The sequence below is a fragment of the Zootoca vivipara genome, chromosome 4 (genome assembly GCF_965207765.1).
Source record: "Zootoca vivipara chromosome 4, rZooViv2.hap1.1, whole genome shotgun sequence".
Classification (NCBI taxonomy): domain Eukaryota; kingdom Metazoa; phylum Chordata; class Lepidosauria; order Squamata; family Lacertidae; genus Zootoca; species Zootoca vivipara.
In genome coordinates, this window is record NC_142587.1 from 70,418,060 (window position 1) to 70,478,404 (window position 60,345).

At 42.6% G+C, this 60,345-nt stretch overlaps 1 protein-coding gene across 2 annotated transcripts; it reads right to left on the bottom strand.

The window, feature by feature from the left end:
* Positions 1-22,350: 22,350 nt before the first annotated feature.
* NFKBIZ (NFKB inhibitor zeta) lies at positions 22,351-60,051 on the bottom strand. 2 transcript variants are annotated; one of them, XM_060273707.2, is made up of 12 exons: positions 59,844-60,051; positions 32,465-32,604; positions 30,900-30,936; positions 30,680-30,783; positions 29,839-30,590; positions 29,408-29,513; positions 29,013-29,159; positions 28,113-28,176; positions 27,185-27,354; positions 25,989-26,099; positions 25,680-25,847; positions 22,351-24,167 (listed from the first exon to the last, which is right to left on the bottom strand). In XM_060273707.2, exons 2-12 carry the CDS (start codon positions 32,591-32,593, stop codon positions 24,114-24,116), a joined length of 1,842 nt encoding a protein of 613 aa, XP_060129690.1. In that variant the 5' UTR covers positions 32,594-32,604; positions 59,844-60,051; the 3' UTR covers positions 22,351-24,113. The 2 variants fall into 2 exon arrangements, with proteins under 2 accessions (XP_060129690.1, XP_034970998.1); XM_035115107.3 differs by lacking the exon at positions 59,844-60,051 and adding an exon at positions 36,311-36,642.
* Between the last annotated feature and the right edge of the window lie 294 nt (positions 60,052-60,345).

Below are 60,345 nucleotides of genomic sequence, written 5' to 3' on the forward strand. Positions count from 1 at the left end.
CAGGCCTCAGAGGGCTAAGACTGCCAGGTGTCTGCCGGAGACACATGGTCATGCCCCAAATGCCCCATGCCCCCTAGCTGACCGGGAACTCCCACCCCAGGCCTCAAATAAGTTCTGCACAGGCCTGGTGTGTGTGTGCTCAAGTTTATCTTTCCTCTTTTGGGGAAGGACTTCCATTTTCTGAAGAAAGTTCTACACAACGAAAAGAAACCTATGAATGGATGAAGTTTGCTACAGCTGTTATTTGGCAAGCATAATTTTTTCAAAAAGTCCTGCATCTACTATACAGCATAGCATTATATAACTTTGGAAAAGATTGATCTGTTCTGCGCCACTGAATTTTTTAAAAAGCATTTGAAGAGCTGTAGTTCTTCCACGCAAGGTAGAAACTGGACTGAAGCATTTGCATCATTTGACCATGATTAACGGCTTCATATAGTTTATCTGATGGGGCTGGGGGAAAATACGTCAAATGAAAGGATTTGTCATACAATGGCCTTTCCCTGGATTCTTAAAGAAGCTTGCAAGATACCAGCAGTACAGCTGATGAAGAAATAACAGCAGATAAAGTAAACAGCAGAGCTGCTTTGAGATTATGGGAGCATTAGGAGGATTTCAACTCTTGGCTGAAAACCTACTTTTAATGATGCAATTTCCTGCACACAAAAATGCATCACATTCGTCTTATTGGCAACAGCAGAAGGGTTTGGGATAGGGGGGAGGCCTATTCAGAGGGAATGCAGCTCCACTCCGCAACAGGCCACATGGCATATATCCTGGACACAGGAATCACTCACCTACAGCACCTGTGTCTGGCCAAGATTCAAGTTCAGTTTATTGGCCCTCACCTCTGTGGGGTGCAGACAAAAGTCCAGGTCTTCATAGCTACACTCGATTCAGAAGTTATGGAGAAATGCAGCATACTGATGACATTGTGCTCCAAATTCCATAATGTCCGCTTCTAATGGCTTCATTTGTTATTATATTATATTCATGTACTGCTTAATACCTGAACAGTCTCTATGTTTGCTTTTTAAAAATACAAATATATTTAACAAATAATGGAACTAAGGGTTCATCCACACTTCTGCTTGTTCCATGTCTAGCAAAGACAGGTCTGAGAGGTTTCCACTTATCCCATGCACTTTAGGCACAGGTCCAATTGGTTTTTCATTTGCCCAGCTGCTTTTCCTGGGAAAATCTGCTGTTTAATGCTGACTAGGAGCAAACGTCAGTTCACAGAAAAAGCAATTGACTGGCCCTTTTTGCTGTGATTAGAATGGGATTGGCAAATGACTGTATTTATGCTATTATTATTATTATTATTATTATTATTATTATTATTATTATTATTATCCTGCCCATCATCCATTCATAGGTTTTCCTTCTTTGTGTGGAACTTTCTTCAGAAAATAGAAGTCTTCCCCAAAAGCGACAAAACATCAAACATTTAAAACTTCCCTAAACAGGGCTGCCTTCAGATGTCTTCTAAAAGTCAGATAGTTGTTTATTTCCTTCACATCTGATGGGAGGGTGTTCCACAAGGCGATTCAGCCCCCGGGCCTTAGGTTGCCTACCCCTGATTTAGGGCTTTAAAGGTCAGCACCAACACTTTGAACTGTGCTCGGAAACATACTGGAAGCCAATGTAGGTCTTTCAGGACTGGTGTTATGTGGTCTTGGGGGCCACTCTCAGTCACCAGTCTAGCTACCACATTCTGGATTAGTTGTAGTTTCCAGATCACCTTCAAAGGTAGCCCCACATATAGCACATTGCAGTAGTCCAAGCAGGAGATAACCAGAGCATGCACCACATTTTTTCTTGATATTATCTCTGTCTCTCTCTTGCCACACACACACACATGCAAAATAAAGAAGCATGAACTCAGTGGGACTTACTTCTAAGTATTCATGCATAAGAATATGCTGAAATTGCAAATCGATAAATTGAGTAAGTCTCTGGGCAGGGCACTAAGGGGCCAAAGTGTGCAAGGAAAGCTTTGTAGGCACCACAAAAAGAAAAAGACGAGCCCTTTCATGCGTTACTTGTATTAGGGAAGAGAAACTGTCGGGCAGAAATTTGACCGAAATGCACACATGTGGGAGAATAAGAGGGAAATGTCAGGGGCTCTAGCAGAGACATCCCCACCCACACAAGTGAAGAACCAACTAGCTTGGAAATGTCGTTTCAAATACTGCTTACACAAAGGGAATCCACTAGGTCATTTTTAAAAAGGGAACTGTGATGTCATTATTGAATATTGAATAATATTGAGTACCCCAGTTTAGACGGGGGTAGCGAACATGATGCCTCATAACCAACATAGCGACTAGGTTCTTATAATCTGTAATCTTATAATCTGTTTTAGAATTGTTTGCTATAGAAGTTCTTTGTACACTGTTCTGCTGTTTTCGTTACAGTGGTACCTCGGGTTACAGACGCTTCAGGTTACAGATGCTTCAGGTTACAAACTCCGCTAACCCAAAAATAATACCTCGGGTTAAGAACTTTGCTTCAGGATGAGAACAGAAATCGCGTGGCGGCGACGCAGCGGCAGCGGGAGGCCCCATTAACTAAAGTGTTACCTCAGGTTAAGAACAGTTTCAGGTTAAGAACAGACCTCCGGAACGAATTAAGTTCTTAACCTGAGGTACCACTGTAATTGTTTTAAATGTGTCGTGTTTTTATATATTGGAAGTTTTGTTTTTCATTGATATTGCAATCTTATTTATTTATTTATTTATTTATTTATGAACTAGCTAGTCTGCAGATGTAACAGAAGGTTCTGTTAGAGATAAATGCTACACCACTTATCCAAAAGGTTGTGTTGAGGGTACCCAGAATGTCAAGATAATCTGTGTATTCACCCAAAAGTGGACTTTAAAAAAACATTTAGATGAGACACTTCAGACCAGTGTCTGTTTTAAAAATTCTGAAATAAAAAGATGTGGGAAAACTGCCACTTTTGCAGTGGTGAGAAGCAAACAGTTCTGTCCGCAAAGGCGCAATATTAGGACACATAGTATTCTCAAATTATGAGGAGCAAGAATTAGGAATACCATGGACAATCCAACTGGGTTGGGGAAGGTATTCTCTTGGCCCAAATAACTTGAGTGGTTGGCAAATAAGGCCTATATCAGGAACCAAAGTACAGCCAAAAGGTATAGAAACAGATAAGAGCTCAGAAAGAACTTGTTGCTTGACTGACACATGAAGATCTTGTGTACTGCTTCCTCAACAGGGCCATCTAACAATTTACCTAAATGAGCAGAGCCAGAGCCAGGACCTGAGGCAATAGCATATGCCAGGATAGGGAAGAAGCATTTCCCTCACTGTCACTTATTGAAAGGAAGAGTGGGAGAGGTAACACAGCAGGGAGGACAGCACTGGGCAAATGCAGTGGGAAGAGTGCCATACTAGCTCAATGGTGGACCTTGGGGTCTCAAATTTCAGTAGCATGTCCCTCAATTGTCCCAGGAAAACTAGGACACCTTGTTTTTTGGTGCAAGCGTATGGTGGCCATTTTGGGTGCCACAATCAAAACGCGCATTTAGGGGTGGCAGGCCCAAAAAAAGCATGCCTTTCAAGGCCACAGTTTCATGTGAGTCTCTCACACGGGAATGCAGCCCCATAAGACAGTGGCCTGGTTTTTTGCTTCACCATGTTGGAGGGTATGTACTAAGTTGACCAAGCAGACACCTAAGCTAAGTTAAAAAGAAAATTATGAATCCATATCTAATTGGCTTCAACAGAGGTGCTTACACTCACTCTTATGGAAATCCAATGCTTCGTAAGTGTCACTGAGGACAATTGTTTGGCATAGATGATCTTCCTAATTTAGTACGATTATCAAACTGGAAAGAACCCACTTTAACTAGCTAAGCATGGGTGAATCAGCAGGGATTGTATTTAAAACACAAGGAGGTGTGCTCACACAACACACTGTGCCTTTTTCTACAGTGTTAATGGTTTCAGTGTTGCCTTTTAATATAAGGCTCATGAACCAAAACCCATTTTAGTGACTACTTTATGGTGATGGTGGTAGGGAAACAATTAGACTTCCACCAGTGGCGTGTGGTCAGTAGGGGGACTAGGCTAGTCTCCTAAATGTTTCTGGTAAATTAGCATATTAAAGTATTAAAGCCTGGTGCCTTGATCTCAAAGCCCAGGGAGCTTCTGCCTGGCTTCAGGAGGGAGGTGCAATGCTCATGGCAGGATGGCAGGACATCATGCACAGTACGTTGCCCCCACCCATCGCCCTTGCAAGCTGGCACCTCTGACCCTAACTGGTCCCCCCCCCCACACACACACAAAATTCACTGCACACCACTGAATTCCACCGCCATTTCATATTCTCAATATCTCCAACACAGCTGTTCCAAGTTACATGGGGACTTTCACAACCTAGTCCCTGGGAGGAGATAACTAAGTCCTCAAGGCTCACTGTGACTAGTTCGCAAAGCACTTTGTAGATAAAATTGCTTGCATCTGCTCCAAGTTGGACTGGTTGTCTGAGGTTACTGTGGAGGCATCTACTGCTCCATCTTATCAGGTTGTTATGGATGCCGTTCAATTTGTTCAGCCTTAGGATGTGGACACAGGAGCTCTGGAGGAACAAGACTGACCACATGCATATGCAACTCCTGGCATTCTTCTCTAACTAAAAAATTACATGTTGCTATCTAAATATATGGTAGAAGCTGTTAATGCCTCTCTGCAAGATGGTCATAGTCTATTTATACTAAGGAAGGGATGGGGGGGGGTATTTTAGCAAATAGTGTTTGGGTGAGGTGTTAAGGTACCTGGTAGCAACCCACCTCAATGCTTTCCTGGAGAAAGTAAATTATATTAATTCCTTTCATTCTTGCTTTCAGCATGGTTCAGAAACTGCATTGGCTGCCCTAGCAGATAACTTACACTAGAAGACAGATTGGGAAGTGCAACTCTTCTCAGCAGCAATAAATCAGCCATCAACCATCTCTTCTTGTCTTGTGAAGGTGACCACATATGAGCTACATATACATTAGCTTCCTTACACTTGACATTCAATGTGGATCGGGTAAAAACAGGGCTTGGACAAATGGGGCATTGCGGCACGACTGATCAGCTGATCAGTGGTGCCCGCAAAGCCTTCCATGCAGTTCTTCCCAAGCGCTGATAATCAACAATGCTTCGGAAGTGCTGCGTTCCCACCATCATCCAAGGCCAGTCCTGCCATGCAGTGGCGTGAAGCAATTTGCCTTAGGCAGCACTTTAAATGGGGGTGGGTGAGAGAGATGATAGCAGGAACTGATGCCTGAATTTTGCAGCAGACTTTTAAAAATGCTGACCCTAGCAGGGAGCGAGCGAGCACCATTTGGACTCCATTTTGCTCTGCAAAATGTCTCGGACTGACACTGCCTTAGGAGACTACATCATCCTGCTCCCTTACAGCCCCTTTCTTTCCATATCCAACTCATGCCAACACCTTGATCAGTGCAACTGTAGCTCTACAGCAATTGGGTGTTTTGCTGCACTGTTTCTGCAATAGAATGGCATTATTATTATTGCCGTTAGTCTTTTTTTTTTAATAAAAAGCAAACTCAAGGCGGCTTACAATGAAAAGTGCATAGGTGCAAATGCCCTCACACCAGATCCTTTCTGACATTTTCCTTAACAGATACTGTAACAAACAAACTTTCCAGGGTTTCCTTTTTAAGCAAACCATAGTACAAGTAGATTCAAATCCATTTTCTGATTTACCTATTTCACACTATATTATGTGGCTACTAGTGTATTTCAGCCCGTTTAATAACGGGCGCTAGAACATCCTGGGGTTCGGAGAAGCGCTTGCGCAGCGCTTCTCCGAACCCTGGGACCTGTCCTTGCTGTCGGCGGCTGCGGGACAGGAACGGAGGAGGAGAAAGCGCTGCGCTCTCCTCCTCCGTTCCTCTCCCGCAGCCACCGACAGGAAGAAGACATCTCAGGGTTCGGAGAAGCGCTTGCGCAGCGCTTCTCCGAACCCTGGGACCTGTCCTTGCTGTCGGCGGCAGGGGGACAGGAACGGAGGAGGAGAAAGCGCTGCGCTCTCCTCCTCCGTTCCTCTCCCGCAGCCGCCGACAGGAAGAAGACATCTCAGGGTTCGGAGAAGCGCTTGCGCAGCGCTTCTCCGAACCCTGGGACCTGTCCTTGCTGTCGGCAGCAGGGGGACAGGAACGGAGGAGGAGAAAGCGCTGCGCTCTCCTCCTCCGTTCCTCTCCCGCAGCCGCCGACAGGAAGGACGCGCGCACTCCCCCCCCCTGCCTCCTCCAACCGCCGCTCCTCACGGCCAGGGAGGGTTGTGAGGAGGCCTTCACCGGCCTCCACCCTCGCTTCCCTGACGTGCCCTGCAGTGAGGCGGTGTCCGGCGGGAGCGGCGGTTGGAGGAGGCAGAGTGGGGGGAGAGTGCGTGCGCGCAGTCTCTGCTGTCCAATCCCTGTATCCCTGGGGCACATGCGCAGTGACCCAGGGACACACGGGACAGCTTGGACGCAGGGACAACTTGCAAATTATTATATAGGATGAAACATCCCCTGGCTCTGTTTCCTTTTGCATATTTCCTTTATGGGACTGTCAATCGAAACTACCTCATGGCCTTAATAAACAGAGAGAGGGTTTGGAAAGCATGTAATGTTCATGTGACTCACCTGAAGAGGCGGCTACAGTAAATCTAGGCAAGGCAATTAATTGCTCATACAAATTGCATGATGGTAAGGTTAAAGAGTTCGTGTGTGCTAAAGCATGAAGAGCAGATTTATAGAGAAAAGTGGAATATGTGTTTGTGTGTATAAATCTAAACATATAACATGCAGTTCAATAATGTGCCAAACTCCACTCACAAAACCTAAATGTATCCTGAAAAGCAACTTTTGGGAATTTAACTAGAGCATTCCTTTCACAGAAAAATATGAACCTGTAACCACTAAGCTGTTTGGCATTCACAGGTCATCACTTGAAATTGCAATCATCAAATGATGAACATGCATGTACAGACATTGAATAATGGGAAGCAGATGCTTCTATACACCATTTTCAGTCCCAAGTTATGCAGCAAGAAAACCGCTAGCACATTTGCAAAGCTAAGCAGGGTCTGGCATGGTTTCAAATTGGATGGGACACCACATGTTGAGATTTGCGCAGTGCAGAGAGTTGATTGAACTCGATGACCCTCAGGGATCCGTCCAGCTCTACAATTATATGATTCTAACTTCCATGTTTTGGTACTAATCAAGCTCCTACAGCACGGGAATAGAAATGTACTGGCTTCAATCATCCAAAACTGCCATTTCACTGAGTGGCAGTCAGGGGTGAGGCCAATGTATGCAATCCCAATCTGCTATATAAATATTGGCTATCTCCCTTTTTGGTTGACTGAATACTATTATGGCTGAATCAAAGTTTTATTATGTGAGTAGTTTCTTTAAATGTTACAGTGGATGGATTTAAAAATGAGGCCCATGCATGTCCAAAAAACATGAATGAAGTGTGAAAGGAAAGTTGTTGCCTGTTTGTCCACAGACTTTGCTTTTGATTGGAGAGATGCTGTGCACATCTGTTACTCTTCCATACCAAGAATGATTCCATCTAAAAGCTCAGAAGGCAATCAAGATGAAGTTATTTTAGCTCAAACCTTTAGCAACAGAGCTGCTCCGGTGCAGATCTAAACAAAGCAGAAGTGTAACTTGTTTATGACCACATTGAACTTCCTTTTACTGATATCCATAACAGACTCATGTCACAGAATGTATTCAACTTTTCACTTTTTAGTTCATGAGACTTTAATTAATCTTAAAACGTGTTATTTTGCTTTCCTAAAATCCATCTACAGTTTGTATTCAATACAGTTGTATTGTGTACAACTTCAGAGTATATCCACTGAAATTAATGAAAATAAAACTTAACAGAACTTCTCCAGCTTTTGTTTATTTACAAAATTATAGACAATCATTAATTTAGGGTAGTCATAATGTGCTTTGGCATAACACACAATATTGTAGTTACATGGAAAGGCAATATTTGCAGTAATAAGTGCTAACAATATCTGAAAGATAAACATGCATATATTAAAAATTATGGCACATGACAGACGTTTAAGTTTATTAGCATGTCAGATAAGAGTTATCTGGAGCCATTGCTTCATACTTTTCCCAGATGCACACGCAATCTTTTTTAGATTTGCCCAGAGGGAGAAGGTCAATTGAGAACAATTAAGTATGTGTAAAGGTTTGCCTGTTTCTAACTAACCCGTGTAACTGTAGAATTAATGAAAACAAAGGGCTGAGTCAGGCGTGCATCGTTGTTTGTGCATTTATTTAACAGATTTCTAACCCAACTCTCCTAACCCACTTACCATCCAACTTCAAACCTTCCTGCTCAAAGCAGGGATAGAAAAGTATGGCTAGTGTGCCCAGCTCCTCAGCCCATCCATTGGGGTAGAGGTGCCAACTTGTGGGTCTGAGGGGACCTATGGCGCACGTGTAACATCGGGATGTGGCACGAGCGACATAAGGAGGAGCCAGGGGGCGGAGCCAAATGCAGTGGCAGCATGGCCTCAGTGGCTGGTGGCTCCTCCTCTCTCTCGCTCGACCTCCTCTTCCTGCCACCCCCACCAGCCGGGGGCTGCTTTCCCCATCTTTCCCTTACACAGCAGGGGGAAGAAGAGGAGCTTCTGGCCACTGAAGCTGCACTGCACCACTCTTGGCTCCATGATCGGCCTCCTCTTACTCCTCCTGACATTAACCAGCAGCTGCTTCCTCTCTTGGTATAAGGCAGCTCCCTATGTTCCATGGAGCAGAGCTTTTTCCAGCCAGAACCAGGCGGACCTCAGTTCCAGCACCTCTCAGGTGGGCACCATTGCCATCATAAGAGAACAAGGGAGGTGTTCATGGTGAGTTCTGGCACCTCTTTTTCTAGAAAAATAGCACTGAGTTTAAGAACTCTTGAGGAGGTCACTTCTGGGGGAGTGCAAATTACAAATTATGGTAGGGATACAAATGTGTGGAACTGAAATATGCCACCCAAGTAGCCACATTCTGGTTTCCTCAAGGGCAGCCATACAGAGTTTATGCAGAATAATATTGATCAGTTTTGATATTCTGTTACATGTGATCAATGTGTCCTGGGCCACAAGTAGGCTGTAGCTTTCACATCCTGAAACACAACACCTACCTGGCTCCGTGACATGCAGTGTTTTTGTGTAAGGTCCCCTGAGTAGAGTAGCTTGCTTGACAGATGCTTTTCAAACATGGAATATTCACAAGCCAATAGTGGCATTGCCTAGATTTCTCCTTTGCCTTCTGCAGACCCTCCAAGTGTCCCTGTTTTCCTGGGATGTTCCTGATTTAGAGAAGCCGTCCTGGTTTCTGATTTCATCCCAGAATGTCCTGCTTTTCCTTAGGATGTCCCTATTTTCATTGGAGAAATGTTGGAGGGTATGGTAGAATGTCCCTGTTTTCAGTGGAGAAATATTGGAGGGTATGGGGATATCTCACCCCTAAGTTGTCTGTAGGCAATCCTGTATAGGGAAGGGTTGTTTTTTTAAAAAAATGTTTAATGTTTTATTATGTTTTTTATATGGTGGAAGCTGCCTTGAGTGGCTGAGGCAACCCAGTCAGAATGTGTGGGGTATAAATAGTAAAATTTTCATGATGGAATGGGATGTCCCTATTTTCATCGGATAAATGTTGGAGGGCATGCTTCTAATGAAATCTGCCCTTGAACAGTGTAGTCAGATAATCTATGTGTTCTTTGGGGCAGGAGAGGGGAGACTATGCAATACCTTGACTCAAATCAAGGATCAAAGGGAGGAAGCTCTCCTGCTGCTATTACATCATATTGAGTACGAGAACCTTGCATGATTGACCACAATGAACTACAGTTCTGTAAATCCTTTAGCTGTATGTTAAAGAAACAGAGGATGTGGTCAGGAGGTGGAGAGGGAACTAAAATAGAACAGAAGATCTGGGGCCTTGGTTGCTCTCATTTGAGATGATAAACCTGTGTGAGAGGTGAAAACTTTTGGTAATTACAGGTTGGTGATGTTCCTTTAAGCCCTGAAACCTGGAGGTGATGGGGGGGCATTGAAAATAGTTTGAAAATTTTCACCCAGGCAGGAGATTTACCAGTATGTGACAGCAGCTGATGCTGTTGGTGTCCTCTTTCTTTTTCTATAGTAAATGAAACCTCTACTTATGATTTACTTTGGGATCTGCATAGCCATACACAAGCTATTTTCTATAAAACAATTTTCTATAAAACTCTTACAGTATAGGCTGATAGGATGGGCCTCTAATAACCTTACCTGGCCATCACCAAGGGGTTCTTTTTTATTAAATGCACCCAGGGGTGGAATCAGTGGAGAGTAAATTTACCTTTCCTCATCCTCTTGGTACAGCAATTAAGTAAACAGTCCCATATCTAGAGAGCTTCCAGATTGTCACTATTTTTTGAGTGGGATTGAATCAGCAAATTCAGAATGCACAATTATAATTGAGCAGTAAAAGGTAAAGGTAAAGGGACCCCTGACCATTAGGTCCAGTCTTGGACGACTCTGGGGTTGCGACACTCATCTCGCTTTGCTGGCCGAGGGAGCCGGCGTACAGCTTCCGGGTCATGTGGCCAGCATGACAAAGCCACTTCTGGCGAACCAGAGCAGTGCACGGAAACACCGTTTACCTTCCCACTGGAGCGGTACCTATTTATCTACTTGCATTTTGTTGTGCTTTCGAACTGCTAGGTTGGCAGGAGCAGGGACCGAGCAACGGGAGCTCACCCCGTCGTGGGGATTCAAACCGCCGACCTTCCGATCGGCAAGCCCTAGGCTCTGTGGTTTAGACCACAGCACCGCCTGTGGTATTGAGCGGTATTGCATAACAAATATGCTTCCCCAAACGATTGGACTTTTTGAGATAAGGAAAGTGCGGGATACCACTTTCAATGTCACCTATCTTCTCTGCAAACAAGTCACAATAAATGCTCATTAAGTAGCCAACTGTTGTCTAATCTTCCTGCAAATAAATCAGAGCAAATGTTCAATAAACAGATCCTGTGGAATCACTCAGAGCCTTGCATATTCCGAGCATGTATGAGACAAGAGGAAGAAAGGAGAGGACAAAGGGTAGAAGGCCAAACTCCATCTGCGAAGTCACTGCAATATGAGCTGTCAGAGCTATCAGTGTCACACAGCTCCTGAGAGAAATGATTGATTGCATTCTAGAGATTGTGAGCCTAGAGCTTTGTGGCTGTATGGGAGCTATCAGGATTTCTGCTTGAAGTGTTAGATTAATAGGAGGCAATTGCTTGATCAAGGATAATACAGGGTGTTATTTCAAAATATGGTGTTTTCACTTTGGACTCAGGAAATTAATATAAATAAGGGTTCAACTGCAGACAATGAACCTGATGCCACTGTATAAATCACTTGGCCAATCAACTGGAAATGGGCAAAACAAAAAGGCTTTGAACAGGGCATCTAAGATAAAGAGAGTGGAAGCCTGACAAATGTGCCAGGGGAGGCAATTCCATAGATGAAGTCCAATCACAGAAAAGGCACAATCCCTAGCAGGCATCACTTCACCATCTCCACACATACCTGCCAAGTCTCTCGTGGAGAAATCCAGGATTGACAGCCGCGCGACACCAGAAGTTGCGTAGACACAACTTCCGGTGTCGCTTTGCCCATTTATGGGCACCAGAAAATGGCTGGTGCCGGTGCTGGAAGTCGCATCTATGCATGTCCGGAAGTGCATAGACGCAACTTCCGGTGTCGGCGCCGGCCATTTTCGGTGCCCATAGATGGGCAAAGCGACACCGGAAGTTGCGTCTACGCACTTCCGGACATGCGTAGACGCGACTTCCGGTGCCGGCCATTTTCTGGTGCCCATAGATGGGCAAAGTGGCACCAGAAAAATGGCTGCCAACAGGAACCAAAATAAGGGAAATTAATGGGAGAGGAGCTGGAACGGGAGACCTCTGGGAAACGGTAAGGAAAAACGGGGGTTTCTCGGGAAATACGGGGTACTTGGCAGCTATGTCTCCACACCATACATTTAAAGCACATGACTTCTCTCAAGGAATCCTGGGAACTGTAGTTTGTTGAGGGTATTAGGAATTGTAGCTCTGTCAGAGATAAACTACAGTTCTCAGGTTTCTTTGAGGAAAGTCATGTGCTTTAAATGTATGGTGTGGGTGTGACTTCACACTTAATGATGGAGGGTCTCAGCAGAAGAACTTAACATGTGTCTGTGTGGACATAATACCATGATAAGAACTGTAGAAATCTGGCAGCTTGAGAATTAGACTACAAGTAGGAAGTTATGGTCGTAACTCCATTTTAGCAAGCTTCCCTGCCCCTGGGGACTTCGCTACCTTTCAACCTCAGTTCTCCATGTATAAAATGAGAACCCGGAAGATTAGCCTCGCTCAGACTTTGTAAGTATGAATGAGATAAGAATGGCAATAAAGTTCAGGTACTAAAACGTTTGCTTTTATTTGTGATAATCATCTTGCGTGAGAGCAAGGCAAAATGGAGGGATACACAAAGCACACCTCAGAGGGCAAAACAAGCTGAGCCTCATTGCAGAGAGCCTTTGGTTGCTTTCCTCATGGCACTGCTGGCAAAGCGAGCTCCGCCAAAAAATGATCCCACGGCCGTGGAGAAACAGATCCAAAATGGGGGAAAACTTCCCTCAGCCCTTTCCTCATCGCACGCACAACATGCCAAGGCAGAGAAAGGCATTGGGCTACATCCAACTTTTGCATACTTCACCCATCTCCTCTGTTCTCTGGCCAGCACTCCACCTTAGTGACTCATTGTGCCAGTCTATGCTGCTTCACAACCTGCTTTCTTCCACCTTCGCATGCAATAGAAGAGTGATTCATAGGAGTTTTGGCATACATGAAGAGTCTTTGGGTTTTGATCTGATGGGCCACCAAATGGAGAACGTGATTGAAATATACCAGGTGTATAGTGCATGGGGGGCACAATTTATGCATTTGTTGAATAAGGACTCTCATTGTGTTCATTAGCGTACTGGTGGTAATGATGGGTTTTAGAACATTCAAGGCACTTCCTGTGATACCTTTTCTTGGTAAACCTTACAAGAACTCTAACAAAGAAATAAATCAGTATTGTAGTTGGGGACTAAGGCACACAAGTTAGTGTAGTGATGGTTTTTATTTTTCCAGTGGGGTAGGCTTCTAATTTCCCTTCTAGGAGTCCCTTCTAATTTCTGAATCCAACAAGGATTCAAGTGTTGGACTAGCCAGGCAAGTTTTTGATAATGGCCTAAGTAGGAACCAATGATTACGTTAACAAAGGAAGTGGCTGTGTGCAGAAGACAAATGGGTGGGCCTTCCTCAACTCTGGTACTCAGAAAGATAAAAGCCAGAGTCAAGATGTGTGAGCTAGAAGCTAGACGCTAGAAGAAGGCTGGGCAGCTGGGAGACATAGCCATGCCTGATTTCTTTTGGAAAGTAAGGCTGTGGCTATGGGAAAAGCAAGACCCTCTTGGAGTGTTAATGTTAATGTGTATATATCCGGTTGTATATATGTGTAAATCCACCATATATAAAAGACACCGCAATCGCTGCTTTCCCTCCTTCCAAGGAAATTGAACCCTGGGTAGGCACCTGGATCCCTTGGAAACTTGCACCACTCAGAGATTGTGGTGGCATGCAACATGATCTCTTTCAAAATTTGATTCTGGAAGAACATAAAATGCTGCAGGCAATGGAATTGTATTTACTTAGAGAATAAGTCTACCAGAGTTCTGATCATTGCCTTAGCCTTGAGGAAGCATCTTAAGAGGAAACAGTTTTGTTCATAGTCAGCCTTTGTGCTCTTCGCCAAAGATGATGTCAACTGTTTAGAAAACTGAAATGAGGCCACCACACATTCAAAGAGATTGTGTGATGTTTGTCATTCATGGCAACTTTTGTAGCCGTTATCGACTCCTGCAAATAAATAAGTTTCAACGGTTACCGGTATGTCGGAAATGGTCTATTTTCTTCCACTCATTTAAAGATGTGCTACTACATGGCTAAAAGGTAAAGGTAAAGGTACTCCTGACCATTACCTACTAGCTACCTACTACATGGGTGTTGTTGTTGTTTAGTCGTTTAGTCGTGTCCGACTCTTCGTGACCCCATGGACCATAGCACGCCAGGCACTCCTGTCTCGCACTGCCTCCCGCAGTTTGGTCAAACTCATGTTCGTAGCTTCGAGAACACTGTCCAACCATCTTGTCCTCTGTCGTCCCCTTCTCCTAGTGCCCTCAATCTTTCCCAACATCAGGGTCTTTTCCAAGGATTCTTCTCTTCTCATGAGGTGGCCAAAGTATTGGAGCCTCAGCTTCACGATCTGTCCTTCCAGGGAGCACTCAGGGCTGATTTCCTTAAGAATGGATAGGTTTGATCTTCTTGCAGTCCATGGGACTCTCAAGAGTCTCCTCCAGCACCATAATTCAAAAGCATCAATTCTTCGGCGATCAGCCTTCTTTATGGTCCAACTCTCACTTCCATACATCACTACTGGGAAAACCATAGCTTTAACTATACGGACCTTTGTCGGCAAGGTGATGTCTCTGCTTTTTAAGATGCTGTCTAGGTTTGTCATTGCTTTTCTCCCAAGAAGCAGGCGTCTTTTAATTTCGTGACTGCTGTCACCATCTGCAGTGATCAAGGAGCCCAAGAAAGTAAAATCTCTCACTGCCTCCATTTCTTCCCCTTCTATTTGCCAGGAGGTGATGGGACCAGTGGCCATGATCTTGGTTTTTTTGATGTTGAGCTTCAGACCATATTTTGCGCTCTCCTCTTTCACCCTCATTAAAAGGTTCTTTAATTCCTCCTCGCTTTCTGCCATCAGAAAGCGAGGAGGGTAGCTACTACAAAAGACAACTACATGGGTAGCTACTACAAAAGACAACTTTTAAGCCATACTGAATAAATCAGTGATAATATAAATGCCATTACTGTATCACCTTGCCAAAGATTTCCAAATGGTCTTCAGAGAAGGCTTTGAAGAGAATTTAAAAGTCCACAGGCTTAGGTGATAGCTAAATATGTAATTCATGCCAAGTCTCTTGATTTTGACAAGTTTAATCACAGGGATATTCTGTGTATTTCTTGGTGAATATGTAGACCTGGGCTGGTGAGCCTCTGCTCCTTAACGTGCTGCTGGACTTCAACTCCCATCATCATTGACCATCTGTCATGCTGGCTGGGATGGGTGGGAGCTAGAGTTCAAAAACTGCTGGAAGTTAGCCAACTGTGATGTAGTTAATGTTGGTCTTCTTCAAATAACAGAGCTTATGTAAAAGTTAGGTAAAGGTAAAGGGACCCCTGACCATTAGTTCCAGTCGTGACTGACTCTGGCGTTGCGGCGCTCATCTTGCGTTATTGGCCGAGGGAGCTGGGGTACAGCTTCCAGGTCATGTGGCCAGCATGACAAAGCCGCTTCTGGTGAACCAGAGCAGCACATGGAAACACTGTTTACCTTCCCGCTGTAGCGGTACCTATTTATCTACTTGCACTTTGATGTGCTTTCGAACTGCTAGATTGGCAGGAGCTGGGACCGAGCAATGGGAGCTCACCCCGTGGTAGGGATTTGAACTGCCAACCTTCTGATCAGCAAGCCCTAGGCTCTGTGGTTTAACCCACAGCACCACCCGCGTCCCTACATATGTAAAATTTAGAGATGTGCTATTTTGAGGGAAGATTTAAATTGTGGTGTATGCAACAAAACCATTAGCATTTCACATCATAAAGCAGCAAAAATGGGTAACTTGTGGCATGCCAGATGTTGCTGGAGTCCACTCCCATCAGCCCCACCCACATGTCCAATGGTCAAGGATGATGAGAGATGTAACCCAACAACATTTGGAACGCAATAGGTTCCCATTCCTGACATAAAGACTTCATCTTCTAAGCGGTTGGACAAGCACTGAAATATGATGTGGAAAGAGATTAGAATCAAAGGGAGGAGATGTGGCGGATTAGTGCTTGCTGAGGACTCCGGTGCATTAGGGGTTAAACTATTCCTCCAATGATAGGCAGTTCTCTAGGAGGTGGAACTAGACTGTGTTTAAAAACTAAAGAGGGATAACCATTAGGGGGAGTCGGTTGGGGAAGGTGGATAGGGAGTGTGGGGAGTGAGGAGGTTAGGTTTGGAGGGATGAAAAGCTATATTTAGTCTGTGTCCTATAATGAGAGGAATGCACTATAAGTTACCAGTGAAATCCATGTTCTCAAGTTAATAAATAAAGTTAAAAATGTGCCAAAACGCTAATTGACTCCAGCAGTGTGTCAGTTCCTCCAGTTGTGTGACTAAGAAGAGAACCAAGTTTCCCTGGGGTCAGGAAAGGAAGCTAGTTCAAAGTACTTCTGACATACTAAGGGCTGGTCAGTGAAGCCAAGAAAGCCACGAAGTTGCCTGAGGGAAAGGCTAACCAGAGCAGTAGGGATCCATGAGAGGGAAATCCCACTGGTGGTAAGGGGCTTTAGATAAAGTAACCTGAGGTAACCTAAAGCCAAGCCCTATCTCTTGTGAAACTGGAGGTTTTCATCCCGCTTTTGCTGAAAGAACAGTGGGAACTACTGTCTGGGTGTTAGAGACCCGTTGTCCCTTCACAGGAGACATTCTGCAAGAGTACAAGTTGTTGAAGATATTGTTTCTCCTAAGGATCCAGACACTGACGATTAATGGAGCATAACTCCAAGACCCTTGTCTACAATCCACGTGGGCCCTGAACTGAACCATGCCTGTTGCAACTCTCAACAAAACCACTTTTAAAAAGAAACTTGACTTTTTGCAGTTAGGAAAGTGATGGGGAACTGTATTGAGAAGTGCGGAATGAATGAACAAATGATTAAAGGGAATACATCGAAACACCCCACAAGCAAATTAGGGTGAATATTGACCTCCCCACAAACTAATCAGAACAAATGGTCAACAAATATTGTTTATAATATAACCTCCATGTAAGCTGCGTGCAAACAAATCAGGTTGAACGCTCAATAAATAGGTCATCTGGAGGAGCCATAAGCTAATCCAACTGCATTTAAGTTTTGCCTTTTAGGTACCACTGAAGCAATAGCATCAGTGGGTGTTGGTTCCTCTTGCTTTCTAAGTTAATTAAACTATCACTTCGTTTGATCATAGCTCATGTGTCATGTTCTTTAGCTGCAATCCTTAGCACACTTGCTTATTTGAAAGTTAAGTCACTGAAATCAATGGAAAATCAATGGGACTTCAGAGTAACCTTATTAAGTGATAGGGTGTAACATAGGGATTTATTGAGTGTTATAGATGCTAACTACAAAGACTTGAATAACATCAGCTGTACCATACTCTGATGGGGCATATAAGGAATAATCATGAGAGCAGATAATAGCAGATAATGACTGTTCCAACAGAGGAATTGACAAATCTAAAGAGAAGAGTGGGAGAAGAAATTGGGGTGGTGAGCGCTAGGAAAACTGCCAGTTAATTAAAGAGCTGTAAGTGGCTATAATTAAGGATGACAAGAAGGGGAGAGGTAATTTGCAGGCAGTAAACTAGGCCGTAACTAGCAAAGAGCCTGGGGGCCCTATAAATGAAACAAGAACATGGAATCAACCAAAGCAGATGTCATCAATTGTACATGTTCATGGATCTTTAGCATAGCCACATCTTTAGCAATGGACATTAATTATTTTCCTGTAGTGATTTAGACATAGGAATTGATTTCTAATGAGAATTTATTTCCCATTAGAGTAGATAACCACACTTAAAGTACCCTTGGCATATACATAAATGTATTTTCCTTTATGCTTTACCAAATACGTTGGCTCTCACAAATCAAATAGGCTCAAACTAGGGTGGTATCCAAATGGACGTTTTGAAATCAGTAGATAAGTTACTTAAGTCCATGAGTCCAGGTGGGTTTAGCACGAATATGACTACCATTTGGATATCACTCCTAAAACTTTAGTTTAAGCTTTAGGGGTGATTGAACTTCCAATTAAAGCCTGCAGCTCTCACATTAATCTTTTCCATGTGAGGTGTAAAAATATGGGAAGGACTTGAAGTAATATTCCCAGATTGCAAAATTATAGTGCAAAAGTGATTTCATGATTCAAAATCAAAACAAACATGTGGATTTTAGAGCTATCAACCTATTAAAAGGAATTATGATCAATCATTTCCATTTTAGCCAATCAATGTTTAAAATAATAATTGTAAGACAAATAAGTGTTTAAAATAATAATTGTAAGACAAATAAGTGTTTAAAATAATAATTGTAAGACAAATAAAATTAACTTACAATTTTATTAAAAATATTCTCACTTGTTGTTAGAAGGAAATGTCATCCTTAATACTTCCTTTCTAAACTTCCTATTACAGTAGCACCTTGGAACCAAAACCATAAAGTATGCTTATTTCTAGTTCCTTTAGATATGCCAATTACCAGAAAAGAACTGTTAATTTTCTGACTTTTCAGTCAGTTCCCAGAATGCTTTGAGTATGAGACAGAATGTGGGACCGGTTGCCAGAATTTTAACTTGCGCCAGCAGATTTTTAACGCAAAGTGCACACTTACATGTTCCCAAATTTTGCCTCAGTGTGCCGTTTCACATGCTGATGCATTGGGGACAGAGGCCATATTTACACCATACAGTTAAAGCACTCTTATACCACTTTAAACATTCATTGCTTCCCTCAAAGAATCTTGGGGACTGTAGATTGTTAAGGGTGCTGAGAGTTGTGAGGAGACCCCTATTCCCCACATGCAGCTACAGTTCTCATAGTACTTTAACCAGTCCTTTTTTCGGGGGGGGGACGGGACGGCAGGGGTACGCATACCCCTAAACATTTTATGAATTTAAGTTTGGCCTCATTGAGGGGCAGAATTTCAATATGAGTAGGAAAATGAGCGTGCCCCTAAACATTTTTTTAGAAAAAAAAAGCACTGAGCTTAACAACCAATCCCTCTTCCCAGGGAATTCTGAGAACCATAGCTCTGTGAGGGGCATAGGGGTCTCCTAAGAATTGTAAGCACCCTTAACTATTGTTCCCAGGATCTTTGGGGGAAGCCTTGACTGTTCAAACTCAAATAAGAGTGCTTTAGATGTCTGGTGCAGATATGGTGTGTGTGTGTGCAGAAAGGTGCTTCCTCCATACTTGTCCCAGACAAGCTTCGTTGGGCAAGGTGGGTGATGTAGTAATTCTGTGGTAGTGGTGGTGGTGGGAATTGCCTGTGAGAATTGCCGGAACACCCATGTCTCTGTGGAGCTCTTTTGCCCTCTATGAGGAAACACAAGCACTAGGTCCACCCATGTTTTTTCCCCTGCCATGAGCTTAGAAACACATAATAGTTTTGCCTCTGCTGGAGTCCAACTGGTGTCTGCTCCTGGCCCATTCTTCATCCTGCCTTCTGGTCCTCCAAAACGCTAAGGTTTTCAGTTTGGGGAATTCAATCCTGACAATATTTTCTACCACTGATTAAAACGGGCCTGCCTTTGGCTTTCCGGTTCCGGTCTGCCTTAATGGAGGCAGCTCCCACAACAGCAAATCGTTGGCAAAGGAAAAACCAGGATGATTGAGGGTCATTATCCTTCCTAGTCTGTCCCCCCCCCCCCGGGACGGGGAGGGGGATGGGCTTCACTCGCAGTTCATCTCAATACCTGGCTCTCGCTCCAGCATGGAATGTGAGTCAGGGAGGCGTTGAGTGCAAAAGCACTTCGCCTGCCGATAATCCTCCTATGCCGCCACTAACAAGCAGAGGTACTCCTGTTAATTAGAGCTTAATTTGGGCTAATGTACAGGCACATGCTAGAAAAGATGAGATCACAATCTGCAGAATGGATCCAACTGCAAGGTCGTTAAGGTTTGAACTTGATAGAAGACTTCATTCGGTGTAAAAGACTTGGGGGGAGGAGCCTACTGTTTCTCTAAACAAGGTTTTTTTCTTTACATTTATGATTCGGCAACCTTCCCTGGAATGTTAGTTCAATTTATGTATGTGCAAGTGAGGAAAGAGGGCATGGGATTGCAGGTAAAGGGACCCCTGACCATCAGGTCCAGTCGTGTCCGACTCTGGGGTTGCGCCGCTTATCTCGCTCTATAGGCCGAGGGAGTCGGCGTTTGTCCGCAGCTTCCGGGTCATGTGGCCAGCATGACAGAGCTGCTTCTGGCAAACCAGAGCAGCACACGGAAACGCCGTTTACCTTCCCGCCGGAGCGGTACCTATTTATCTACTTGCACTTTGATGTGCTTTCGAACTGCTAGGTGGGCAGGAGCTGGGACCAAGCAACGGGAGCTCACCCCGTTGCAGGAATTCGAACCGCCGACCTTCTGATCAGCAAGCCCTAGACTCTGTGGTTTAACCCACAGCGCCACCTGGGTCATTCATATATATATATATATATATATATATATATATATATATATATATATATATATATATTCACATCTATTCCTACACAATGGAATACACAGCAGTGCATGTGGAATTTCCAAGTGGCCTGCCATTTGGTCACTTACATCCAACCTGCACAATTTTCCTTCAGGCCATGTCCTGATGCTCATAATTTGGGAAAGCAAAAGGCATATCATATTATTTATTACATTTCTTACCCACCCACGAGGACAGGCAAGAAATCTAAGAAATAATAAGATCAAAAGCTGCTGTTTCCTTATAGGGCTCAGCCTGCTCTGCCACATCTGAAGACATCAGAATCTGAAACAATTAATCTACCAGAATAATATTATGAACAAGGTATGGAACTATAACAGGTAGACAGCTCTAACAAGGCTCCACTGTGAAAAATTATTCAAATTGTGCTTTTGCATCCACATCATACATTTAAAGCACTTATCCTGCCCACCCAGGCATGGAATCCTGGGAACTCAAGTTTGTTAAGAATGCTGGGAATTGTAGTTCTGCAAGGGAAACTGCTTGCAAGTTTCCCACAGACATCTGGTTGGCCACTGTGAAAATGGAACATTAAGCAAGATGGGCCATTGGCCTGATCCAGAAGGCTCTTCTTAGGCTCAAGTATTTTAGTTTAACTGGGACATAGGTCAGAAGTGAATGAGGCCTACAGAAATAAAGATTAAAGGGAGGCATGATAAGAGTGTAAATATTTAAACAGTTGCTTTCCAGATGAAATGTTTTGTGCTCTGTTGCCACTAAGAATAGGGTAAGAGGTTTTTATTATAGGAAAGTATCTTTATGTTAGACGTTAGGGAAACTTTTAAATCCTATTTTATCCTTAGACAATGGAATAAATAGCACAGGGACATTGTAGCATTTTCTTCATGGGAAGGTTTTCCCAGAAAGGTCCAGTATTGGTGTGGTAAATACTTTTTCAGGGCAAGGGATTGGATCCGATGATGCTTAAGATAGCTTCCTGTGTACGACGATGCATGGTAAGAATAGCCGATTGGTAGGAATCTTCTTTGGTGGAAGAGGGGCCGAAGTCTCCAGCTTGGGATCAAAACAATGGACCTGTGCACTAGTATGAAACAGTTGTCGCGCTGCCAATTAAATGGCACTAAAGGAGCTTCTCCAGTTGTTGAAACAGTGCAAAGCTGTTGTAAATTGATATGATTGAAATACGTTCATCAAACTGAACAACTGTACAGTGGTACCTCGACTTACGAACAACTCGACAACCGAATTTTTCGACTTACAAATGGGGCAAATGGCCGCACGCTTATGAATTTCTCGACATCCAAACGGAAACCGCGGCGGTTTTAGATAGGGTTTTTTCGACTTACGAATTTTTAGATTGGGTTGCTTCAACTTATGAATTTTTCCGTTTCCAATGCATTCCTATGGGAAATCGCATTTCCAATGGCACTTTTCTACTTACGAATTTTTCGACCTACGAAGGTGCCTTCGGAACGGATTAAATTCATAAGTCGAGGCACCACTGTATATGTACTTACTGATTTTGCATTACTTATTCTGTTAATCATGGAAAGAGACAAATGTCTGCATATATACAATAACTCTGCCGACTAGCCATCAGGAATCATGCTTGGCAACCGGGGTTTTTTAAGATTCTGTGAAGCATTGACTACATATTTTCAAGATACATCCTCAAGGACTACAATTTTGGAATTTAAGAAGGGGAAAGGGGGGACACTGAGACTCTCAAGGTGCTGTTCTGTACCAATTCCTAAATGCTCTGTTCATCTACCAGATTATAGACAACCTTTGTTATCACTTGGAAAAGGAAGAGTTACTTGTTCAATATTATGTCAAAAAGCCCAGATTATTGAACTTGTACCCTTAAGGAGGCCTGGATATCAGCAAAACAGTCAGGCAAATCATGAGATACCAATGCTACTGATTAAACAACTTTATTCCAAAATGTGTATCAGATATTACAAGAATAAGCTCTGCTTTGGAGATAACATTTCTCCAATTATTTGTCTACAAGACATACTTGGTCAAACAATATGATCAGAATAACTATGGAAAAGATATGCAATGCAGAATAGTCACTCAGGAAACAGTAAATGTACAGAGGGAGTAGACTTAAAAGCATGCTGCATAATTTTATAAGCAAATAACTATATAGATGCATTTAATATGTTTTATCTACATTATCTGAAGTACTAATTTGAAAACTGTCAACAACAAAAAAAAATAGTTACTACCATTCTTAAAACATTAATACTTGACTGCCTACGATACCTATGAGGTAAAACCAATACAATGGAATTAAATTTCTGCAAAGCCCTGAGAAATACTTTTCTCAATTCAAAAACAGAGAGACAATTTCAGCATATGGACATAAGACAAACCCTGATGGATCTTCCCAAGGCTTCATGTAGTCCAGCACCCTATTTCTAACCATCGTCAGGCATATGCCTCTGGGAAGGTCATATCCAGGGCATGAAGCAATGATACCCACACCCCTGTTTCTTTCCAGGCAACTGACATTCTGAAGATGAAGTTTCCACCTCCCATCATCCCTGACCACTGGACATGCTGTCTGCAAAGGCTGATGGGACATTTTTATTGAGCTATCCATCACAATGCCAAGACTTCTTTACAATTTACTTTGAGGTTAGCTAGTTTAGATCCCATCAGGGAATATGTGAAATGGGATCTTTTTGCCCAAGTGTAAATCACTTGACAATTACACTGAATCTCATTTGTCATTTTCTTGCCCGTTTGGAGTTCTTCATTCAAACTAATTTGGTGTCATTTGCAAACTCAGTTACTAATATACTCAAGAACATGCTTAATCTCTTATCTGAAATGCACAGATGGAGAACCAACTTTAACCTCTCTATAAATGCTTCTTATTAAGCTAGAAACTCTGAAATAACTCTGAAATAAGAAGTGGAAAATAAATAATGGTATTAAAATAAAATGTTATTCCAATTAAATGTAAAGAGAATAACTTAAAAATGGGGGGGGGAACCCAGTCCAAAATGTTTTCTTTTCTTTTTATAGTTTTCATAAACTGTTGCTGGGAACTGGAGATGATAAATGTTCCCTTCTTTTATTAGTCTGCAAGGTGACTCCACAGGTTATCAGCTCCCTCAACAAAAACATACCTATAAAAGCCATTAAATGCTTATAAAAACTTTACTGAATTCTACACAGAATTCTCAAATTTAAAAGTTAAAAAATGGTTTTGTCCTGTATCAAACTGCAACATACTATTACAATTTGAAAATCACAAAGCATCCTATACATGGTACTGCATAAAATAAAACATGTATGATATAAATGTTTACTTGCAAAATGTTATGTTAGTATTCTTAAAAAGCTTATGTTTCATGTAATGAACAACAGCTCTAGAGTGTTTAAGTTTCTTTTTGAAAAGTAACAATTCTTCTTGCCTGATATTTGTTACACTACAGTTGTGAAGTCAGTTAAATGGACCAGCTCAGACTGATCCAAACTACCTGGGTATGAAACATTCCCATCTGGTTCAGAAGTGTTGTTATTAACCCACTATATAATAGTAAACAAGATATTTTTGTTTCATAGAAACAACTAACATTTGCCTCCACTGGACAAATGGTCTATTTACAGTAACATCGGCTGCCTAACTGACAGCGAGCGTAGGTCATCATTCACTCATGGAACTTAATAGACTGGTGATCTCTGCTGAGTCGTTTTTCCTTTCAAGACCCGTCTTATCTAGAGAACAAAGGAGAAGCAATGGGTTATCAACGTTCACTGATTCTGACGTTATGAAAAAACACACTACAGTTCCAAATACATCTACAGTGGTACCTCGCTAGATGAATGCTCTGCTAGACAAATTTTTCGCTAGACGAATGGGTTTTGCAATCGGAGGTTGCCTCGCAAGACAAATTCGTTTTGTGAAAAATTCGTCTAGCAAATCGCAGTTTCCCATAGGAATGCATTGAAATTAAATTAATGCGTTCCTATGGGCAAAAAAAAAATTCAATGCATTCCTATGGGATTCGCAAGACGAATTTTTCGCAAAATGAATTGACTCACAGAACGAATTAAATTCGTCTTGCGGGGCACCACTGTACTAAGACCTAATTCTCATTGAACGTGAGGAGACTTAACTTCCAAGGAAACATGTCAAGTACCAGGCGGACAGTTACACATCAACTGAAATCAACAAAGCTATCTATCCCACTAGGTTTCCAGATAAATTCTGATAGTATAAAAGCTAGATTTCATCACCACAGCGGTACAGTGAGTCAAGTCAACAGGATTATAATAGTTTAGCTGTTTACTGACCTGCCCATGACGCAGTTTCTAAGAAACGTACAGGGTATCAAACTCCTTGAAAGGATTATTCAGGTAAATAATCAACCCAAGCTCAAAAGACTGGTGTTTACATCAGCAGCTTTACAGATTGGAAAAGCTCAGTCAGTAGAGCATGAGACTCTTAATCTAAAGGTCATGGGTTCGAGCCCCACATTGGACAAAAGATTCCTGCACTATGGGGGTTGGACTAGATGGCCCTCACACTCCCTTCCAACTACACAATTCTATGATTCTATGTGCATAATTATGTTGATACCACACATATTTTTATTTTTAGTTGCTCAACATCTTTTTTACAGTCTGCTGAAATTACCCATGCTCTGTAACTTGAAAGAAAAAAAATGTTCACTTTCAAAAGTTGCATATTTGGCATTTAGGGAAATAAGCAACAGAACTCAATAATTAGAAAGAACCGAACATTACACTCTCAAAGCAAGAGTCTCTTCTTTAAAATAAAGTATGAACTGACTATCTCGGAATAGGGGAGGATTTCAGCTCAGTTTGGATTTTAATGTGAACCTGCCTAATTTGCAGTGTGCAAATTGAAATACAGTTACCCTTTGAAATTCATAAAATGCATGCATTAGTGAAAAATATATATAAATATATATATATATATTATACCAGGAAACTTTCATCACACAAATAGTCATATTAGGAGAAATTTGCACTAAAATGGTGATGAGTTTTGATGCGGATGTTGTTGTTTTTTTAAGGCAAACAGATATGGAAATGTGAAGACTGAACTTAAGGGGGCGGGAGAGAGAGAGAGAGAGAGAGAGAGAGAGAGAGAGAGAGAGAGAGAGAGAGAGAGAGACTGAAAGATGCCAAAACTGCAGAGCTGCCCCTCCTCATTACCACCCACTACACTTCAAAAGAGCTCCAGCTAGTTGGATCTCTTACCTCAACTCCTACAGGGCCATCAGGTACTAGGTGAACCGGCTGCTCATTTTCCAAGTTCCTGGCACTTGGATCAGCTCCCTTCCGCATCAACAAGCGAACTGCATCCAGCTGACTCACCCGATGCTGCAAGCTGGCAGCTACATGGAGTGCGGTGTTCCCATTATATGCCTGGATGAGGTATGAAAGAAAGACCATTATTCTTTAAAAAAAAATGTATATGCAGGACGCTTTGTTCCTTCTAGCAGCTACATGCTGAATTAGACACAGTGCTTTATGCTAATCTCTACTGCTGGCTCAACAGGAACATACCTTGGCATTGATAAAAGAAAGGCAAGTGGGCAGCTCTAAAAACAAACGAAGGAGTTCCACATTTGCTTCTTCCGCTGCTAAGTGAAGGGCAGAACGGCCACTTTTACGATCCTGTCCAAGCAGATGGGGAGAAGCCTAGTTAATTTTACACAATAAGCACTGAACCACTTACAAAATGCCCCTCCCCCCAAAAAATTACATGAAAACATAAACTGTTCAACTACATAGTTTTTTTTATTTGTCCCTACAATTTCAGAGGTCGCCACCAATATTTCCATTTTACAGACAGAAGATGAATCTAGGGGATAACAGGGGCACCTAATGATTCAAGGCTGGGGTGGGATTTGAAGTTTGGAACCTTTATCTCCTCTTGTGGTATCTATTGGGACACAATGACTCTAGAATAATTAAGACCAAGTAATTCAAGCTTCGACTCCCAAGAGAACCTAGTTTTCAGTCTACTGCTGGATTTATTTGTGTTTGCACAACCCAGCAAGAGTTTCACCCATTTCACCCATGATGAAATCCCAATTAAATTACTGAGACGCAAACCAATTCAAGCATGTTTACTCAGAAATAAGCCCCAGTAGTTTCAATGAGGTTTACTTCCAAGTATGCTTAGAATTCTGGGATACGGGTGGCGCTTTGGGTTAAACCACTGAGCCTAGGGCTTGCCGATCAGAAGGTCGGTGGTTTGAATCCCTGCGGCGGGGTGAGCTCCCATTGCTCAGTCCCAGCTCCTGCCAACCTAGCAGTTCAAAAGCACGTCAAAGTGCAAGTAGATAAATAGGTACCACTCCAGCGGGAAGGTAAACGGTGTTTCCGTGCGCTGCTCTGGTTCGCCAGAAGTGGCTTAGTCATGCTGGCCACATGACCCGGAAGCTGTACGCCGGCTCCCTCAGCCAATAAAGCGAGATGAGCGCCACAACCCTAGAGTCGTCCGCGACTAGACCTAATGGTCAGGGGTCCCTTTACCTTTACCTATGCTTAGAATTGCAGCCTCAGTTCAATGTTAGTTCCATTAATTTAATGGAATGTATACTCCTATCCTACACATGTCTACTGACAAGGGCTGATAATAGCCCAAGACATCTGGAGGCTGAGGAAGACTGTCTGAAGCTTTAAAAAAATAGTATGTGACTCAAGTCACTGACACAAATCTGGGCTTGTTACCATGATTTTCTTGCTGTACTTACTCTGGCTTCAACAGAGGCCCGCATCTCAATCAGAAATTTGATGGTGTCTGCCAACCTCTTGCCTTTCAACCTTAATTCCTGGACCTCGGGAGTGTGAGGTGATTGCTGGCTCTCTATGTCATGTACCACAGCATTATGGGCCACCACTGCACAGTGCAATGCTGTCAAACCTAAAAATGAAACACAAGTGAGCAATTCTTTAAAAAACAGCAACACTGTTTTGAATGACTCCCTTTTCCAATAACTGACTCAAAAACTTTAGTCAATACTAGTAAGCCAGGTTTCAACTGCTGTTTGTTTGTTTGCAATGCAAGTCCTTAAAGGATTTTTAACCTGTTTCCAACATTGCTTTAGAGAAAGAACTAAGGTAAAGTTGCTTGGCAACTTGAAGATGTAAAATTAAGTATACGTATTTTTGAAAAGCCTTTCCATGTGTAGATACCCTTAACAAAAATATAGTTCAGGTTTACCAGATACTGCTGTCCAAAATAAGAATAAAAGATATTCACAGGTTTCGATGGGTAGTTATGATTTTTGATTTCTCTCCTGACAGTGGCACACAATTTTTTGACTTAAGTTACATGGGGCAGTCATCCTGCTACCATCATGTCCAGCTGCCTTGTATTCCCAACACAGTGGAACAGGTTCTGATTTGTTATTGATGAAATGGAGAGCATCAAGTGTAGGATCAAATATGAATGAGTATTTCACCAGCTTAAAGTGTTTAGTAAGGGCCCTGATCGCCTTCCCCTGCTCCAAATGTTGCTTTGCATTTTTCTGTTTTGAAGTGGATGTCAATAGTAAGATATTCCTGTAAAATATTCCATATGAAATCCAAGGGCCTAAGAAGCAGCAACAACAAATTCAGCATGTTTTTATTAAGCTTTTTGCCTAACACAACACAGAAAGGGGACTCTTGGCTACTCACCATCATAATTTGTTGCCTCCCAGTCTATGTATTGGTTGCTTACAATGGCTCCTTTCTCAATTGCCTGTAGGTGTGAAATGAGAGCATACGTTAACCCTGTACAACTATGCAAAAAGGTAACTGAAACCTCCACATATTATTTTAGATTCTTTAGATATAATAATAATAATAATAATAATAATAATAATAATAATACCCCACCCATCCAGCTGGGTTTCCCCAGCCACTCTGGGCGGCTTCCAACAAATATTTAAAAGATTATTTTAATCAATATTATTCACTCAGTAAATCTACTGAGATAGCATTCCACAGTCATGCAGATTATTAGAACTAAGGCTCACAGATTTAAAAAAAAATATTCAGTCCCTTTGTAAACTGTTTTTTGTAAACAGAATTAGTTGACATGGGGTCACGAAGAGTCGGACACGACTAAACAACTAAACAACAACAAAGTCTTTCTTAGCATTCTGCAGAAACAGCTTCCTCCAATTAAATTTCTTTAACACTCTTTCTTTGCTCAACTTCCTTACTTTTGGGGTGTGGACAGAACTGTGCTACAGGATCCACATAGTATTACCACACACAGTCACTTCTAGGGGTACAAACTACCTTTCCGTGTTGAGCTACACTCCTCCTATTGTGGGAAGAACAGGATGTGGTGAGAACTTTCGGTAGCTGCTGTGTGAGTTGGGGAGTGGCATGTTCCACAGGTCATAACATGTAATGGAATACTAGCGCCTTAGCAGTCATTTACAAGATTCCAAAGCATTAGTATTAGTATAACCCCCAAGTACTAGAGGCACCAAAGGAAAGGCATATATATATATTTGGATATTTACTGCACATGCTACATGTCAGGAGAAAGGGAGATAGTTGGAAGATTCAGCTCTGGCCGCTTACCTGAAGGACTTGTGCATGCCCCTTTTCGGCGCACACATGCAAAGGCGTCCTACCCCAGCAATCTGTTGTGTTCACTTGCGCCCCAAGGCTAACCAAGTCCTGTACAATGAGGTGCTGGTTTGCAGCCACAGCCACCTGCAGGGCACTCTATGAGAATGAAAAACAAGATGTTCACCAAAATCCTACCAGAAAATAGCAATCACCTAAGTATAATGAAATATTCCCAATAAGCTACAACCATTTCAGAGTGCAGCTTGCCCAATGTACTTCTAAGGCCACCGTTATAAATTAGCCTGCATGTTAACCTTTGAGGTTAATATAAACAGGCGTTCAAAGGTGTTTTGCATTAAGTCTTGGAAATGTGCAGTGGGAGCCAGTTCCGCTGAGAGCCTCACCTGGCCATTGTGTTCTTTAATATCCAGCATGTGTAGGGCTACCATCTTTCTTGCCAACACATAGGAAACTGCTCGGCGCCCCTGGGCAACTGCAATGTGGAGAAACCTGTGGGGAATAAATACTGTGTTTGTTTCCTTTTTAATATTGAAAAAGCACATGTGTTTAAGGTGTTGTGAAAATCCCTTCCCTTAAAAATATCCTAAACCCCAAATAACTTATGGAACTTGCAGACTGCAAGGAATACCATATATCATTACACTGTTGAATGCACACCTCAATTTAATCACATTTTGAAAGGCAGGCATAGAAGTCTGTGTGACATATTATTTTTAATGCACAATAGAATAATTGACAATTCATGAGAAAGGTGTCTTATTGCTAGCATATCGTCTCCATTTTAGTACTGGTTAACAACATGAACAATACTCACGTGTCACCATCAGCGTCTTTGGCAAGAATTTGATCTTGAGAGATGTTGGCCAGTTTGCTTTCTTCCTGTTCCACTTGCCACTGGAAGAACGATTTGCCCAGCTGTGCTGTGTTCCTGACGATACCCTGATGTTGCACAGATATATTTGAAGTAGCCAATGGTAAGCCATGTTCTTCAAGAGCACCGCAGAAATTACTGGGTAGCTGACTGAAATTCTGAGGGTGGCTGCTGACATCACTTTGCTGAGGAAGTGGTTGAGGGAGGGGGGCAGAGATGTCCGACCCTTCTGAATCACTTAAGAGAGAAGCAAAGCTTTGAGTGGGACAGTACTGCAGTTCTTGGCTTTCAAAAACATGCTGATAGTCAGAGGACTGGCTGCTAGTGGAGTGCGGTCTGCAATCCATAAGGGGATTGTAATGCTGAGACAAGTTCTGGGTCTGTGTGGAAGAAAACTGATAATTCTGGGGTAGCTCCATCATCTGTGAGGGGCTGCTTGCTTGAAATGCTTGGTACCTTTGGGGAGGTGATAAAGCTTGCGCCCCAACCATCTCTTGATACTGTTCCCCTGGAGAGTTAGGATCAGTCATGGTGTGAAGCCAGCTCACTTGCACTGTGTTCAAAGAAACTGGGCAGGATTCATTCTTAATATTCATAATGTTCTGCAGCATATCACAACTGCTGTCTTGTTTGGGATCATTCATATGGGCATCCTCCATGTTGCTATCCATTGATGTTGGTGTCTGTGGAGGTGTCTATAAAATAAGAGCATGCAGATTTTGAATGATCCAGGGCAGGTGAGAAATGTGTTTCAATGTGAGCAATGACTATAAAAAATACATACCAGGAGGTGAGGTTGGAAAGGAGCTGTTCTTTTATAACAGGATACATCTGGAAATGAGTCATGAGCTTTTCTTTTTCGACCATTAGTCAATATATTCTTCAACTCTAATGGAAAAAAGAAAAAAAATGCTAAATTTCAGTTTGTACCCTGCTTTTCAAGTATGCTTTTCTAAATACTAACACATCTAAAGTACTTAAAGGGTATAAGTAAAACACGGTACCTGTGTATGGGTCATAATTTGGTAATCCTCCTTGTACCTGTTTTTTAAAAAAATAAAAAATAGAATTATTTAGAATATAGTGAAAACATTCTCTCCAAGTCTTAAGGCAGCTCTAATGAGGAACAATGCTAACTTTTTCTAATGTTCTATTAATTATTAAGTTCTAAAATCACATTAAAATGTTCTGAAAAATTAGTACACTCTAGATATTTTCAGGAACGTTTTGAGAAGAAACCCATCCGATTCAGACTGCAATCCTTTACAACTTTACCTGGAAATAAGACCCATGGAACTCAACGAGCTTTACTCCATTAGGACTCCATTATTAGTTACAGCTTTTACAATGTATTCTGCTTCATCCAAGCAAAGCCAAGCAAACTCACTAGGAGTTTCAACCTGCTATGTTATCTACTAGCCTACTCCAGTATGGTACAGGATAATTTTAACAAAACAAAATGTGGCGGGATAATAGCTTTTACAGTTAATCTTCCAAGCATTTCAATATTTTACTCATAAATGTGAAGTGTAGCTGACTGAAAAATTTGCATGTGTGCAGGTAATTTCTGAAAATATTGTTATTCCAAACTGATCTCTGATTCTTACTTTGTTTGGAAAGCATTACCTCTGTGAATGAGCCAGTAATATCACAAAAGTATATGCATTCTCAGAATCTTAAATATTTCCAGATGATGTTGTTTTGTCATTATAGCTTAATCATACAGTTATATATTTGCAAGACAATTCAAGGAATGTATGAATAAGTTTGTAGAACTTGCTAATTCTAAAATCTGTAGCACCTACAGATGCATGCTTAAAATGGTACGCAGAACTGCTATATCAAGAGGACCCTAAATAAAGAAAATTTTATATTGCTGTTTTAAGCTTTTTTCGTATATATCAATAATGAATTTACTGTGCAACTGCTGGCCCTTATGTAGCTAAAACAGCACAAGCCATAAAAAGAAGAAGAAGAAGAAGAAGAAGAAGAAGAAGAAGAAGAAGAAGAAGAAGAAGAAGAAGAAGAAGAAGAAGAAGAAGAAGAAGAAGAAGAAGAAGAAGAAGAAGAAGAAGCATTTATATGCTGACTTTCTGCCAAGGCTGATTTTCAATTTTAAAAGACTAAAACAAATGATATAAAATTTAAAGTTCAACCATGCAGAAGGGGGAGGGGTAAAGTTCACAGGAAAAACAAAACAAAGAATCGCTGATTAAGAAAATAAGAATTGCCATTTTAGATCAGACCAAAGCTCTACCTAGTAGAATGTTTGCTCACCAACAGAACTGCAGAAAGTGCTAGTTTTATGATTCCAGCATCTGCCATACTTCCATTACATTCCATTTTTAGCTATCAAATCTCATATTCACTGACAAATCGAGGCACAACAAATTTCCTTTTTTCAAAGGCAGGCAAGCTAGCTGCCATTACCCTACCTCACAGAAATGAATTCCATACACTAATTATGCCCTGTATACAGTTGTACGCTACTGATATTTTAAAAGATGAGAGACTGTGCCATTTATGATTCTGAATAAAATTATTTTAAAAGAAAAGTAATGTTCTGCACCTTTAATTCATCTGCACCATGGTCTGAGGACATCTGCTTGCTGTTTCTGAGGTGCAACAGCAGCTCTTTCACCGAGTTTTTCACACGAACACCTTGAAAAGGTCCTCTTTGTTGCTTTCCTCCCCCCATACGTTGCTCAACTGTTGAGACACAAACAATGAGAAATAAAATAAAAACACTGATAACAATTAAACAGAATATTGAGTTTTTTAAGAGAGGGTGGATTTGTACATAATCTTAGCTAAGAAACATAGGTAATCCTAAATTAATTACACAAAACCTTAAAAGCATGTACAAAATATATTTTGTCAGCTTTGTTGTCACAAACACAAAAGAAACTTCTCTCACTGCCCCCCTGCAGTGAGCGGGGAGACACCAGTGCATATAAAGGATATGTTAGCTTTAACATGGTTTTACGTGAATGAATTTTCAGAATTACTTGTGCCTGTCACCTCCATAATGAAACTGCTTGTCCAAGAAAATGTGCAACCAAAGAAATGAACTGCAAATATTACATTCATTCTCTTATGTCATCATTCCTTTTAACATAGTCTACTTTGAAGGTGAAAAAACAGAAGTGAAAAGAGGAAACTACAATGTAATACTATCCAAGAGAGAAGTTGTGACTTCATTTTAAAAAGTACAAACCCTTCCAAGTTTATATATAGAAGTACTGCAGTTTATACGACATTTAAATAATCTGAAAAGCCAATTGCTGGAGAACTGGAATTTCTGTCTAGAAAAAAAAACACACCCCAATTTATGGGCAAATGATTTCTTCTTTGCAGGTATGCCTAGTTAAAGCAATTAATTGTCCCTTATTAAATTGCCTTATATTGTATCCTTCAAGACAGAATTTGTGCCTACTTGAGAAAATATTGTTAAAGCAATCAAAAACAAAACAAAATACTTCAATTAATAAAATACTTCAGATTAATATTTATAGAAAGTGCAAACCAATGTAAAATAAAAAATATAGTACAACAATAGTTTTCTTATGGAAAAAGATCGAACTGGCCAGAGAAATAAAATAATCACACTGTTTTAATATTATGAAGATACACACAACAGATATTGTTATGCTACCTTTCAATATAATTCCCAAATGAAAGAAAATTTGTGGAAGCAACTTCTGCACTAAAAACACCATGAAATTATATATAAAGACAACTGAGGTTCTTAATTGTGTACCATTTCAACAGCAAAAGGTGCATAAGAAACAAAAGCAATTTCAGCTATAAGAAGCACTATTTGGAAATAAAAAATATTACATTGTTTAAATAAATTGTGCCTCTCTGTCTATTTATATTTGGTATAGATAGCTTTGTCCTTGTTCACTCCACACAACATGTTGTACAAAAAAGTGAAATCTTTCTACACAATGAATTGTGTTAGCAAATCCATACAAAACTTTCAACTTTCATTGAAGTGATATAAGATTCAAAAGCCTGAATACAAGTCATTTCAGAAAAGTTACCACACTTAGCCATTTTCTTTTCCAGTTAAATTGGGGGAACCACACTAATCTATTTTATCTTCCAGTATCTATTTTATCTTCAAGTGCCTGCAGTTTTAACTGCTCTATATTTGCAAATCACACTGATGTGCTTATCAAACTATTTGATTTCTCTCTCAGTAATACAGCAAATATTATTGAGATTTAAACAACCATAACGAAAAGTCAATACAAGCTAGAATTTTGCAAATTTGCACTTCCTGAACACACACACGCAAGAAATAATTGACAGAAGATTCTAACTCACTGCAAAGGGTCAATAGGATAAACTCCCCACAAACCCACATTAATATGCATGACTGTAGCATCCTGCTTACACGCTGCTTTCTACCTAAAAGCTTAAGGACATTTCATACCTGAAAATGCTGGTGAATTCCAAACTAACTGATGCAAGACGCCTTAACTACAATTTTTCAGTTTCTTCATGAAATGGATACAAACTGCTGGCACTTCAGCAGCCTGCCATGTTGTGCAATTGGGGAAAGAGGGAAAGAGTGCTTCTTGAGGTGGCTTTTACAACTGCATTGTTCAGATACTGTATTGCAAACGGGTTGATGGCAACAAGTTTCTTTCATTTATTGGATATCCCATGCAAAGGGTGAATCTAGACCAATGGGGGGGGAGTTGCATTTTGATGCCAATGACGTATGGACGTAGCACTCAAGAATGAACGGGACTGATCTCACAATAAGCACTAAAAAACACCTTCCACAACCTTCATAAAACCCTTTCACCAACAGAGCAGCACTGGGGGGTGTGCAGGTGCAAAGTGTACTGCAACCTGAGATAGGAAACTCAAGGTGACTTTGGACATATGTTTACCACACTAAAAATCCATACACCTTTTTCATTATGGAGCCGAGAACACATTCAATGGTGGAGCCTAGACTGGTTTACAGTAATGGTCACTTCCCACATTATGCTTGGGCATACTGAAATACTTGTGTGTATTTCTTCACCTTTTCAGCCACTGACGTGCTTTCTCTTTGTGTGTGTGTCTGTGCGCACACTCGCGTGCAAAGTGCTCTCCTTGCCTACCAATAACAAGCAACTCTGCACTAACTTGCAAATCAGAACGAGGCACTTTGAGCTGTGCGGTTGCATATGTTGCAGCAACATACAAACAGGAACCCATGCAGTTCGGAACGGCTAATTAGTGCCTAACCAAAAAAGCCATCCTTTACAACAGGTGGCGCTGTGGGTTAAACCACTGAGCCTAGGGCTTGCTGATCAGGAGGTCAGCGGTTCGAATCCCTACCACGGGGTGAGCTCCCATTGCTCGGTCCCAGCTCCTGCCAACCTAGCAGTTCGAAAGCATTTCAAAATGCAAGTAGATAAATAGGAACCGCTACAGCGGGAAGGTAAACAGCCTTTCCATGTGCTGCTCTTGTTTGCCAGAAGCGACTTTGTCATGCTGGCCACATGACCTGGAAGCTATACACCGGCTCCCTCGGCCAATAATGCGAGATGAGCGCGCAACCCCAGAGTCGGTCACGACTGGACCTAATGGTCAGGGGTCCCTTTACCTTTACCTTTTACAACAGCGCTGAGGCTACACGGCGGCAGACAAAGGAACTCAGAAAGTAGCCCCCTGAAGGAGACTATGATACAGTACTGGGTTTCCAGACAGGTGTGCATTGCAGGATCCGAGCTCATAGAATCATAGAACTGTATAGTTCGAAAGCCCCCCGAGGGTCATCTAGTCCAACCCTCTGCAATGCTGGAAACTCAACTGTTCCAAGTTTTCCAAAACGGCCATGCAACGCAATTGGCATCAACATCTATACGGTTTTGAGGGTGGAATGGTATTATTTGTTTTTGTAACCGTCTTTGCTTTATTAGGACCTGGTGGGATATGCATGCATATGCATACACACAAACAAACACACACACTCTCTCTCTCGCCCGTCATTTAATCCGGGTTCACCCTTTCCAAGGAAAATTTGTCAAGCTTTAAAAGAACATACTGTTGCCAGAGTCCTTCTGGGATTTTAAGTGCCGCCGGGTGTGCCCCCCCCCCCGCTGCAGTCTTGCACTGACAGCAGTAGCCCCCTTTTTCTCTCCTAGCCCAAAGGCCACCCAGAAAACCGAAGTGCCGCGGAGCATGAGCGCTCTCACCGCCCAGAGCGGCTTGCCAAGGCGCAAAGGAGACTTTATATACCACATTAAAAAGAAAGGAAAAGCGGCGGAATACCAAACGCGACGGTCCGGCGACACCACCCTCTGAACGGCCCCCTCGCCTCAACTTCAAGAAGACCGCTTCGTAGAAGCGGCGTAGAAATCCCTCCGTCCCGAGCTGCGCGCGCGACGGATGTATGAAATCTGTATACCTTCCCCGGCTGAGCGCGCGCCGCGCCGGGAATAGCGCCTCGCGCCGAAGTCGCCGCTGCCGCCGCCGCTACTATGGCCCGAGTCGGACCCCGGGGACCCCGGCGAGGAGTGCGTGGGCGAGCAGCTCCCCTCGCTGGAGTGGGGAGAAGCTCCGTAAAAAAAGGCCAGGTTAAAAGGGCTGCTCATGGAGCCGTCGCCGCCGTCCGGCAGCTCGTCGCGGCTGCTGTCCACGATCATGATGGCTTGGTGTCGCGCGGATGGCGAGGAAGAGGCAGGCGGCTGCTTGGGCTCAGCCGGTGCGATGACGGGGACGGGAAAGGGCTCGGAAAGCGGAGGCGGCTGCAACGGCTCTTATAGCGCCTCCACGCCCTGGCGACGAGGCGGGGGGAGGAGGCGGGGCGGGGCGGGGCGCGGCTGCGCCTCTGCAAGCGGCATTTCCAGTAAGTAGGTCGCCGGCCTCTGTCAACAGTCCTCCCGGCTCTCTCGTGACTCCCCGCCTGACTGCATAGCAGGAGGGATGGGCTCAGGAGTTGCCTCCAACAACCCGAAGGAGCCTCGCCAGCCGTGGTGCGCCATCGGGCACCTGGCGGCGGCTGCAGCGGGAGCATCGAACGTGAACGATCTCCTAGGGTGGTCTCTCTCTTCACATATACTGTACCCTGTGCGTGACCAGGGGGCTAGGCGGAAGCAACTCTGTCCGATAAAGTTAGTGATGATACCCGTGTGTCCCTGTTGCTCCAGTTAACATTTTCCTCAACTGGAAAAGGCGACCAAGAGATATGACCGAGATGTATAAAAATTAAGCGTGGCTGCTTCTCTTTCTAGATCAGTGGTGGCCAAACTTGGCCCTCCAGCTGTTTTTGGAATACAACACCCACCATCCCTAGCTAACAGGACCAGTGGTCAGGGATGATGGGAATAGTAGTCCCAAAACAGCTGGAGGGCCAAGTTTGGCCATAGCTACTCTAGATCAATGCTAACATTTGCCTATGAAGCTGAACAGTGGGAAATTAAGGACAAAGAATGTACTTCTCCTAGTCGAACTATGGAATTCATTTCCGCAAGATGGATGGCAATGAGATTAGCCATCCCATTTGCATTGGTATGGTCTGAGCTGGGAATTAATCTGTCTTCATAGAAGGCGTGACTACTCCCACTTGTCTGCAATTCCTACCTGCATTTATTGTTAGTAATATTAATAAATTAGCACTATTAACCCGAGCAAGCCCATTCAGATGAAATTCCACTGCAGCTCTCACTCTCATCCCTTAGCTTGGTTGTCTGTTATCACCCTATTTCCAAATATGGTGGCCTTCAGATATTGTTGGCCTACAACTCCCATCAATCCCAACCAGCAAGGCCAAAGGTGATGGGAGCTGAAGTCCAGGAACGTCTTGAGGGCCACAGGCTCCCCATCCCTGACATGCCATAATTAAAAGGGTACAGGATTGCCCATTTAACATCAGTAACAAAAAAAGCCTCCACCATTACAAGCGTCAAAACGCTATACCTTATAAAATCCTTGTAACACCTATTAAGCTAATACATTGAAACATGATATACATGATCTACCTAATGAGGGTTATGAATGTTCCAAACTGATACAATAGAAATTGCCAATGGTACACCAAATTTTAAAATGCTGAAAATCGATACATTATCCCTTTTATATAGGCATGTATTTTCCTAAATTTTTGTTAAAACTGCATATATATATACAGTGGTACCTCGCTAGACGAATGCCTCACAAGACAAAAAACTCGCAAAACGAAAACATTTTGCGATTTCAATGGAGACTCACAAGATGAAGTTTCCTATGGCGCGCTTCGCAAGACCCTCGTGTCCGACTCTGGGGTTGCGGCGCTCATCTCACTCTGTAGGCCGAGGGAGCCGCCGTTTGTCCGCAGACAGCTTCCGGGTCATGTGGCCAGCATGACAAAGCTGCTTCTGGCGAACCAGAGCAGCGCACGAAAACGCCGTTTACCTTCCCGCTGGAGCGGTCCCTATTTATCTACTTGCACTTTGATGTGCTTTCGAACTGCTAGGTGGGCAGGAGCTGGGACCGAGCAATATATATATATATAATTCAAGGTTGTTGAGGAAGACACATTTTCATTGGTTTGCTAAAGTTCTGGGCAGCATTTTAAAGGTTAGCAAGCTCTTCCTACTTCACAGCTGTGAATTATTTATCTTAGCAACTAAAATAAAACTCTGTTCATGCAGTTTAAATTTTCAAGCAAGTATTTTGCCACTGCATGAATGTTTGCAGAGGGGATAACCTAGTGGATACTGTGTGCAACACTTTTTTCATATGGGAAATATAGAATGTCTGGGACCATCAAATATTCCTTGCATTGTCCTGGTCCTCTTCTCCCCTTATGAAGCACCTGAGCCTTACTATATTATTAGATGGATCCTTCTGTGAGCTGGCCCATCTATGTTTGTTGTTTCCATCAGTGGTTGGCAGACGCATTAAACACTGGGTCGGGTCCCTCTTCTAGCACTTTCAATCATCGTTATGCTGGCTCATCACAGTTTTTAAAAGAAGTGTTTTATTTTCCATTACAACGATAATAAACTGACAGCTTTAAGAAACACTGGAGTACTAGTATTCTTACCACATTACCCAATTTCATCTCTGATTTCGCACTTCCGTTGCAAGACATTAAAACATTGCCAAATCCACAGCTGTATGTCTCCCCATGCACCCAAAGCAGGATTGATGCTGGAGTACTTTATGCACTTCATGAAAAGCATCCAGGACTCTCCAGATCGGTACTCAATATAGCCTTTTCAGGGGAGATTTTGCCAGGTCAGAACTATAAACACACATCTAATGTCTTATTTATGGCTCTCTCCCCCTTTGACTAATATTGTAGCCAGCTTTATCTCCAATATGGCGGAATCTAAATTATAACTGCATCATAACTCAGAAGTTTCTTGACAAGTTTCCAGCCGCTAATGAGATTGCTTCTCTTTGATGTCCATGTTTTAAGGAATCTTTAACCACATTCCAAGCGAATCCAAGAATACATACTTTGATTATTTATATTTTCAATTCACACAGTTTATATATTTAAGAAACCATATTAATTCAATAAATTTCCCACTTTCCGATCTCGCTTGCTTTATAAATGTTGTTTACGGTTCTTCAGAAGGGAGATTTGTTAAGTAAATTGTAAGGCACAGTAAAGCAGAGTTATAAAATTCTCGCTCCCCGCTTCCGCTCCGTTACATACCATTTCTTGCTATTGGGTACATTCCTCTGTTATCTTTTGTTTTCTCAGTGGCTGAATAAATAGCAGAATAAATCTTCTTTCCTTGTCTGAAGCATGTCCATGACTTATAACCAATCTTTCTCTTGTCATGGAGCTTGTTTTCGCTCGTAGAATCAGCATCCCGGGAGATCCAGGCTCCCACAGGGGCTTTCCATCCAGTGCCCCCAGCCCCTCATTCCTTCCAAAGTCGAAGTGGTGGGCATCTGCAGATGAGACTGCATCTTCCTGTAACCCCCCCCCCCCCCCGGGAAGACTTCCGGAGGCTGCATACTCCCATTTACAGCCTCATAAATTACCCCGTGGGAACCGGAGAGATGGTATGGAAGTCCAGCACCACACTTTGAATTGTGCTCGGAAACGTACTGGGAGCCAATGTAGGTCTTTCAGGACCGGTGTTATATGGTCTCGGCGGCCGTTCCTTGTCACCAGTCTAGCTACCGCATTCTGGATTAAGTTGTAGTTTCTGGGTCACCTTCAAAGGTAGCCCCATGTAGAGCGCATGGCAGTAGTCCAAGTGGGAGATAACCAGAGCATGCACCACTCTGGCGAGACAGTCCGCGGGCAGGTAGGGGTCTCAGCCTGCGTACCAGATGGAGCTGGTAGACAGCTGCCCTGGATAAACTGATCACCTAATTAACATATCCTAAAGTCACATGCAGAAACCCCTCCAAAATGTACAACTGTTCATCTGGACAGAAAAGATGTAAATGAAATCTTAAAAAATTGAGTAGGAGGGAATGTCCTGAAATGAATGCCCCATTTCTTACTACAGTTACCTACAGAAATTCTGCATGGCATGGACATCTTCAGCAGGACTACAAGTAGTACTCAAATACCACTGAAGTGCTACTAAATGAAGACCAGTGTATCACAGAAACAGGCTGTAGTCCTACCCTGTAGTCCTAAACAGCCCCAACTTAAACCCACCAGTATGCTCAACATTTACTTCACAATTCAAATCTATTGAGGCCAAACTTCTGTTGTTGAGCTTTTGGGGGGACTATCAGCCAAAGTTGTTGAGGTTTTTTTTGAGGGGGGGAGATAGGGGTCTTGTGATCGACCAGGGACACCCCACGATCAACCGATAGATCATGAGATACTCTGGATAAAAAGCAGTACTGTAGTAGTAGTAGTAGTAGTAGTAGTAGTATCAGTTGAAATTACACATAGTATCTGTTCACATAGCTTACTGTGTCAAATATATTGCTCTTTTTCTGTTTTCCTTTTATTCCATTAATTCAAAAACTTGAAACACAAAATGGAGGAGTTTTTAAAAGTGAAAGTGTTTTCCAAGTATGAGAAAACTAAACAGACGTGCTCTAGGTTTTAAGCCGCATCATGATTTGTCAGTTAATTGCACAACTTTTTGAGCTTTGAAACTGATGACACCAAACAGAGAATCCCACACATACACATACCAAAACTTTAGGTACTGTATTGTTATTGACATTCCAGATCTATGGGCCTCTATATGGAATTTTTTTCAAGCTAAAATGACAACTTTCTGAAGGAAATCCTCCAGCTGCCCCATTTTGACACCAGCTTAATTAAATAGTACTGGTGATTTGGCCATGCAGACACACAGACAGCACAGTCCAGCCAAAGATAGGAATTTTAAAGTTCCATGATTTCCAAGGTAGAGTTAAAAGAACTTTTAAATCTCACTAACTTTGAGGTATATATAAATGTGGATTATGGAATGCAGTGTCTTGGTAATTTGATCTTTCAGTGCCAGCTTGCCAGACAGAACAACCCCCCCTCTTGTCCCATTGCATGATGTTCTGACACTGTACAGTGGATTGGGGGGGGGTCTGACTTCCCCACCACTCCCAGAAATAGCACACACACTTGCCTGGAGGAAAGGCAGAGGGGTTTAAAGCTCTCTTCTTGCCAGGTCCACTTTGGGTTTTAAGTGCTCCAGTTTGCAAACTTTTTTCAGAAGTCGAACGTGCTCCATTTTGAGGGCTACACTTCCGATTTGGGTGCCACACTTCCGTCTTGAGTGTTACACTGACAATTTGAGTGTCAGTGTATTGTTACACTGAGGTAAGGTCTGTCTGTTTTCGCTATTTGTTTTGCGTTTTTGTAGCTCTTTTTTTTTTTTTTACTGTGTGGAACCCAGTTCAGCTACTGATTGATTGATTGATTGATTGATTGTGTGACTGCAGTATATTGTTTATTGCTTTCATTTTATGGATCAATGGTCTCGTTAGATAGTAAAATTCATGTTAAATTGCTGTTTTAGGGGTTGTTTTTAAAAGTATGAAATGGATTAATGGGCGAGATGTAAATAATAAATTATTATTATTATTATTATTATTATTATTATTATTATTATTATATTACCACTGTACATGATTTTTGCTTATACGCATAACTCTTGCAACCAAACCCTCACGTAAAATGTGATTAATCTCTACTTAAAAAGAGAGTCATATCAGCGGAAGTACAGATCAAAACAATAGGAGGATAGAGATCTTCTCCCAAGACTAAAGTGCACATCTGTGGATACAAGCCAAGTGATTTTATCAGTATCATAATTCCAACCTTATGCTTTCCCCCTTCATTTTGATGTTTTAGTCTAGTAACCTTAACACTCTTTGAGAATGGATCAACCAATTCTCTTTTTCCAGTTTAAGGAGATGAGAAGCTAGGTTGTTCCCCCTGCCACCTGCTCCTTGGACAAAACCCATTTCTTCTTCAACAGTTGGACCTAGTGGACATTATCAATGTTTCCAAAACACTTCTGAATTTGCTTTTTTAATCATGTTCTTAACATGATGTGAGATGAGTGGGAGGGATTACAGGGCTGGGCAATTCAGAGTAGGTGACTCAACCTTAGATTGAAAAGGTGGATACCCATCTCCAAGTGGTTTGTCAAAACAATATGGCCCTACAGTGTTTCATTAGATCTCTAATAGGATTGTTTTATCAATTATTTTACCAGAAAACTCAGCTACCATCTAAATTTTAAAGCTTTCCGGGATTTCCCCCTGACTTTCTCCTAATGCCACAGCTAGCACCGAATAAGTTGTTAGGTACTGGATTCTCAAATACTGGCTTTATTTCATTGTGGATGGCACATAAGCAAATATATTCCTGCTGTGTGTGAATGCTTGTGTGGTTATGAATATCATTAGTTATAGATATCATCATAAACTTGAATTTTGTTGCTTTTCCCATCCCTATGTAACATGTAGTTATTCCCACTGAGTCATGCAGAGGAATGGAACTGTAGTATGAAACATGAGCTGGAAGTCCCCAGCTGAAATCACAGCATGTACTCATTCATTGGTGTCTAGCCAAAGTTCAGTTTCCCAGCCTCAACACTTCATTCTGCCATCAAGGTGTACGGGTGGCACTGTGGTCTAAATCACTGAACCTCTTGGGCTTGCCGATCAGAAGGTTGGCAGTTCAAATCTGGGGGTGAGCTCCCGTTACTCTGTCCCAGCTCCTGCCAACCTAGCAGTTCGAAAGCACACCAGTGCAAGTAGATAAATAGGTGGGAAGGTAAACGGCATTTCCGTGTGCTATGGCTTCTGTCATGGTGTTCTATTGTGCCAGAAGCGGTTTAGTCATGCTGGCCACATGACCTGGAAAGCTGTCTGTGGACAAACACCGGCTTCCTCGGCCTAAGAGCGAGATGAGTGCTGCAACCCCATAGTCGCCTTTGACTGGACTTAACTGTCCAGGAGTCTTTTAACTTACCCTTACCTTTACCTCTGCCATCTGTACTATGGACATGGGTTAATGATCCTGGCCACTATAGCAAGGTTGCTGTGAGGAATACTCAGATAATATACTCAGTTCTGTATAAATACCAGACATTGTTATCTAAAGGAATTGAGTGATATTCTCCACCTCCATCATTCTGCCCGGACACTGAGGTCCAGCACCGAGGGCCTTCTGGCAGTTCCCTCCTTGCGAGAAGCCAAGTTGCAGGGAACTAGGCAGAGGGCCTTCTCGGTGGTGGCGCCTGCCCTGTGGAACGCCCTCCCAACAGATGTCAAAGAGGAAAACAACTACCAAACTTTTAGAAGACATCTGAAGGGAGCCCTGTTCAGGGAGGCTTTTAATGTTTAATAGATTACTGTGTTTTATTTTTCTGTTGGAAGCCGCCCAGAGTGGCTGGGGAAACCCAGCCAGATGGGCAGGGCATAAATAATATATTATTATTATTATTATTATTATTATTATTATTATTATTATTATTTCATTGAGTGTCCTGCAAGTATCTAGACAGCATTGCATGTGCTGGTTTTGAGGTGCGGGGGGGGTGTGTGTGTGTGTGTCTCTTTGGACAGGGTTGTTGCTGTTGTTTTTTAATCAAAGCCTTCTTCGGACAGTCAAATAGTATGTCATCATGTGAGAGGAGCCACAGGGACAAGCACAGTAGTATAACTATTCCATTCACCCCCCAGATTCTGATTTAAGAACCCTGATGTGGTTCTCATGTGCAGGGAGCCTCCATGAGTACAGGAGGGCCCCCCCCCCACTTCAGTAGGTCCCCTGCCATGAATTGGTTGGCTTAAATGGTGATGAAGGAGGAGCACACTCATCTACCCACACACCCCTCTTAAGGCATTAACAGAATGCTTGGTGAGACCTTAACTGATCAGTCTAGCTCTGTATGCTGGTTTGCCAAAGAGGAATTAATTAAAGCCACACATTGAGTCAAAGTGTTGTAGTGGATAGAGCAGTGGGGCTTTGCCCAGGGAGAACTGCTGGGTTTAAATCCACACTTAGCAAGGAAGTTCCCAGATGACAATAGGCCAGTCCCTGTCTCTCAGCCCCAACCTGCCAAATAGGGCAGAGGTGCAGGCATGGAAGAGGAGGAAGGCAGATCAGGTTGGGATCCGATCGGGCTGGGAGCCGGGGAAGAAGAGGCTCAGTCCCCGCCTCCGGCTTGCTTAAAGGAGGGGAAGCCCCGCCTCCCGGCCGACCCTATTGGTCGGCCCGGGTCTGACGGAGGCAGGAACTCCCACCTCGCGAGGAGGCTGAGCTCTCAGCCCCCATCGCGAGAGTTCGGTCGGGGCAAGCCCACAACACCACCTCCATGGGATGCGGAAGTGGTTTTATGTCACACAAAACTTCTTCAAGAAAGGAAAACAATATAAACAGATTTCTGTTCAGTCCTCGGAGCTTTTTGAACATTTCACTAGCTGGCAAAAAACATACAGCAGTCACTAATCATCCTTGTTTAAAAAGGAATAACTATCACCAACGGAGACCTAGAAAACAAAGGCTGTCATATTGTGCACAGTTATGTGCCTGTGGGTCCTATGAAAGTGTTGTAGCTATGCTGTTCATATCACAAATGCAGCCCATTAGCATGAATGGGGAGAGTATTGTTGCTTTCATGCCTTGCCCATAGACATCTGGTTAGCCACTGGATGCTGGAGTAGATGAGGAATTGGTGTGATCCATCAGGGCTCTTAATGGAAGAGTAACTTAGGGTTGTATCCAGTGGTGGCTTTGGAAGCAAAAAGTACTTGCGCTTGGGCAAGGTGGAGCATCCAATTTTTACCAATCCTAGCCCCTGCTACAACCTTCTGTGCATACTGTTTTGGAGGGTCCCCCAACCATCAGGGGGTTGCAATGGATGGGGAGGGGGGAATAAATGAAAGCCAGGTGCCCAGCCCTGTATGCATACAACGCACAAAACCACCATTGATACAAGCAGATATCCACAAAAAACGGTAAAGAAAAGAAATAATCTGCACAAAAGAAAGTGAAACTTAAAACCACTATAGCTGTGCCCGTCAAGTTAACTATTCATTTCTTGTAGTACAAAATAACTTTTAAAAGTGCCAATGAAACATTTTTTGACCATCAACATTTTATAGATTTTCTAAGGCCAGGAGAAAATTCCCAGAGCGGAAAAACTTGGCATTAATGGATTACCGTACATAATGCAGCAAGGAATCAAAGGTGACCGTTGTTTGTGGAAATGACTAATGATTAATCAAGGCCATAACGTAAAAGGAAATTTGCCTGCAAAGTTCAAGTCTACTGAAATGGGAGCATCACAAAAATGACCATGCCTGCAATACACATTTGTCCAACAAAAAATGTTGCCTTTTCAATTTCGTGAGCAGAACAGCATAGGAGGTTCCCATGATCACCACTGTACACTCTAGTGCTCGACCAGGTGTGAGGGAGAGCACAGAAGACAAAGAGCTTGAGACAGTTGTGCAGGTGATGCTGTTGGTGCTAAACCATTGTTTAATATGTGAATGGAGAAGGGGCCAGTAAATGTGAAACAGCAATGCTGTGTGGCCCCTAGGGTTTAGGTTCTTAGAAAAGTGTCCATGCAGAAGCAGCTGAGCAGCCTGATCAGATGTGATTTTATTTACAGTAAAACATTTTTAATCCAGTCTTTCCTTAAAAAGACTTCAAGGCAGCAAACAATCTATTAAAGCAATAAAAGGCGACGGATACTATTTTTGAAAAATACAGTCGTACTTCGGAAGTCGAAAAGAATCTGTTCCGGAAGTCCGTTCGACTTCCAAAATGTTCAGGAACCAAGGCGCAGCTTCCTATAGGCTGCAGGAAGCTCCTGCATCCTATCGGAAGCCACGGAAACCACGATGGACGTTTGGGTTCCAAAGAACATTCACAAACCTGAACAATCACTCCGGGTTTGCGGCGTTCGGGAGCCAAAACATTTGTCTCGCAAGGTGTTTGACTTCCGAGGTACGACTGTACACAAATTAAAAGCAGCAGACATTAAAACAGTAATTGAAAGAAGTAAAGAAAGGCACCAGATAAAACAATTGAAACAGCTTCCAGCAGAATTAACCCAAAGCATTCCTAATACAGAAATCTTTATACTGCAGCAAAAGAGGGAGAAAGGCAGGCTTCCCTGTGGGGGGTGTACCTGAAAAGGCTCTCTCCTTGGTCCCAACCATATGCATTCAAGAGGTCATTGGGATACCCAGAAGGCTGAGTATCTTAATAAACAGGCGGGCTCAGAAGAAAGAAGGCAGCCCTCAGCCCTTCTGATACTGTGCTCCCAAATTATCAAGATCTTTAAAGGGCATCACTAGCACTCTGAAGTGCTAGTGACTAAAGAGATCAGAAGCCAGCACAATTGTTTTAACAAGGGAGTCACAAGCTTCCTGCAGGCAGTCCTACTTAATAGACACATTCTGGACCAACTGAAGTTTCCAAGCACCTTTCAAAGACAGCCCCACGCACAGTGCAATACATTCGTCCAGATAGGATGTAACTAAAACATGTGTCATCACAGCCAAATCTGCAGTTTTCAGGAATGGGTGTAACTGGCACATAAGGCTAATTTGGGCAAAGATGCATCGGATAACAGCCATTAGCTGAACAGCCAAGGAAACAGTCCAGAAAACTACAAACTTGTGTTTCCATGGGGACTGTTTACAGCTCAGATGTCAACAGGATTTTCTCTCTCTGTGCCTGCTGCAGAAGGAATGTTGAGAGCAGAAATGCCCCTTCATAGACCTTGACCTCGTCAGCACAAATACTCTTCACACTGCTCAACAAGATCGGATGCCCAGCTAACTGAAGATGGTTTGCACTTCCATCCAAGGAGCAATGGGGGCCTCTTCAACCTGGCACATCTCCATGCCAAGACAAAAGTGTGGCAGGTTCTAATCAGCAATATGTTGTTTGTGGATGACACAGCCTTGACAGTGCACTCCAAGGAAGCTCTACAAAGATTCATCAGCTGCTATGCCCAAGCCTGCAGGGAGTTTGGCCACACCATTAGCCTGACAAAGACCAGCATCTTGGGTCAAAAGATGTTGCCAGCACTCTACGCCTCAGCATTGATGACCACACACTTGAGGTAGTAGATGATTTTATCTACCTGGGCTCCACCTTAACCAGCAGCCTTTCCATTGACTCTAAGCTAAATAAGTATATTGGTAAGGAAGCAACAGCAATGGCTCGCCTCTCCAAGGGAGAGAGGTGCTAACAGTGCCAAAATGAAGGTTTGTGTGTTGAGAGCATGCTGCTTTATGAAAGTGAGTCAGGGGCAACTTACACCTGCCAGGAACAACACCTCAATGCCTTCCATATGTGCTGCATCAAGACAGTCTCAAAGATGTGCTCTTCCAAGCCCACATTCCCAGCATGTCTGCAGCGATTATTACGCTGGCTTGGTCATGTATATAGAATGGATGAAGAAGAGGAAGAGGAAGAGGAAGAAGATATGGCAGCATCCCCAAGAATATGGGTGCCAGGTTCCCAGTAAAAACACCCCTTTGAAGTTATTATTTTCATTACAAGGGAAGCTGCCATTGGTGCCAATGGAGGCTTCATTTGAAATGCAGATAGCCTTGAGGAGGGGTTTTTCTCAAGAACCTGGCAGAGAGGAAAAACAGAGGAACTACTGCCCCTCCTCACCACTCACTATGGAGATTGTTCAGGTTGTTACTCATATGACTCCCAAAAATATATGTATGTTAACTGCATCCAGGTGGCTAACATCACATCTAGCTGCAACACAAGTAGCTGCATAGGATTGCAACCTTGGTGTCAAAGAGGCACAGCAGAAGGATAGAAGTTAACTTTACTCAGTCTGCCCCTTTGAACAGCATGTGTTGCATTTCCTTTCCTCAATGAAGGTTATCATAGAATCAAAGAATTGCAGATTTGGAAGGGACCCCGAGGGCCATCCAGTCCAACCCCCTGCAATGCAATAATTTCAACTAAAGCATCCATGACAGGTGGCCATCCAACCTCTACTTTAAAAATTCAAATGAAGAAGAATCCATTGCCTTCTAAAGAAGTCTGTTCCACTGTCAAAAAGTTCTTAGTGTTGGAAAGTTCTTCCAGATGTTTAGTCAGAATGCCCCTTGGTTTCTTTGGCTTGGTTGGAAGCCATTGGTTCGGGTCCTACCCTTTGAAGCGGGAGAAAACAAACTTGCTCCATCTTCCATGTGACAGCCCTTTAGATATTTGAAGATGGTTATCACTGAACCAACCGAAAAAGAGCTAAATAAATTAACTGATAAGACTCTTTTATTGACACCATACAGGAAGCTGGTCGCAAGAACATTCTCAAAGTAGACAGTTTATAATTAGCAAACATTGCATTATCTACACAAATATTTGCTGTACCAAAGTGGTTGCCACTGATGTCAATCCGCTCTCCCCTGCTCCACGAACAGGAATAAAGTAACACAGTAGAAGTCCAGGTTAATTTACACAAAAGCAACTGCCCTATCCTTATCACTAGAGAATGGCCTCAGTGCCAACTAATAATAAAAGTGATGTTGTTGATTTTGTTGTTGATTTTGTTGTTTCAGTTCTTTGCCCTTCCCCCTTTGAGAACTTAAGGCGGCTAACATGAAACACACACACACACACACACACACACACACACACACACACACACACAAATGAAACCATAGCACAAAACATCATATAAGATAAAATATAAGAGCCAACTTTAAATTACGCATGTTGACTCTCCCTTTATGATCAAAAGGCTTGCTGGACAAATAGATCTTAAGGTGTTGCATGAGTGAAAATAATGCAAGGAACATGTCCGTGATCTCAATAGGGAGGGATTTCCAAAGCCAGGATACCACCATTAAGAAGGCCTTGCCTTGTACAGTATAGCAGCTCCCGTGCCGTGTTGACAACTACACTTCTTAAAACCCAAGTTGGCTGGTACTGGGGAAGGCACTCCTTCAGGTAATTGGGTCCTCCTGAACCATTTGCAGCTTTGTAGATCAGTACCAAAATAATAATAATAATAATAATAATAATAATAATAATAATATATTATATATTATTTATACCCCGCCCATCTGGCTAGGTTTGCACAGCCACTCTGGGTGGCTTCCAACAGAAAAATAAAATAAAATAAAATAATTGATTAAACATTGAAAGCCTCCCTAAACAGGGCTGCCTTCCGATGTCTTCTAAATTGGGCCTGGTAGTTCGCTGGCAGCCAGTGCATTGCTTTCAAGACTGGTGTTCTGGGATCCCATTTAGATGACCTATTCAGAAATTGGGCAGCAGCATTCCGTACTGCTGCCACTTCCAGACAGTATTGAAAGAAAGTTCCCCGTAGAGTGCATTGCAATAATCCAATCAGGAAGTTATCAGAGCATACACTACTGCAACCAAGTTATCCCAGTCCAAGACTGGTTTTAGCAGATGAACCAGCAGAAGCGGATATAGACTTCTTGCCACTGAGGCCACATGTGCCTCCTGTGACAATTTGAAATCTAGGAGTACTCCTAGACTGTGCACCTAGGAGTAGTCCAAGACTGTGCACTGTTCTCCAAGGGAAAGTGCCTCCCTGTTATTAATATGTCATATACCTAATTCTAAGACATGGGAATCACCTACCCGCAAAGCTGCTACCTTTATTAGGATTCAGCTTCTGTTTAATGAACTTGATCCTGCCAATCACTGCCTCCAGACAGCAGCCCAGCATTTGCACAGGCTCTCCTGAATCGGATGGTGTGGAGCAAGAGAGTTGAGCGTAATACACATACTGGTAATGCCACACTTGGAATTACCAGATGACACCTCCCAGTGGTTTCATGTAGATATCAAATAACATGGGAGACAGGATAGAACCTTGTAGAACTGCAAAAAGTCCTTTTTTGCACCTCAAATACTAATTTTTGTTCTGTCACAAGTTCTCATGGACTTGAGCTACAAAACCCAATGCCAGAATTCCATTCCTTCCCTGTATGGGGGAATACCCTCCTCCCCTGCAAGAAGAGAAGAGATGGGACTCTCCCACAGGGGTAACATGGGCAACAATATGGGGGCAATTTGCCCTATCAGGGAAAACAGGCTATTTAAGCCCATTCCACCCCACACTCCCCTCTCCCCTCTTCTCATTGAGGTTAATGTTGGCCAACAGAACCACAGTGTACATGTCAGGTTCATATACCCAAACAGCACACATTGAGGAGGAAGGAGTTTCTTCAAGCCTTGCTGCATAATCTCAAGTGTGTGGCTGGCAGTTCGCTTAGGAGATGGGGCAGTTGAAATCATCCCATCAATCCACCTAACCACCCAGACCTCATCAGTTTTGGTTAATTTGGTTTCATTGTTCTGATTGGCAGATTCTTCAGTTGCTATATTTTAATAAATACTCATCTTTACTCATCTTTATTGTCTCAAGTCTTCTCGGGTGTGTTGGCGATAAAACTATTAGACTTTAAAGTGTCCCAAGATGCCTTTTGGGATTTTTGTTGTCATCGATACTACTCCTCTGTGGAACTTTGAAATATGAATATGATGGTGATCCTTTTTCTGTATGGCTTGATTTTACAAGGGTGGCGCCATATATCAAACTGCAGTTTTGTAGGTGGCATTTCTAGAGGACAGTTTAAGGAAGCTTTCCAAGGGAAGAGTACAGCAACAGTTGCAAGTAAGAGGCTCCAAGGGGACCTAGCCTATTTCCTTCAGTTCATCCCTATTGCAGGAGCAAGTAAGTAACCCCACGTCAAGTCCATTGCTAAAGAAGAAGAAGAAGAAGAAGAAGAAGAAGAAGAAGAAGAAGAAGAAGAAGAAGAAGAAGAAGAAGAAGAAGAAGAAGAAGAAGAATCATAGAGTTGGAAGAGACCACAAGGCCCATCCAGTCCAACCCCCTGCCGAGCAGGAAACACCATCAAAGCATTCTTGACATATACCTGTCAAGCCTCTGCTTGAAGACCTCCAAAGAAGGAACTCCACCACACTCCTTGGCAGCAAATTCCACTGTCGAACAGCTCTTACTGTAGAAGACCAGCTTTTAAAATGAATTCCAATTCAGTTTGAGGGAAGCCACCAGTTGCCCTAGCAAACACTGTAATACATGTTAATGCTCGCATCTGCCTCAAGCCACCTGTCTAGGGCAGCCAAACTGTTGTAACAACCGGAACAGATTTGTGTCAACAGCAGGCTTCCTTCTAGGAAGGAGAATCGAATCAGTAAATGATACGCAAGAAATCAACAGCCACATGATTCATAGCATGTCTGGGAAAAGAATGAAGAGGCTTTGAGGTGAGGGCATTCACCTATGTGTAATGTCCTTCCAGTGATAAACTAACATATTACCAGGTCTACATGGCATCTACCCAAGTGTTCTAATGTGAAATGACAGATATGGAACTTATCCCTACGGTTGTCCTCTGTGCCTGAGAAATAGAAAGGGACTAATGTAAAACCCATTTTTTTAAAAAAGGAACCCGGGAAATTATAAGCCACAAACCTAAATGGTTTTTTAAAGGTTTAGACATTCATGGAGTATAAGTCTGCCTATGGCTACTAGCCATGATGGCTGTGAATTACCTCCAGTACTGAGGAAGTATGTCTCCAAATACCAGTGCAAGAGGGGTGAGTGATGCTGGACTTAAATACGGCTTGTGGGCTTCCCACAGACATTTGGCTGGCCACTGTGAGAACAGAATGGTGAAGCAGATGGCTTTTAGCCTAATTCATTGCGGGTCTTCTTATGGTATTCAGAGGCATGTGGCATTAGGCCATCATAAAGCTGGCTGTGATTTTGCACAAGTGTCATGGGGGGTGATTGTGAAGGGACTGTTCTGTCATGACAGCAGTGTTTCATTTGAACCATGGCTTGGCTCTGAGGGTTTTTCCAGTGCCACTTTCTATCCAGCAAGATGAGAAGTAGCACCAACACAGAAGACCTTTGGGCAGGAACATGATGAATTTCCCTCACCATTAAGTAACCATGGCGAGTCTCTAATGTCTAGGCCTGATGGCTTAGCTTCAACTTTGAGTTCCGGTATCTAACCTGCATGGAAGAAGACATCCTCTGGGGCATAAAGAGATTGTGGAATATGGGCAGAAAAATGACCTACTGTGCTGTTCTAGACAGAATGGCGGGCCCATCTTTGCGCCATCTACCAGCCTTATGAGTTGACCTCAAGGAGTGTCACACAAATATATTGAATTGTTGTAAGATTGGAAGTTTGTACAGAATAGAGTTAATGGAGCAGAAGATACTGCTGGCTACTCCCTTAAAAGTTCTGGGAAAGTTGTCAGGCATGTTTTTTTGTTCGGGAAACTACAGGCGATGTAGCGTATGTCTCTATGGGAGCTGACTGTTGACTGGTAAATGGCCCAAGAAGGCTAAGAGAAGATTAAAGAAGATGACTTATCCTTGTTCCCTTTAACCAGGGCAAGGAGAAAAGCTTGCCAATTTCCTGCAGATTCCAAGTGTGACAGAGACTAAGAGAGAAAGCAGATTTTTTTCTGGCTCTTTAAGCCAGCAGCATTTTGGGGTACTGGCTTCTTTCTACCAGAGATCTGATATGAGCAGTGGATTTGGCTGTTTGTTGGAATATTTAATCTACTCAATATGCATATTTGAAAATAAACTCAAATATTATACAACACTATAAGCCTCCAGTGATCTTCTCCCCCAAAAAACCAATCCTGGATGAGTGCTGCACCCCAGAAATTTCTTGGCCCTCCAGACTAAAACAGCTACTCACTAGGAAGAGCAGGCCCACTGTCTCCATGTCTATTCTGGCAGCACTGTTACAGGACCTAATATCACCCACAACATCAGGGGTTCATGCAACTGTAGAAATGGACTGTAGTCCATAAAAACTTATGCCATACAACATTAGTCATCAGTCTTCTAGGTGCTACAAGAGTCTCTGTTGTTTAAGTTGATGAAACTGCATTTATAATGGAGATATTGTGATGTATTGAACTATTGCATATTTGCTTGGAAAACTTTTTATGATACTCCAGCCTTACGGTTTAAGAAATTGAAATAATTTCCCAGTTAAAAAGCTAGTTTCCCCATGACAACATCAACACTTCCCTAACCAATGCAATGACTGGATCTTTGTTTCTCTTTTTCGTTTTGGGAAATCAGGAAGTTTCATGGCCAATTACAGCATTTTGATGCAAACAGTACAATGCCATAGCAGAACAGCTGATTTATTTCATCTTTACAGAGCTTTGTACAGCACATCATACTGTGCATGACATTTCATCTCCATCAGGGCATTATTGGTATCCATCTGTCTCAAGAGACAATGGAGTGTGCCTCCAGGGGTGAAGTCAAACAGCTGCGTTAGCAACACCAAAGTGACCTCCCTGGGGTGCAAGCCTGGGTGGTGTCTATGGAGGTCCTGGGCTGCCCAGACAACAAGTCCCCCCTCTACGACACCCTGATGTGGTCCAAAGGAAAGCAGAGCAATATGTTTGGCACCAGCTTGGCTGCAAGAATTGCCAGAAGGAGGCAAACAAGTCACCATCTAACCGTCCAGATTTGTGTAGGATTTACTCCTTAGCCTTTTCTTCTCCTGAAGATACCCCACAAGGCAGCAGAGGTTTAGGATCAGAGTTTTCCTTCTCTTAGATGGGTTACTTTCCCAAGTTGGCAAACCCCATATGCCCGTCACTTTCCCTTTATAGGACATGCAGAAACTGCCTTCTTGACCACAATCAGTCTTGTCTGCTCAGTCTGCTGAAGACAGGAGTGCCTGGCATGCTCTGGTCCATGGGGTCACGAAGAGTCGGACATAACTAAATGACTAAACAACAAGCTCAGTCTGCTGGAGCCTGTCTTTGCATGCAGAAGAAGTCCCTAACTCACTAAGGATTTGAGACACATTGTTGAGCTATGGGGACAATCAGAGCATTAGTTTCAGAGAAATTTAACCCCCCACCCCCCCAAAAAAAATCCCACCAAAATTATCTTAATAAACACCACCACCACCTTTCCCCACTGTGTCTTTTCTGCCAAAAATAAAGCTGTTTTTCCTTCTCCTACATACCAAATTGAGTTAAAATCTTTTAATTCCATCCTGAGCTATCATGGCCACATGACACACATTTTTAGAACTATCAAAATGCCAGGCCTCTTCAAAATAACATTTTATTCAACGAGAAATCAATACTTTACTTTTTATTATTTCATGTGCATGGAATTACTCAAGAGCCTAATGTGTATGAACTAACATATGTTCATTAGAAGCAAACAACAACAACAACAACAACAACAACAACAACAACAACAACAACAACAAAAGACATTGATTTAATTTCTTGGGCCTTAATAGACAAGACTGCTCAAGCATGCCATGTCAAATGCCAGCTCTTCTCAAAATCCATGCCAGGTTTTCCTTTAAGACTATGGGTTTATTTTAGTCTGTGTGCAATACACTGTAACATCATTACCTCACAGCTCATTCATCTCCTGCAATGAAATGAAACCTTGCATTTACATGTAATGATAAAAAACAAAACTTCCTCTTCTTTCTTCTTCTCTCAGTGCACAATTATCTATGAAGGTGACGGTGGGAGGAAAATCTCCCTAAATACACCATGTAATTCAGTCATAATAATGTGCCTATGCAGATCACACAGGGAAGTTTAAACTAGTGGCTGTTGAACTACACTCCAAGGAGGCTAATCAGGAGTTCTTAACAGACAATATCAACAGTGTTGAACAAGTTCTTCTGAAAACCATTCATGCCTTAGGATTGCCAGGTCATCTGCAGCTCAGACCCTGAGACTCAAAGGACACATTTAGTGAACACTACCACCTCATTCTGCTTAAGTGCAAAAGCTCTCTGTACCCTGTAGAGCTAGTATTTGTGGTTTTTGCAAGTTTACTGCCACCAAGCCATTCCATCAGACTGGGCCAGTCCTAGACTAAATGGTACCCTGGGGAAAAAACAGGTTTGGTGTGCCTTTCTGAATACCTTCTTTCAATGCATTTGTTGCCTGTTTAATAAATTTGATGCACCATTTGTGGACATCGTTTATCATTGACAATAAATTTGCAGGAAAGGATTTGATCACAGATCACTCACATAGGTTTTTTTAATGGGCATAGATGTACATTTCCCATGGATTAAAACAAAAAAGAGTTGTAATGAAATCATGACTGTGCAGGTTTGTGTTGCCAGCTTTATAACAGAGCTTATGAACTGTCCGTACTGTATTATTGTTTCAGCTATTGAGGGGATAGCCCATGACAGGCACCCCGTCTGCTCAGCACCCTAGGCAGTTGTCTGGGTTGCCTGCCCCTAAATTGAAATTAGTGGCTTTCAAATTATCGCTGGCTCCACATCCAGTGCACTCCTACACCTAATGCTTAAAGCCGCATTCACACAATGTTAGCCACAATCCATACTGATCCTGCAGTTTCTTGACAAATACTGCTCCCCCCCCAAACCAGGTTCACTCCTATTAGAAAACTTGGATGCAGTGTGTAAGCAGCAAAGTGAACATACCCAGCAGCCATCACACAGGCACAGACTACAGTTTAATGAATAGAAGTTTGTGAGGTTGCAGAGGTGGGGAAACAAAAAAATGCCCTGTGCATCAGGTGGAGAAATCCCTGTCCCCTCTCTGATGTGAAATGACTCCATGCAAATGCAACCTGCAATGCGGGGGGGGGGGGGTGTCACCTCGCTGCATTTTAAGCCACTAATGGGAACCCTTCATTTCCGTTTGAAAATGATTCTGTCCCATGGAATGCATTGTTACATGCCACCCAAATCTCCAAGCAGTGTTTGTTGCATGGCTGCCATGTTGGAGTCGAACTGTCAGCCCACATTGTGTTGTGACCATCCCCACCCTCCCGGTTCTCCATCCTGCTGTGTTTAACAGACCAAAACAATTTTCCTCCAGCCTACATCAGGCAAACTTCAATGCTAAAACTAAACTCTCCTTGTCTCTGCCAACTATGTCCCTCTGAGCTCAGGCAGGGGCTGCTCCCAAGAGCCAGCTAGCTTAATGGCCCATCATCCTGCCATTTGTTAGGTCATCAACTTGGCCATTACTAAGTAATTACCTCATGAAGAAGCTGGTCTGCCTTATTTCCGACACCAAGAATTCAGAGGTTTGCTTAAATTCCAATGGTTTACTGAATTCAGAGTTTTAGGGGAGTCTGACCCCCATCCAAAAAACCCAACAACCTCATAACAATATGCTTGATATCAGGCACATCCCCACATACCAAGGCCACAATTCTGACTGCTACAATCTAAAAGCAGGACATAACCAGCATGCAGAACAAATAACTCAATTGTCAATCACAAATATAGGGCTGATACAACCAAAGAACCCACACAAACACGAACAATGGAACAGATAATCACTCATTTTTTCCCTAGTTCTCTACTACAACCAGTGTGATACAGTATAGTGGCATGTGGTAGGGAGTGAGGCACCATGTCAATGACCTTGAGCTCCTTGGAGGAAAGGTCGGATATAAATGTAAAAAATTAAGCAAAACAAAACCACACATAACATATACCCTTTCCCCTGCAATCTTTCTCTCGGCACAAGATGATGGAGGGGAAAACAACACAAAAACACTGTTGACGTGTCCTCAACTTCTAAGGTTTCCAAAGGTATTTAGTTGGCCCTTTTTCCAAACTAAGTGTTGACTAGCTGGTGACATGACATATGATATCTCCAATTTCAAAAAATTAGCAAAAGACAAGAAAATGTGTTTGAAATAAAGCAGGCACACTATGATTTTCAATACTGATTTTCACTTTTCTCTTATTGATTCTAAAGCGTGCGGCAAAGAAGTTTGAGAATTAAAAGTAATCAAGAATTCATTTCTTAAATCTGAACTATTATCTCGAATTCATTTCTTAAAACTGAGCTGAACTCATCAAACAGCAGAAAATAAGTTAGGTAGCAATCCTGTATACATTTACCTGGGAGTAATTCCCATTGAACTCAATTGGGCTTTTTTCTAAGCAAGTATAGGATTGTATCATTTGACTTTGTTCCTTGATAAACCTACACTGTAGTTAATGCACTGCTCTTTCTAAACCCCACAAAATGCAATGGGAATACTCAGTTTAAAATTTAGGATCAGAGGAATGAAATGAATCTCAGCAGGAAATGCAGCACATTGTAATATAAAGCTGAGAAAAAAATCAACTATGCAGTGGCACTCTATCCATGTTCAAACATTCAATAATCCTTTGTTGGATACAGTGCTAGTCAGAATGGTAGTACAAAAGCACGTAAACAGTTAATTATTTTCTTCTGGAATAACTAAAGTTAAAGACAAAGTAGTTTTCAAAACTGGAAAATTTTAACTTTGTTAATATTTCTTAAGTTGATTTCAATGAAAGCCTGCTGTCTCCCTTTGTACAGTAAAGGGGATTTTTCATGTTCTGAATATGTTTATTGGTATGTTAAAAGAAGTAGAAGCAATAAAGAAATTGAAAGTGAAAGATCACAGAGAAACCCTCTCATTCATATTCATAAGACATATATAAAAGAAAGCACACAGAAAAACAGACCCTTTCTTTGGAGAGACAGCAAAACATGATGGCAACTGAGGCCACCCAATTTCTATCAGTTTCTATCTATATTCTGTCCAAATTTCTATCAGCTCTATAACTCACCCCATGTGAGCTCTGCAGCTGCAACAAAACTCAGAACTCTCTGATTTTGCCACTCCACCCCATGCCATACTGATTCCTACTGCAGGGAAGCAGGTATGAGCTCAAGCTTCCTGGTTTGTCTCTCTCAAAGCAGAACAGGAATGGCAAGGAACTGGTTATGTTGGTGTCAGCAGAAGCAAAGTCATCTTTCTCCAGGACCCTCTCAGCATTAAGCATTGTCTGGACTGGGATGCAGGAGGAAAATAGCACCTACTTCCCCAAGCTCCAGTACTGTATCTCTCTCCGTTAAGGATGGCTCAGGGGAACCTAGAGATGGAAGTGGGCCCTCAACCCATTAACTGGTCCAGTTGTGTGCCTGCCCATGTGCAGTTGATAGACTTTCTTCCCCTTTTGCTATCCTGGGATATTAGTAGAGTTATGGTGCAGCACAGCCTTTGCTAGCCAGGGGCTGATGGAAGCTGCAGTACAAAACATCTGGAGGGTACCAGCTTCTTGAAGACTGGGGTGACAAGAGCCAGCAGAACAGTTCCCAGAATTCTCTGAAACAGAGGCTCCAAGGTAGCAAACAAGTTCATACAGAAAGTGTCTTCTGAGCTCTGTAAATTAGCTTGAGGGCTATTACATGGATGTTTGTGTTATCAACGTAGATTTAGGGTGGTCACTGTAATCATTTACATTTTACATACATTTAAGCTTTCCACGTGATTATCAGAGTCTGTGTTTGTTACATTCATTTCCACCTGACCTCACTTCTTGCCTGTGTGTGTGTGTGTGTTTATTTATTTACAGATAGAGATTTATTTCAAACACACATACCTGCCAGTTTAGGATAACACTTCCTGCATCTGATCTGATAATACAGTATGGACTCTAGAATGCAAAAGCTTGTGCCACAATAAACATGTTTGCTTTAAAAGTACCACACTCCATGTTGGGTTTTCTCTAAGCTAGAAATAGCTCCTTGTCCACACTACCTTGCCATCTCAACTGTCCATCATTCCCATTCATACTTATAGACCCTAATCTAGCTCCATTGACTGACACTGAGGTTCCTGTCAGTTCAAGACGACTTGTCAGTCAGGACAAACTCGTCTAATGATTTTTACTGGCAGTTAAGCACAACTAATTCTACTTGGAGCCAGCAGGTGAGCAAGCACAGCCCGCCACATTTCTCTCTCTCTCTCTCTCTCTCTCTCTCTCTCTCTCTGTGTGTGTGTGTGTGTGTGTGTGTGTGTGTGTTTGTGTTTCCTTAAAAGTTGGCTTTCAATAACCAGAGAGACAACAAAACCCCTTTCCCCTCCCTGCCCCACAAACCTCAGATTTCCCACACACAAATAAAAGAATAATGGAATTGCAGAATTGGAAGGGACCCCAGGGGTCAACTGGTCCAACAGGAATAATAACAACATGAAATAAGTTTCCAGAGCTTAAACCAGGCTTGATGCTTGTTTGTTGACAGAACCTCTGTGTTTTTAATTGAATGAATCTTTATTTGTGTCAGCCATCAGCCATAGCAATAAAACAATACGATATACAAAGAATAGAAATAAAAAATCAACTATATAAAATACATTTTAGGGTTTTGAATCAATAGACAAATAGTAGATCTTATTCGGATTGCCCCAGCTAAAAACCTTGCAACCTTTGCTGTCGCCTGCTCATCTTGATCTGCCAAGAGAAAGGGCACTGTGGTAGTGGTTGGGCGACCCGGAATGGACAATAAAAGTGTTTTTTAATAGAAATTCAGCTGGTGAAAACCTCCATGCCAAGTCTGTCTGCCATGTACCTGTAAGGAAGCCTCTTCCTCTCTCTCCCACACCCCAATAGCAATGGATTGTAGGTGAGAAGCACACGGTTTCGCCTTTTTAAAGGATAAGGAAATATATATATTTATATACCTTCATGTCTCGGGAGTGAAGCTAGGTTTCAGGGAACGAGCTAGATGGTTTTCCCGGCTGCTTAACGGGTCCTCAGCTGCTTATGTGCTCCGTCTCTATGGCAAAGCGAACATTTCCCTCGGATGCTTAAAATTTCTGCCGGCAGAAGCTCCCCCCGCCCCGCCCCGTCACCGCCACGCGCGCCTCTCCAGCCAAAAGGGAAAGTTTCACAATGAAGCTCGACGTCTTCGGGGATTCTTTCCTCTCCGCCCCCCCGCCCCCCCCCCAATATCATTATCGCCGTGATTCAGTCCTGAGTTGCCTTGTTGGTGTTGCAATGGTTAAAAGGGGGAGGGGTGAAAGGAGAATGTCGTGACGTGGGAGAGGAAGTCGGGGTGGAGGGACGAGAGTTGCAGCTCGGACTTTTTCGGCATGGAGGAAATTCCCTTGCTGGGCGAGCCGGTCACCGGGACGTTCCCCACCCCGCTGAGTTGCCGGAAAACCCGGACCGGTGCCATGACTA

Coding starts and splice junctions, on each gene's coding strand:
- NFKBIZ (XM_035115107.3), bottom strand. CDS start 36,548: ATGATCGTGGACAGCAGCCGCGACGAGCTGCCGGACGGCGGCGACGGC. Junction 30,591..30,679: donor CTTTCCAACCTCACCTCCTG/GTATGTATTTTT, acceptor CTTATTTTATAG/ACACCTCCACAGACACCAAC. Junction 24,168..25,679: donor ATGGCCCTGTAGGAGTTGAG/GTAAGAGATCCA, acceptor TTTGTTCTCTAG/ATAAGACGGGTCTTGAAAGG.